The sequence below is a fragment of the Xyrauchen texanus genome, chromosome 14 (genome assembly GCF_025860055.1).
Source record: "Xyrauchen texanus isolate HMW12.3.18 chromosome 14, RBS_HiC_50CHRs, whole genome shotgun sequence".
In the NCBI taxonomy this organism is placed as follows: Eukaryota; Metazoa; Chordata; class Actinopteri; order Cypriniformes; family Catostomidae; genus Xyrauchen; species Xyrauchen texanus.
The window spans coordinates 42,773,150-42,845,238 of record NC_068289.1 but is presented as its reverse complement, the minus strand read 5'-3'; the positions used below and the strand labels follow the sequence as shown (position 1 = coordinate 42,845,238).

Below are 72,089 nucleotides of genomic sequence, written 5' to 3'. Positions count from 1 at the left end.
GCTCAACTGGAGGAAGATTGCTGCTAGATCCATCTGAGGGTTTGTTCTTCTGTGACGTAGGCAGGCAGAGGTTGTGGATCTATGTGCAGCTTTATTTTAAAAAAACAGGGGAAAACTCAGGACAAAGGGGGGAAAAAAAAACAAGGAAACCTAGTACAGAGCATAACACATGCAAGAACTAACAGGGAACAAGGAAACTAAAAGGGCTTATATACAAAAAGGAACAAACAAGGGAATAAGGAACACCTGGGGAACAATCAGGGAAGGAGAACTAATCAGGGGAAAACCAATCATAAAAAGACACTACAAAGGACTACAAAAACCAAACAGAAAACAGTAACTAAACTAAACTTCAAAATAACAGTACAAAAACAAATGACAATAGAGAACATGACAGAATGGTGCAATAGTTCACTGGTATTATTCACAACTCAAGCATCCCGCCTGTGATTTCATGGGCATCAGATATCCATCTGCACACAGCAAAGCCCAAAAAGCAGACACAACATCCCCTAGCTGGGCTTATAGGGGCTATTTATTGTGCTGTGACCTTTCTTTCTGAAAACCAGATCTAATAAGTGAGATATTCACAGAGTTTTCATCAATGAAAGTTGAAGTGCATCCACAAATCAGAATTTGAGATTAGATTATTTAAGTTCTCTGGTCAGGAGAAATGCATTTTTACTGGAAAGGTAACTAGATCAAAATCAGATGAACTCGACTAAAAGCAATACTCATCTTTTCCCATTTGTTGCCACAACCTCATAAATGACATTGTCAGCTCCAGGATATCATCTATACTGATGCTCCTCGGGGTCACCGTGGCAAGGACATTCTGGCCTGGAATTGAAGCTCAGCAAATCTTCTGAATACCAAAAGTTAAAAGAGATGGTCTAAATTGCATGAACTCTTAAAGGAATAGTTTGCACAAAAAGGACAAGTCTCATTATTTACTCATCTCATGTTGTTTCAGACTTGTATGAATTTCTTTCTTTATTTCAACACAAAAGGACAGGAATCCAATTTTCCTTGATATTTTGACATAAAAGAGGTTATTCTACTAAATAAAAACATACAGTACATCTTAGAACTCAAAACTTTATACCCAATGCAATAAAATCATTTATTGAAATCAAGCTTCAAAAACAACTCGTTCTCTTCTTCCATGACTTTCCTATGTCATTTAGGGTCCCATTAATTCATGACAGCCACTACAGGTCAAAAACATCAACGCCTACATTACATCATCACATCTTTGGCCCCGCCCATTGGTACTTCAGTTTTATTTGTGAACAACAAAGACGATCCTTCTGGGCTATTTTGAATAATTTTTTTATATAAACATGCACTAGACAGACGTCTTTGACCACTGTCATGTATCTGGCGCTGCGCTTAAAAGATGCGGTGCCAAGTTACAGCTCTGAAAAGGAGAGACCATTCTGCTTCATTCAGCTGCTGCATCTCCTGCTGTTTTGAGCACAATCGCTTCATGGATGCATTCTTTTGATTTTGATTTGCACAATTTTTAATTGTTGGTGTATATAAACATGCACTAGATGGGATGTCTTTGACAATTTTGATGTTTCCAGCGATATGATACTGTATGTGTGTGTGTGTGTGTGAGTGTCTATTCACCGTGATTTGGACTATGTATGTGCAGTGTTTTCTGCCATAATTACCAGCCATAATATGATTCAAACTTTGCAAAGGAACTGTTATTGAAGGATGGTGCCGTTAAAAACACAATTGGACCTGATCGCAAAACCGTGAGCAAACAGTTTAATTCATGAATATCTCATTTGTTATAACTGTTTGACACTTAATGGCGCTGATGTGCTTGAGTGAATAATTTAATATATTCAGATGCAGTGTGTTGTATCCCATGTGTAACCCCTGAAATTTTGTTTTATAATATTGTGGAGCTTGTTCAATCTCTTCTGACTGAGTTTCAAATATCGTTGAATTTGAGGGGCTGCATGATGTAAGCCAAAGACTGGCCATTTACGTTGAAGTTTTAAGGAGGTGTTTAGGCCAAAACCAAGCATTTCAGTCAGAGGTCCAGAGACAGGGTGGAAAATGATCATATATTCTGAAATTATGACTATTTTTGTGCAAAATAAACTTTACTTACATTATCAGTGGACCTCAGGGAAGATAAAAAATAAATGTTTTAAAAGGAGAGAATTTCATTACCCTTTAAGGGAACATTTGGGTTAGGAATGACATGAGGGCAGGTTAATAATGATTATACAATGATTAATACTCATTTTTATTTTTAAGTGAAGTATTCCTTTAAAATTAAATGTGCAGTCACAGGTGGCTTTGAACGTGACACATCGGGTCAGAATTTAGTTCTTGATTGGTTCACATGTAATACTACATGAGGAATCAACAGGTGGAAAAGTTGTCTGACATTATTTATCTCCTTGAGAAACAGCACCATTCGAACGCCCTGTGAATCTGGGATCATTTGAGTCGGGATGTTTTACACAAAACTAATATAGATTTATACAACCAAATGCCTGCAGCTGTTATATCTACACCTCTGAGATAAGCTCCATCCTGCGGAGCCGAACCAGACAGAGGTGTAGCGATCTGTATTGAAACAGGCCCCAGACAGACAGTAGAGTTAAGACTCCCTCCAAAAGGTTATCATCCTTTTTCTTTCAAACCACCCCTATAATTTGGGGGAAACATGCATTAATATCTCTCTGTGTACACAGATGTCATAAAATAAATTATTATGTGTCTTGCTGTCTGGTTTGTGCACTATATAATCAACAGCAGCAGAGGGGAGTTTAAGAGTGTCAAATCTAATCTAGTCCTGAATTCTGAATGTTTTTACCCATCTTTGTGCTCTTATCATGAGTCTATAAATTAAATTGTCATGGTGAATTCTAATATTCTAATCAGTCTCTGTTGTTTGACTTTTTAGCTCTGTAACAATCAGATGGTCTGGTAAGGCTACAGCTTCAGGACAATGTTTAGTCTCCACTGCTTTGTTGTTTTTATGCACCTATGATAAATGGTTGGTGACCTATGAAAAATGTTTATGTCATGCAAACAATAGTTTATCACACATTCAGTAGTCATATTCTTGAGAATATAACCACTTGAGAATGGTGTGTACGGTTTTCTGTTTATTTCCATTCGATTTGGCATTTCATAACATCTCAAGTATTCTATAAATTGATGTATCTCCATTAGAATTGGATCAGTCAATGTGAGCTCACACTGAACAATTTTCATAAAAAGTATTTTTGCCCCACTTAAGAAAAACAATGTGTTTTATTGGGGACCATTAGCCGCTGAAACAGGGGAGCTTTTTACCCCAAATACCATCCAGCCTTACATTTATTTAAAATATTTTTAGATTCGATTTAATCAACTTGAACAAAGCAACAAATTATATATTACATTTTTTGTCTAAATATTAATGTGATTATTTTAGGGATTCTCATTAGCTTCATAAATTTGGAACATTTATAAAAAAAGATTAAATGTTAAGATAAAATAACCTAAAATAAACTTTTAGACATTACATGCATGAATATTTTGCAGTGTAGCTAGGCCCTATAGTGACAAACAGGTTGATAGCTATGTTATTCATAAAAGTGAGCATAAATAGGGTAATTAACGAATCCAAAGTTTGGTTCATGAATATTAATAAAGTTACGTGACGTTCTTCCAGATTACCTCACTGATTTGCTTAGTGTGCGCTAATCAGCAAACAACGTGACCACGTTCTAATTAATATTCATGAGCTGAACATTAATATTTTCCGCGCTGACCGCTTGAGGGAGCAAAAGCCCACACAATGACCTGTGGGCAAACGGGACCGGTGAACCTGCGCGCAAAAAGCCATAAACAAAAAACCATTCTGCAGATCTTCACCACCTGCTAAATTAAAGGGTGATTAGAGAATCAGTCGAACAAGTAGTAGAATTACAAGCAGTAATTCTGTTGATTTATAGCAAGGCCATATGGAGTACAGAGTTTCCCCACATAATGACGGTGATCCTACAGTATTGTTTTGTAATTACAGCCCTTAGGTACACCTTTTTTTAATAAGTACTATATTTTAAAACACGTCTTTATTATTACTGTTCCCCACATTTTATTTACAAAAGCCCTTATATTAAAGTAATCAAAACTGAAATAACACAATTTGACATATGGCAATTATGTGGCGATCAAAAATGTTGAACAAGTTTTAGCTTCTACAAATTAGCCACCCTTTGTCTAGATAAAAGCTCTGCATACTCTGAGAAACCTCACAACTTCATGAGGTTCACAACTAATAAAATAATAATACTAATGATGATAATAAAAGATTACAGTATAGGCAAAAATGATATTATGCAATTAAGTATAAAGGGGGTGCAGGTTTGAGCGGTTTACGAGGACTTTTTTTAGGTTACAAACTGGTAATTACAAGAGTATTATGCTATAAATGTGGATTATGAGGACATTTCTATTGTCACCATATTTTAAATAGCTTAAAAACATACTAAAGAAGGTTTAATTGAAAATGTAAAAATGCGCGCGCGTGTGTGTGTGTGTCCATCCTGAAACGGTACACTAATCAGCCACAACATTAAAACCAATAACAGGTGAAGTGAATAACATTTATTATCTTGTTACAATAGCACATGTTAAGGGGTGGGATACATTAGGAAGCAAGTGAACAGTCAGTTCTTGAATTTCATGTGTTGGAAGCCGGCAACAGGGTCATGATGGCTCACCGGCACCAAGGCTCATTGACGCGCATGGGGAGCGCAAGATGTGGCGCAACGAAAATAATGGAACTCAGGAATCTCGAGACACTTTTTAATAGTTAAAGTTCATTTTTACCTGTCATATATGAAAAATGTGGTGCTCTTAAGCGCCGAGACGCTGAAAAAACAGCGATAGGCTGCACAACGACAACAGAACGCAGGTGTCTCGAAGTTATTTTTTACCTGACACGACATCTAAAAGAATCGGCGATCCTGCGCGAGACGCTGAAAAGGAGCGTGAGATACGGCGCAAGGAATATAAAAGAACACAGGTATCTCTCGCGTTTTTAACAGTTGAAACAATCCTTTTTTTTACCTGACACAACGTCTAAAAACAAAGCGTTTCTGAGCGAGACGTTAAAAAAAAAAAAAACAGAGAGACGCGACATAACGAATATGACAGAACGCAGTAGTTTAGGACGCGTTTTGATGACGTTTTTTCCCCCCCAGTTCGTTCTTACTTGACATTACGTCTAAAAAACGCTGCTCTCCTGCGCGAGACGCGGCCCATCAGTTAAAAGCGTCCATCTGGCGCATATTAACACAAAACTCCACCAGTGTCTTTACGTTCCTCTCTGGGATTTTGTAAACAAATGAGAGGCGCATGTGTTGGCTTATGTCCCACACAGTCCCAGTGGCGGACCCCACTCGGAATGGCTGTTTTAGTCTTTTTTTGGGGGTCATTTTTTGGCACAATTTAGTTCTTTAGAGGTGAAATCATCTCTGTACAAATGTACAAACTTAACATGCACACACCAAGGTCGCCAAACCTCTCCGTCCCGGGTGTCATTGTATCCACAGTCCGACGATGTAAAAATACTGCCTGAACATTTCTGTGCCACCACAGGCTGATCGCTTGTCCCTGTCTGGCCACCCTTTTGAAAATCTCCTGGCTACGCCCCAGCACAGACCAATACCTTCAACTGAACGCATCACTCAGGTAGAGGTGAGGCTATAAATAGCTGCTCCCAAACCCCCTTCTTCACACTGTACCTGCCTCAGGTGAGAGAACAAACCTTGTTAACCACAGTAAACGCTTTAATCCGATTCGCACCATGTCAGCAATCCGGAATACTCTGGGTTCCAGGAGTTTCTCCAGCTCAAGTCTATCTAGCAGCTTGGGGCAGAGGGGCAACATGTTCGGGGCCATTTCCCCAGCCGCTATAGGGAACTTGGCCAGCAACATACGTCCATACATCCATGTTAACAGCAGCAATTGTCCCCAAGCGGATGATAAGGAGACCATGAAGGGTCTGAATGATCGTCTGGCTGGGTATCTGTCAAAAGTACGACTTCTGGAGGAGTCCAACACTCAACTGGAGGAGCGAATCAAAGAGGCTTTGATGAGGAAAGAAGCCGAGAGCGGCAGAGACTGGAGCTCATACGAGAAGACCATTGCAGCTCTGAGAGAGCAGGTGAGCAAATAAAAGCTCTAGTTTTTGCATTCATTAATGCTTTTATTTTATCATACTGTACACCACCAGGGAACAACACCATGTATCTATCTATCTATCTATCTATCTATCTATCTATCTATCTATCTATCTATCTATCTATCTATCTGTCTATCTGTCTATCTGTCTGTCTGTCTGTCTGTCTGTCTTTGTGGAAAATTATATTTGATGTACTGAAACAATCAATGCAACAAGATCAGTGTCTTTGAAATTCTACCCCTCAGATCCAGGAAGTGACCATGGACAATGCCCGACTCTTTCTTCAGATGGACAATGCTCGTCTGGCTACGGACGATTTCAAAGTCAAGTGAGACAAACATTTATTTAGTCATTACCTGATGAAATGTCTTAAAACGAATTGAAAGTAAGAAATCCATGCAGGTAAAAAATGAGCTGCAGCACAGTTTTGCTGTGCATCAAGTAAAAATGATACTGTATACAGTACACCCTGTCATTTCCATGTAAATGTGTGTTACCCATCCGGACAGGTTTGAGTCAGAGCAAGCCATGCGACAAGGGGTGGAGCAAGATCTCGCACGTCTGCGCAAAATGCTGGACGACACTTACATGGGCCGCATGCAACTGGAGAGCCAGATCGAGTCTATGAGGGAAGAACTGTCCTCCCTTAAGAAGAGCCATGATGAGGTGCACGCCTTAAATACACCAATTAACACCTGAAACCTGAATGTACCATTTGTACTCATGTAGGTGATTTGTTTGAGGTTTTTTGTTGTGCTACTACATAGAGTGCTCTTGTTACAAGTAGTACTTAAAGGCTAAGTTCACCCAAAAATAATTGTACTGTCATTGTTTACTCACCCTCATGTTGTTCCACACTCATATTACTTTTTTCCTCTGTAAAACATAAAAGGAGATGATTGGCAGAATGTTGGCTCAGTCACCATTCACATTTATTGCTTTTTTCCCCATGCAATGAAAGCGAATGGCATTGCAACATACTGAATTCAGTCTCTCTACACTCTCAAATTACTTAAATCTTGTGAACTTATTGTTTTTATACTGGCAATCAATTATGATATGTAAATACACTTATATTGTACCATGCTTCATGGAGCAAATAGTTAATTTATTTAGATTTTAAATGCACCAGCTTGTACCTTTGTCCTTTTCTCTGATTTTTTAATTACTTTTTAGGTTTGTAATGTTGTGATTCAGCCCAGGTCATTGGTTTGGTTCAAGGCTTTAAACACCTTATCGAAGAAGTTTTTTAAATCCATTACGAAATTTTTTTTAAGATCATTGTTGCACTCTGTTTGAGTTTCTGCCAATAACCCCACCCACCCCACCTGGTTTTCTTTGCCCTATGGCAGGCGTTATAGCCCCTTTGCTGTTGTTATTATTACAGTCCATATAACTAAGCCACGTCTCATTTTATTTCATAGGATGTCGGCAACCTGAGACACCAGATCAGTGAAAACCAAGTCAATGTGCAAATGGACAATAAAAACAGTCCAGACCTCAATGACACCATTAGCAACGTCCGCACGCAGTACGAGCGAGCCGTGCAGAAGAGTCGTGAGGAAACTGAAGCCTGGTATCAGAACAAGGTCAGTGGAAATAAGGGTATACAGCTTCATATTTTCCATCCCTTTGTTGATTCCCTTGGTTTTTCCTTTGCCTGTTTCCACTAATAGTGTGCACAAAAGTATACTCTCTATTAAGTATACGCAACCCTCCACTACAATGAGAGGAAATAACTAGCATTTGCAACCAAATGTAAATATTTGTCCAGTGGCTGGTAAATGTCACCTCACCCCTGGAGCTGTGAGTTCGACTCCAGGGAGTGCTGAGTGATTCCAGCCAGGTCTCCTAAGCAACCAAATTGGCCCAGTTGCTAGGGAGGGTAGAGTCACATTGGGTAACCTTCTCGTGGCCACTATAATGTGGTTCACTCTCGGTTGGGCGTGTGGTGAGTTGTGTGTGGATGCCACAGAGAATAGCGTGAAGCCTCCACACGTGCCATGTCTCCGCGGTAACGTGCTCAACAAGCCACGTGATAAGATGAGCGGGTTGACGGCCTCAGACGCGGAGGCAACTGAGATTCTTCCTCTGCCACCCGGATCGAGGCGAGTCACTACACCACCATGAGGACTTAGAGAGCATTGGGAATTGGACATGTCAAATTGGGGAGAAAAAGGGGAGAAAAAAAAAGAAAGAAATAGATTTCACTCACCTGTGAATGATTTGTGTAGTATAGTGGTCAACTATTCAGCAGCAAGATCCTTTACTGCATCTTAAGAGTAAAAGTTGTTCCAGTTTAAAGTGTCCAAAGACGAGATCCATGCAACTGATTTGTCATTGAATAATGACTTTTGATACCCTTTCTATTCTTAAAAGTCAGTTGTTGATAAAAAAAATAAACATTTAATTCTAATCACGCATAGCATGGATGACATAAATCCATTCGAGTTTGTCTCAATAACATACGCTCATTTACAAACACTCTTTACAGAAATGGCGGTTTTGTTAAAGAGACAGTACAGGTTTTAGCATGTGTTCAAAAAATCTATATAAATGCATTTAAATAGTACAAATTATGCAATTGAACAATAATGCAACAAAAAATAAAATATGAAATATAATATCTTATTTAGTGATTGGAAACATGCATTTGTTCATTTTTAAAAAGCCAAAATGTGACCAAAATGATGAAAACAAATAAAATCTAATTAGTAAAATTAAAATGTTGCACCTATAGTTAGAAGGTCCCCTGTATAATTAACAGCATTAGCTGGGAAAAGGTTATGCAAAAGGGACATAATAACTGAAAACTGAAATATGACCCATATGAGTCGATTTCAAAGCGAATAGGAATTAAATCAGGAAATCTGTATCAAGCCGTAGTCCTTACTGAGTAAAAACTTAATGAACGCTAAATCTGCAAACTTGTAACCCTGTTTGTTTCTTTACTTATACATTTTATTTAACATTTATTGCTAGAAAATAACAAATTCACACAAATCAGGTTTTTAAATTGAATATAGACATTCCAGCATTTTGCTAAAAGGGTTAAACGTAAATAAATGTAAAATAAACAGTTCATATAATATTTAGTTTGACCTTTGACAACATTTTTAAAGAGTTCCATTTTGTCATTTTCTATTAAGAAGAAATTTGTGCATAATTTTATGATACCACTAAATTTGCATGTAATCTTATAATCTTATTTGTCTTTATCCAGTTTGACAACATCACAGCTGAAGTGACTCAGAACACAGAAGCTCTGCAAGCAGGGAAAACAGAGCTGAATGAACTGCGCAGACAGATACAGTCTCTTGATATCGACCTGCAGGCTCTATACAACATGGTACAGTACACAAACCACACACATTATCTGCTTGATCAGAGTCATTTGCACATATTCAGCACTTTCACCTGTCAGACAGGGACAAAGGTGCACCACTCCAATGGTTATTAAATTTGATGACGCACAGAATGTTCCACACCTGTGTCCTTGCATGCATATAATCTGAAATTACACATTATACCTGTGCACCCAAGTGTTTTCACCATGGGAAAACAGAAGCCTTTGTTTAGTCACCTTTTTATTCTGAAACATTTATTCTGGCTCTAATAGAGCTTGTTCAGTTTGTAGAAAGAGAATTTGCATTTGCATATATAAAATAAGGTGTGTGGTTAATATTACTTTGAAGAAACTTTGACATTTTGTTCTACAACATAAACATGCTTTGCAATGCCACACTTCATTCCATCCAACAATAAAACTACTTCATGAACACATTTTAGTTAAAAAACAAATCATGCTATTCACAAAAATCTCATATTTATTCCTATGAGATGTTCAAGCTTAGCATACGGTCAATTGCTTGCTCTATTTGGTGACTTTCAGATTAGATCCCTTGAAGAGACACTGCGTGACACTGAAGCACGTTATGGTCAAGAGGTCAGTGGACACAATGCTCAAATCATGCAGCTGGAGGAAGAGCTGGGACAGGTGCGCGCTCAGGTGGAGCGTCAGAGGGCCGAATATCAGGCCCTGCTCAACCTCAAGATGAAACTGGAGGCGGAGATCTCCACCTATCACCAGCTCCTGGAAGGTGTTGGCGAGGACAAGGGAGACAGTAACAGGTAAGATGATGGAGAGATGATGAATTTGATGCAGAGCCATGAAGTGGACAATAGTGATAAAAAAAGCTGGATGGGAAACCTCCCAATGCATATAAAACCTTCTAACCATTTGCATGGATAACCTTCCAATTGCAACGAAACGTTGTAAGCTGGCATGATCGTTTCATTTCTGTGAATCAGTTCAAACTATTTCAATTAATTAATTACTCAAAAACCATTACTCAAAAATGTTCACAGAGGTTTTAAACATAATTTGATGATTAAATCTCATCAAATACCACACGATATGGTACATTTCTTCCTTGTGTTCATTTAGTGTGGGAAACATTCCTTTATTATTTTGGTAACACTATACAATATTTAACATTTACATAAACATTATTCAATGCATTAGGAATCTTGAACTACACTCAAGAAATATTTTAGTCTGCTTTTAAGATTTACACATTTACATTTCATAACAAATGTCCATCAAATTTAAATGAGTAATCTTTAACCAAATAATGAATAAAACATGTATATTCAATTTAATTAGATTGAAATATGTTGTGAAATTAAAATGCATAAATCTTAAGAATAGACTAAAAACATTTTTTGAGTGTAACAATAAACAATATATTTTTACAGCATTTATTAATATTGGTTAATATCAATTTATATTTTAAAATGTAATTGTTAATATTCAGTTTGTGTTAGTCCATAATGCATTGACTAATGTTAACAATTCTTTTAACATTAAACAAGATTAATAAATGCTGTAAAGATATTTCTTGCTTTTAGTTCATGTTAACCAATATTGTTAACGTTATTATTATTTTTTAATAATAATAATAATTATGAATTATTATTTATATTATTCTTTACTATTATAGCTGTTTGGTTGAAATGATTCTTTGCTATTTCAGAGTAAATACATAAATAACAATATATATGTGTGTGTGTGTGTGTGTGTGTGTGTGTATATATATATATATATATATATATATATATATATATATATATATATATATACATATACTGTATATTGAATATTATCAAAAGGTAAACATACTGAGATACAATTGTACTTTTGAAAACTGTACAATTTGGTCACTGATTGCAACACCTTGGCATTTCACAGTGAAATTGTTGTGTTCCCACTGCATTTTCTCCTGTGATCTGCCCACACAAACCTATTACACGCAATGCACGTCTTTCCATGGTGAAGCCACTCTATAGTAACAGATATACAGCACAAACTCTCCTTCCTGCTGACCTGTAAGAAACATGTCCCAGCAAGCATCTGTTCATTTAAAACAACAGACATCCCCTTTAACAGATGTATACCACACTTTTTCCCCTCTCACGTTTTCTCTTCCCTCCCACAGAGTGGAATTTTCATTAGAGCAAGCATTGTACGCAGGTGAGTGGTGTTATGTGTGAATTGACAAACACGCTTGCCTAACCAAAATCAAGCTTGCCTTCGTATTAATCACCACTCACTGCTCAAAGATCTAACAAATATGTGTATATTTATACTGCCTGGGCCCTTACTGACCAAATCAACAGATCATTCACACTATTTGATGTTTTCTATATTAATTTCTTTTAACCTGACTCTGAACTTTTAATATATATATATATATATGAATGTGTGTGTGTATATATATATATATATATTGAATGTGTCTTTCCCTGCTAATATAAACCGCTGTGATCAGTGTTAACATGGTGTATCAAAGGCTTGTTTGCTTGTGATGTTTTTCGCAAAATTACTAACACTCACCAAAAGAATAAATGTCTGTCTGCACATAAAATAAACATTTTAAAAATGCCTTAAATAATTACTAAGCTGGTGTTGTGCCAATTTTTGACTCCCTGGTATGGTTTTGTTTAGGGGTTGGTGTAGCTGTGGGCTTTGGGCATAGGGACCAATGATGCCCTGCTATGGTTAGGGGCAGGGGTGGGCTTTAGGGATAGAGACCAATAAGGTAGCGGGAGAACGAATCTGGTGGGGAGTCAGATTCCGGCACAACACTCACGCCGTGGAATTTAAACAAGGTAATTCCGAGTTTTTCTCACAATTGCAAGTTTATATCTGGCAAAAACAATTACAAATTTTAGAACAATTTAGAAAATGTTTTGACAATTTTGACCTTATTTATCGGAATTACGGCTTTACATCTCTATTAAAGATAGAAACATCCCAATTGTGAGATATGAAGTACTGTAAGAATTACCTTTTTATTTTTCCTTGGCAAGATTAGGGCACCATAGATATCTGTTAGCATTTCCATTTAGCTCAATGACGAGAATGCCGAAAACCTAAATATCGAAAATATATGTTTGCTCCCCTGAACATTTTTGGGGTGTACAGAGTCTAGGGTTGTTAAAAAACAGGTGTGATTTCTCAGGACACCTATTTCAGTGCTATCTATCAAGTAGAGACATTTTGTGTGGTAAAAATAATAATAATAACCTTTAGTGAGTCAGTATAAACTGACTAACCTTCAGCTTCTGTTTTTTCTCTAGCACCTCCTTCCAAAGCTCTTAAAGCTGTCATCATGAGCCAGGAAATAGTGGATGGAGAGGTGGTCTCCCAGAATGAAATTGAGCTGAATCCTACTAATCATGATAACCAGGATGGGTACGGGGAAGAGGAGGATGACGAGGCACCTGCTGAGCAGGAGGGGGAGGAAACTGCTCAGGATGCCATAGAGCAGAATGAATAACGTTCTACAACTACGCCCTACATACCTACTCATATTATTACTGCCTCAGGGATTCTGAAACTTGCTTTTCTTCACTTCCTTATTCCTGACAATGTTTTCTTTATTAAAATGATGACCACCTTATCGCTCTCCTGTGCTACATTAAAAACTTTATCAGCAAAATGTTCTGGTCCGTGTTCTTGTGTAAAAATGTACATGAAGTACAATCGTATATTGTGGTAACATTTAGCTTAGTGGTATTTTTAAATAAAGCCATTATGAGCCATGAAATGGACAAAATAGAAGCTCATTTATGCCACATTGAAAAAAAAAAGTCATAATTATGAGATAAGACATATTAGATAGAAAGTCATAATTATGAGATAAATAATTTATTAGATAAGTCGTCATATTTATGAGATAGAAAGTCATAATTATGAGATAAGTCATATTTATTTGAAAGTCATAAATATGAGATAAGTCATTTATGAGATAGAAAGTCATAATTATGAGATAAGTCATATGTATTTGAAAGTCATAAATATGAGATAAGTCATTTATGAGATAGAAAGTCATAATTATGAGATAAGCCATATGTATTTGAAAGTCATAATTATGATATAAGTCATATGTATTTGAAAGTCATAATTATGAGATAAGTCATATTTATTTGAAAGTCATAAATATGAGATAAGTCATATTTATTTGAAAGTCATAAATATGAGAAGTAATTTATGAGATAGAAAATCATAATTATGGGAAGTCATATTTATGAGAGAAGTCATTGTGGCAGGGCGGAGGGCGGGGCTGGGTCGTGATTCTACACTCCTGGTCCCTTATCAGGATAATTAAGCCTCTGAGAGGGATAAAGGCCAACTGCGGAAGGTGGTGCAACAGAGAGATCGTTTATGGGCAGCTGACCATCATGTGTGTGTTTGTGTCTTTTGTTTAAGTTTCTCATTAAACTATTATTTATATTGTCAAGCCGGTTCTCACCTCCTCCTTTCCCCCAATCCCTTTACAGTCACTTTTATGAGATAGAAAATCATAATTATGAGATAATTCATTATGACAGAGACAATTATGAGACAAAAAGACTTTCTATCTCGTAATTATTACCAACTATTTAATCATTTTGACGAATATCTGAGATAGTATATTTTTGACTTTATCTCATAATTATGACTTTTTATCTCATCTCATAAATATAGTTTAGTATCTCAACTGACCTTTTTTTAACCATAATTATGATATTATTGAATATCTCATTCAAATTACTTTAATTAAACGGTCTCATAATTATGACTTTTAGGCCATAATTATTACTGAATGTCTCATATTTATGACTTCAATTAATCTGTGTCATAATTCTGAAGTTTTATGCCATACTGTAAATATTAATATCTCATACTATTAACTTAATTTAATGAAAATTTAATGTTTTTTAATCTTTTTCTATACCAATGTTCATTTATAGAAATTATATAACCAAGCAACCTTACAATAAGCCATAATTTAGAGCAAAACAAATGACGTCCATTATAGATAAGGTGGATAGGTTCTGCGTAAAAAAATACCTCCCAACCACATGCAGGCCTAAAAAATGGCATACTTGGTTTTGAGAAAGGTATACTTGGCTCTACTAAAAGATCTTGCTTCATGTGCTTTCAAGGAGACAGTCAAACTTTAGAGAGCACAAGGAGAGATGGCAAATGGCTGTGCAGGTGAATTTGTACAGAAACTCCTTATATGGAGATGATTCGGGTGTGTTTTAAACAAATTATTAACTGTGGACACACACTTCCTCGTTTAAAATCAAGATTAATCAACAATAGAATAAGGGTAAGTACACATGTGCTTCCGCACCTGTACTGAATTTGGCAGAAATTTTGCACGAGAACCTATTCTGTGCACATAATTATGCGACAGTTATTGAATGAGACCCAATGTGTGGCAAGATGGACAAAGAAAGACAGAGCAGCTGTTGTATAGAAGACGGGTTTATTTTATGATGTCAAATTTAGATGCACAAAGGCGGCAAAAGAGGAAGGGAAAATATTGCATGACTAATGCCAATAAAACACTGTCAGACAACAGAGAGTCCTAAGCAATATAACAAGACCGTATCAAAAATGTTTATCCAACAAACTAATAATAACATTTATCAAATAAATGCAAAGAAGCAAGAATTTATTTTGTCCCCGTTGAGGTGCAAATTTCAGATGGAGAACTGACAGCACTGGCTAGAGGTGGATAATGCCTAAGGATGTCTCATCGTGGTCTTGTGGGGTCATGTGGTCAGACTGCGCATCATGTCCTTAACGAGAGAAGGTCTTGCCCCTAGACAGACCATGTGTGAGTTAGTTTCAAATTTCCCAGACCAAAACAATGCAATAAGTGGGTTAAAAACATCTCAAATGACTACTGTCGAATGATTTAATGCAATTCATATCGAGTTCATATTTTTGGAAAAAGCCTCATGATAAAGTTTACACAAAAGTGCAGTATATTTATGAATCAAATTGTTTGTGTGATTTCAGAAAAACCAGGATATAATGTACAAAGTTAAAAATTGTGAAAACAGCACTTACGACATAGTTTTCATCTCTTTCTTCTCAGCGTCCGGGCGAGCTCGGTTCAGCACCTTGAGGAAGTCAGAGGTCTTGGATCTCATACGAGTGTGGATGTAGGCCTAACAGAGGACAAATCACACATGTGAGCAGGACAAGTAGAGATACACCGATAGCAATACCAAAAACCAATCCCATGCAGCTTGTGTACAGTGTTTGTTACATAAACGTTGCCATACAACACAACACTGGCAGCAAACCAATAGTTCAGTTCACTCAAAAATTCATCATTGAACTCAAAGATTTTTAGAAGAATATCCCAGTTCTGTAGGTCCATACAATGCAAGTGAATGTGACCAAAACTTTGAAGGTCCAAAAAGCACAAAAAGGCAGCATAAAAGTAATTCATAAGACTCCGGTGATTTAATCCATATCTTCAGAAGTGATATGATAGGCGTGGGTAAAAATTGTTCTTCCTGCTCAGTAGGTAAGCAATATGCGCAAAGAATGCGAATTGCCAAAAACAACAGGAGAATGTGAAAGTGGAGACTAATAGTAATAAAGGACTTAAATATTGAACAGTTTCTCACACACACCTATATTAATCGCTTCAGAAGACATGGATAGAAACATATGGTCATATGGATTACTTTTATGCTGAATCCTCGTTTTATGCTTTGAGTTTCAGTGTTATTCTGTGCATTGCATAGACATACTAATGTAGTATTACTGTTCACTTGCATTATTAACGGAGACAATATAATATACAAATATACAAGTCTTCCCTTGAAATCGTTTCAGCCATATTACAAGTATCACCTCTTCAATTGATAAGTGTAGTACAGTACAAACATTAAAAGTAGATTAAATACTTGAAAAATCATATTATAAGTTTAATAAATTAAAATATTAGAAAAGTGCTATATGTGTCAAACTCATTCACTCTAAATATGTGAATATGAGTGTTGTTTATCTTCATCAAAGTACTATTTCAGTTTTAAATGTTTAATCATATAACATAATAACAACATAACAAATAGCACGTTATGACTCCGACTTTCAATATCTCCAGTCATGATCACACAAAGGCAAAGCTCAAATCATGAGGAAGAGCAGTGCCGAAACACGACTCACGTAAATTGTTCTTCCGTAAATTGCTTGCAATTTTACGTTTCAACCACAGATGTCACTAGAGAGCACAAAGTTACATTCAATTTTACACTGCAACTTTAAATAACACTGTACATCATGTATTTAATGTAAATAATGCAGCCAGACCTTCATGGATTGTTAACATTTTTTATCTCTGCATCCCTTGATAAAAAAGTCTACATTCCTAAGATTACAAATGAACTCTATAGAGTTTCTCTCCAAAGCCTACAAAAGCCCTATCGGATTTGTTTCATCTGATCACACAAAGCCACAGATGACTAAATTACAAGTATGCAAACTAAGAGACACACTTTAAAGCTTCTTGTAAATACAGGCAAACAGTCATTCGATTGTTGGCATCAACTGGGCAAAGAGGCGTTTGTGAGGAGAATCTCACCTTGGAGCACTTTATGTGGTAGTGCAGATAGTCTCTGAAGGTGTGGATGAGGTTGATGGTGTTGTCTCTGGTGTTGACATTGGTGTGTCGGGGGAACAGCACTGTTGGGAAATTATTTAGAATAATTTTAGGATCGGACATGTTTAAAATTGTATCTAAATCTTTCTATTTCAGTTACTACAACTCCACATTTCTTACTGCAGTTCTTATGGCCGTTCACACCGTATGCGTTTTTGAAATCCATCTGTGCCATTTTTTAACTGTTCTGCTGTTTTTTTCAAAATGAAAATTCTCTCATAATTTACTCACCCTCATGCCATCCCAGATGTGAATGACTTTCTTTCTTATGCAGAACACAAACAAAGATTTTTACAAGAATATTTCAGCTCTGGAAGCCCATACAATGCAAGTAAATGTTGACCAAAACCATGAAGCTTCAAAAAGCAGATCATGATTTCAAGCATGATTACACTTCCTAGTGTTTGATGCATGCACAGTGCTTGATGGTGCTAGGAAGTGTAACCGAGCTTAAAATCAAGATTTATAAAAAGTTATATTTTTGTCTGTTCTCACCAAAAACCGATTGGATCACTTCAGAAGACATGGATTGAACATATGGAGTCTTATGGATTTTATGCTGCCTTTATGTGCTTTTTGAGCTTCAAATTTCTTGTTACCATTCACTTGCATTGTATGGACCTAAAGAGCGGAAATATTCTTCTAAATATCTTAATTTGTGTTCTGCACAAGAAAGAAAGTCATACACATCTGGGATGGCATGAGGGTGAGTAAATGATGAGAGAATTTTAATTTATGGGTGAACTGTCCCTTTAAGTCTTGCACCATGACCAGCATGTTTTTAAGAAATGATGTCCAGTTAAAAGAAGTTCAACTGGAAAAAAGTTGTTTTGCTTCATTTAGTTGCACTAAGTCTAGCCGTTTTTAATGCAATAACACATCCTAAGCAAACCACAGCCACCAACGTGTACAACACTATGACCAAATGAAAAACAGAACTAACTAACTAAACATTGCATGACGCTACAAACTTCTCAATTGCATCAAAAGCTGAAGCAGAGTGCTGGTAAACTTTGTTTGCTTTATAAAAAAATAAAAAAAAATAAAAGGCGTGTCAGTTTTTATTTATTTTTTTCATTAAGTTTTGTGCAACTGCCATAAAGAGCTGATGTTTGCTCTCTTGAATGCAACACAAATACACTTTGCACCTGTAACAGTTCAGTACAACCCTTTGGGTTGTAGAGGCCAAAAGTAAAAGGCATCAGCAAACATCAAACAAAACTGACAAATGTCTACACTTAACTTTGTTCCAACCAGCAGTTGTGGCTGATAAAAGTGTATTACAAATTTTCACAATTTAAAGGAATAGTTCTCCCAAAAATTAAAATTCTCTCATCTTTTATTCATTCCATTTTAGATGTGTATGACTTTCTTTCTTCTGCTCAATGCAAAGATTTTTAAAAGAGTATCTCAGTTCTGTAGGTCCAAACAATGCAACAAAACACAAGTCAACAGGGTCCAAAACTTTGAAACTCAAAAAAGCACATAAAGGCAGCATAAAAGTAATCCATACGACGCCAGTGGTTTAATCCATGTCTTCAGAAGTGATATGATGAAACAAATAAATATTTAAGTACATCGGTACTAGAAATTATTTTCCCTGCCCAGTAGGTGGCAATATGCACGAAGACCGCTAATTGCCAAAAACAAAAGAAGAACTCTTAGGAGAAAAGAGCACTTGGGAGGGCTGTTTGAAAGTGGAGATTTATAGTAAAAAAGGGCTTACATATTGATCTGTTTCTCACACACACTTATATCAATTCTGAAGATATGGATTCAAGCACTGGAGTTTTAGAGTTTACTTATATGCTGCTTTTGTGTGTTTTTTGGAGCTTTACATTTTCAGTCACCATTTACTTGCATTGTATGGACCTACAGAGCTGAGATATGTTCTTCTAAAAATCTTAATTTGTGTTCTGCACAAGAAAGAAAGTCATGCACATCTGGGATGGCATGAGGGTGAGTAAATGATGAGAGAATTTTCATTTAAGGTTGAACTATCCCTTTAAGATGCAATCTAAGAATTGCATTGCAACACACCCAGTTTTCAACATTTCAGAAATTTAAAAGCAAAATTATGCCAAAAACTTGACAAAGCATTTAGTTAAAACCCAAATGTTTGGCATCATTAACCATCAATACTTTGAGACACAACATTTACAAACCAAAAGTTATGTATCCAATATTGTCTCCCACTGTTGCATCAGTATCTTTCAGCTCCATAGGAGGCTCTCTGTGACTAAACAGCACCTGAGGGGCCGTGTGACTGGCCCTCCGTCCCTCTTTAAACTCCTGCAGACACAGAACCATTCATAAATCCATAAGCCATTGCTGTCATTGTCCATCAAAGGACAAACTGTTTAGTGGTCACTTCTGGAGAATGTGCTTCTGTCTATGTGCTGACATCTTGATGGGCAGGTGATTATTTTGTTTTCCTGGACTAATTTTGTTTTCTTGGGCTGGGGGGGTTTGATGTATACTATGAGATAGAAATGTGTCAACTAGTAGACATTTTGCTATAGTGTGTGTGTGTATATATACATATATATACATACATACATACATACATACATACATACACACATGTATGTATGTATGTACGCTATAGCAATGTGGTTCAAAAGGCCACATTGAAAAAAATGGGATTACAAATCTAATTTAGACCTGTAAATAAAGTCGGGTTGTTAAAGTTTTGAAACAGAAACAACAATATTAGAAGCCTTTCTTAGGTCACATATCAAACATTTTGCACTTATACATTGAAATACTTTTTTTTCGCATATCCCAGCTATGCTGGGGTCAGACAGCAGGGTCAGCCATGATATGGAGCAGATAGGATCAAGGGCTTTGCTCAAGCGCCCAACAGTGGCATCTTAGTGGTGTTGGGGCTTGAACCCCGACCTTCTGGTCAGTAACCCAGATCATCAACCGCTGATCCACCACTACCCCACTATGACGTAAAATTAATAAAAAATATGAAAGGAATATTCCGGGTTCATTAAACATTAAGCTCAATTGACTGCATTTGTGGAATAATGTTGATTAAAACCAAAAATTATTTCAACTCGGGTTTAAAGAAGAAAATTTGAAGCTTGTAATTTTATAAACGCACACATTCACTCTTCAGTTGAAACTCGTGTATTATTAATAGTTGTTTTTACAGACATTTTAGGGTTCACAGCGTTACATTGTCATGCCATCAAAGGTTTAAAATTGGATTAAACTTTAAAATTGGATAGAAACATTAACAAACTATTTTTTCACACTAAAAGCATGTTAACAAGCATATCGTGTACATCTCGTGGCTATACATTTAAAACAGTGAATATTTTAACCTTTGCGAATGGGCCCATTCACTTACGTTGTAAGTGCCTCACTGTAACCTTGATTTTTGCGTTTTTCATAGATAAGGATGTACAAGACAAAATGCATTTTTGTGGTAATCAACATTATGCCACAAATGCTGCTATTGATTAAACTTAACTTGTATTAAACCCAGAATACTCCTTTAAAGACTTTGCACTACTTCTAGGTCACTAATCAAAGAACCAAAAGACCATGTTAACACCTTTGTACAAGACAGATAAACCCACCACCCCATTTAGAAAAGTTGAAGATGACCTCTTCAGCTTAGGTCAGCTTAAATGACAGCTCTTACAGAGCATTTCATTCTGTAAATACAGACAAGACAACGTTACTTGACAGATAGTGGTTTAACCTTGTAATTTCTGTGGAAAACAATGACATACAATCACTGAATAGCAAAACAGCCACAGGGCTCGTGCTTCAAAATTATAACTTTGAAGGAAATACATAAATGGTCAGGAATGCTCTTTGAACATGGGAAATATTCTATAGGGAAACTGGATTGCAGTTTATCAGTATTGACAATCAACAAAACAAACCTGCATGAACACCTTCCCGATGATGACATCATCGTCATCCTTGAACACTGTGCTGAAGACAACAGTCACTCTGTCTTTCTTTGCCTCGATATACCTGAAATCAATGAGCGAAAAACAAAATCAGGTTATGTGATATTAAAACAGTGTTTCCAACATGCTCGTGTTTATTAGAGCAGCAAAATCAAATCAATAAAAATCACTTTTCCTGTTGGACCGGTGCTGCTCAATCACTACATCTTAGGCTAGAAACATGCATTACACAAGTACGCGTTTGGCGATTGGTTGAACATGCAAATCGTGTTTTCTTGCGTTAATGTGGCGGTAACAAACCTCGGGACTCAAGAGGGCGATAGAGCTCCCTTCAAAAGTCTGCAACATTAAACTGGATGTGTTACTATTCAGGTAAGTTGATATGAATATATTGAATTTAACTTACTCGCTCAGCAATATTCTCTTTAAATGTGTTGCTCCACCATGACAGTTGTCGATTTGAAAGAGAAAACTCATTGTAGAAGACAGTTCACACTACTCTCGCTATAGCACCCCTTTATGTTCCTTGATTGTGTAAATATGTTTTTGTGTTACAATCTGACGGGTTTTTTTTTCATATAAAATACAATAATATAGATAAATCGATTATCAAAATAGATGTTAGATGCATCCCTACTATTAAGAAATAATTTTAATCTGTAACTGTTGATTGATGAAGTTGCTCACATTGACTCATCGTCCCTGTAATGGACAACAGCCCTCTTGTCCCCCTCACGACCTTCCTCCTGGAATTTGAAGTACTTCTCAAAGACGGAGGCAAAGCAGTTCCTCTTCAGAATGCCTGCCTGGTGAACCATCTCGTCTTTGTTAGGTGGAAGAGCGTCCAGGTCAAAGAGCAGGGAAATATTGTACCCTTCAGAGAGGAACAAAAACAGTCAAATGTTGAAAAGCAAAATTCTTAAAGTAAAAACCACAATAATGGAAATGACAGTGGTTTGATGACCTACCATCTTCTGGAGCCACAAGCAAATTGCCATAAACACGCTTCAGCAACTAAAATAAAAAGGATAGATATAAAAATTGAGGATGAAAACTTTCATGTAAAATATTTTTAATTATCATTTTTTTTAAAGGTGTAGTGCTTAATTTCTGTCCCACTTTGTGGCACCAAAAGGCATTGCAAAATGATAAAAATTATAGTTTTTTTCCTAATACACTTCATATCTGCCATTGGTTGATAACACAAATAGTCCCGCCCCAAACTCACACCGATGTTTTTGTGTTGGACTGGTGGGGATGCTCAAACAAACAGAGCAATGTTTTGATAGCATCACAGTGTTTACACTTTGTTTTAATTTATAATCTCTGCATATTAAACGGTGACAGGAGAAAATTATACACTTCACCTTCAAAGGAATAGTTCTCAGTTCTGTAGTTCCATTCAATGCAAGTGAATGGGGTTCAAAACTTTGAAGCTCAAAAAAGCACATAAAGGCAGCAATTTGGGGTGAGAATATAAGTCACTTTCACTGTAGCAGTCTCTTGGCACTATCGTGATTTCAAGCTTGATTACACTTCCTTGTGCTTGACAAATGCGCAGAGAGCTTGATGGTGCAATGAAGTGTATTGAAGCTTGAAATCATGATAGTGCCTATGGCAAAATGTACAGTGAAAACTATATATATATATATATATATATATATAGGTCTGTTCCGACTGGAGCGCTTCAGAAGACATGGATTAAACCACTGGAGTCTTCCAGATTACATTTATGCTGCCTTAATGTGCTTTTTGGAGCTTCAAAGTTTTGGTCACCATACACTTGCAATGTATGGACATACAGAGCTGATATATTCTTCTAAAAAATTTCATTTATGGTCGGCAGAAAGAAAGTAATACACATCTGGGATGGTATGAGGGCTAGTAAATGAGAGAATTTTCACTTTTGGGTGAACTATCCCTTCAAATACCGTTTTGCCTTCACTACTTCATTTTACATTTTCCGGTAGTGTGACATTCCATGTAGTCTCTAAAATATGCAGTCATAAATGCTGCATAATTATAAAAAATAAAATGCTTTTAAAAATAGCCTAGGTTTTGATGGAGTGCAGCATGTCACACTGCAATACAACTTTCCAAAAAGTATTTCTTGTCAACTACTAGAGAATAAAATGACATGCACAGGCTCGTTTCATTCCTGGAATTTTAAGATGCCTTGTCCGCATTGTGTATTTGGTCTGCTGTCACCTGTGTTAGTCTGCATAGGCAAGATTCAACAAACAGAGTCATTTTACTTCATTTTATGTCACGGAGATCAGTGTGGATGATATGAGCAAATAGGAAGTTGGTGGCCATTTCTGATTTGCACTGGCGATTCATTTGATTTGCAATGGTAATCCTTGCAAGTCAACGGCTGAATGGGGTTGGAACATACTTTGAATATTCATTTGCATTGGCAAGGGGAAAGCCACAACCTCAACACCCATTACAAGCTTGTCCTAAACTCACATTTAGTGACTTGGAGCATTGCAACAGCTTCAGTATGCATACGATGGCCTATACCTACACTAGTGATGTGTATGAGTAATAGACTAGGCATACACTAATTTTCCACCAAGTACTCAACTAGAAAAGTGAACTATAGTTTCCCTCTTAATCTCACCTTTAATACTGAATGCAAGAGGTGGCACTGTACTGTACAAAACCACATGTTCAGAACCATCATCATAATTAAGTGAGTGAATGATAGGGGGATGGTCACTCAGCTGATGCGAACACCAACTCTGTATTTGTTGAACACTTAGTTTTCTATACAGCAACCAATGTTTCTTTTTTTAAACATGTGACTTCCTCCATCCTAAGTGAATACCAGACACTTCCTGTTTCACAATGAAACCACAGAAGACATTTAGTCCCCTACATGGCAATTTTATACGAACACCCTGGACTGAATCATCTAGAATGATCCTAGGACAGGACTCAAGAAAAGTATGAAAGAATGATGCAAAATAACAAAGGGGCTTTTCAGCAATTTTATTGCATCACATCTGTCATTAAGAAGACTAGACTGTAATTTTTGTAAGTGGAAGCACAAACGGGAATTACAGTTTACGCACTATAAATGTCACAAAAACCAGAATTTTGCAACACACTAACCCAAATGCTCAGTAGTATTTCACACAGAAGACGTCCAGGTAAAAATGGCTAATTTAATGTGCCAGCTCAAAATTGACAGTGTAAAGGGATGAATCTTACTTTAACTTGTCTAATGGAAAACATTATGCGATTATATTTTCATAGGAGAAAATTATGGACTTATTTTTAGAACCCCTTCCCAAAATTATAATTAATGTACATCATCTGGGCTTTTACCTTATTTACTTTTGTTGTTGTTGATGGTATTTCCCATTATTCTAAATTGAGATTCGCATTAGATGAGTAAAGAAATACTGTGCCTGTTTTTGTTTCTTATTTAAATCAGCATAAAATAAATGCAGTAGAACAAATGCATAAATAACCACCTTATATTTTAACCTCTTCATCTCAGCATTTTTGGGCTGCCGCCTGCCCAAACATATGTGCCCTCACATATGTGCTTGTCCATAGACATTCAGTCTAATTTTCAGTTCATGCATCACCCTGATTGTTTCGTTGAATATCTCGGCCTCCAAGTGGACTAGAAGCTCAATCGAAGTCTCATTAGAAAGCCCCTTTGCGATGATTTATAACATTTAATCATCAGTAGTCGATAACATATTTCGGATGATTTGTTTGGCATACATTTCCTGCTGGACTGCATATTTTGTTCTGGACATCTAAGATATACCATTGTATTATTCACACAAGCAAGCCCACAGACAAGTAAAAAATGGCTCTCATTTTTAGCTATTAGGGGCTTACAGCAACAGTGATTGCGCATAAAAGAGACGTTCTTATTGATGTCTTCCTCATATTTCACTTTGTGATTCTTTTGAAAAATGTTCAACTGTACAGTCGCATTCCTGAATGAGAGCTTTCATTTGATATAGTATTTGTCTATTTAAGTGCTATTTGAAAGACTTTTCTATTTATATAAATATTTCTACTTTGTAATGTGAATATTTTCAGGCCTTATTTTGTGATTTTATGTAACATAAATGCAAAATTGATGGTTATCTATGAAAAGTTCAGATTCTAAGCTTTCAAACAATTATGTATTCAGAGACTTGTGCATTTTAAGTGTAAACTTTTTTCCCCAACATAGCAACGGACCATCCAGCAGGTCCGCAGAGACCGCAGGTGCCCCAGACATGTGCTTGAGAGCTTTCGTGCTTTGTCATACCTCATTGGCTCCATGCTCCTGAAGCTCCTTGAAGAACTTCAGAGAAATGCTGACCATGATTTTGGTTTTGTCTCCATTGGGGTTTGAGATGTGGTAGAGCACACCATCAAAGTCTATATCAAAAGCAACACCACATCTCATGTCAGTTAACATATTGCTTTAATATGTGCAAAATAAACATTACTGTTAATGTAACTTCCTTTCAAATGGATTTGAAAGCAGAAAAGTGGTCATAGAAAAATATAAAAAACTGTAACACTATCTGTATCACCTGGACCAACTATTTGGTCAACTTATATTATTATAAGGTAAAAAAAGAATTATTAGAAGACTTATGCTTACTGCTGAGGTCATTAATATTTATAACATACCTGCAAATGTAACATCTACTGCGTCAGGCTTGTTCCTGAATAAAAAAAGGCAATAATGTTGTAAAACAATGTGGTCTGTGAACAGGAAAACATTGCTGCAAGGCTGGGCAGAGTGATAAGAAAATCAAAGTCTTTTTTATTTGCCTTGCACTTTAAATAAAGGATAAGACTGAGGACAATCTCAGCTATCACGATACTCAAATTATTTTGCAGACATGAATATATGAAAGAATTAGAGGTAAAAAAATACATTTCTGTCATTATTTTCTCATCCTCATGTCATTCCAAATCTGTATGCTGTTATTTTTTCCCCCACAGAACACAAAACTAAAATGTCTGGAGAAACTTTATGCAGCTCTTTTCCGTACAATGGCAGTTTTTAGTGACCATGTCTATCAAGCTCCAAAAAAATCCCCCATAAATCCTCAATAAATGTAGTCCACACAACTTTATATTTTGTCTTTGATGCGATAGCATTGTATAAATCATTATTTACCAAAAATCATTATTCCTTTGCAGATACAGACCGTGTATTCAGACTTTTGAGTTCCATTTTTGATTTGTACACAAGTGCGAATGAGAATTGAGAGCGCCACCGAAACTGAAAACTTTCAGTAAATACTGATTTAAATTCCGGAATTTTCCTCACCAAAAGGTATAGTATGTCTTCAGAAGACTTGGAATATAGCACACAAATCAATTTTTATGATATCTTTTTTTAGTAAATTGACAGGGTCAGTCAATCACTATGAACTGTAGTTGTACAGAAAAGAGCTGCGTGACAAAATACCAGATGGTTTTTGAACGACGATTGAGGTGAGTGAATAATTACAATATTTTAATTTTGGGTGAACAATTCCTTTAAATAAACTTATGGGCTATTTAATTAAATCACAATCCTAACTTATTTGTGTTAATATCCGTTGATGATATCGAGCGACTCTCGAGGTACAGCGCGCGTGCGTGGCAGTTCCAGGCACGCGCAAATTGAAATGCTCGAACCAAACTGAAGGCGGGGAGAAGTTTACGAAGTATCTGCGATGCTTTTTTTCACATCATGCATAGACGGGCTTGAAAGGAGTTCTGTCTAATTTGCATAGTTAGTATCCCTTCAGTCACCAAATCTTTCTAAAGATCACGTCAATGGTCAAAATTAACCACGAGCCTTCCGAATGTTTCAGTAATCAATAGGAACGTCGACCCCACGCATATAAATTAGGTTTTTCTATGTAAGCTGTCTAGTTTGACACACCCCATACAGGATGCCCATTTATTAAAACATGGACATTCAACAATATATCTGACCGAACAGATGCAATCAAGCACTACTGTATGCATTCCATGTTATTAAATCCATGCATAAGAAGATATGACTCTTTCAAAGCATGCTTGCATTATACATTATATATTTTATATGAGTTTTCGCTCAAACAGGAAGATGATCTTACCCGTTGCTCACACAGTCGAATTTGAGGGCTAGAGTCTCCTCTATGATCCGATTGTTGATTTCCAACAAAATCATGATGATTTAAATAAATGATAAATGGAGATACAAAATAATAAAAAATAGTATTAAATGCTGATTTTCCACAATTCTACTGAAGTCGATTTGGTTTTCCTGCCCTTTGCCCGCTTCCGCATTGAATCGTAAGACCCAAGGGCTGTTCGTGTCAATGCCTGTTCCGGGGGCGGTCAGGAACTTGTAGTCATTTAATAAAAAATACTCCTTTTCGAGTTGGTTTTAGTTTTTGTAGTATTTATATTTTATAAAAACAAATTATGTATTGTTATATATATATATATATATATATATATATATATATATATATATATATATATATATATATATATATATATATATATATATATATATATATATATATATATAACAATACATAATTTGTTCTTGGACTTCATCACATACAGAATTGCAACACCTTTTGATCTGTTTAATCACATTAAAAAAAGTGCATTGGTAAGAAATTTACGTATGAAATACAAAGTCATAATTTTGATATACAAAATCATAATACTGACATAAAAAGTTATGAGATACTAAGTCAAAATTAGTTTGTGGCTCATGCATTTTAAGTCTAGGCCTTCAGTGCAATTCATGCCATTAAGAAAACACCATCATACATTACATGGCAGTCAACTAATAATACCAACTGACATTTTAAAAACATATCCACACACGAAAGCCGGAACCATGTAGGTCTAATACCAAGAAAAAGCTCTCTAATAATATTTGCGATTTAAATTTAGCTTAACCTGATTCATCATGCTGACAGATGAGGTAGCATAATTCAAATGTGTAACGGAGGTTGGATGTTATAGGTGTCTCGAAGAGGAGAAATAGATATAACTAGATATAAATCAATAAGCCTGCTGTCCCACTGTGCGAATGCATGTCAAGTCCTCACAGTGTGTCAGAGCTGGTGTTTACAACGATCGAGCACAATCTGTGGTGCCGGTGTTGCACGCACAGACTCTGTCACACACAGTGGGATTTACTGCCGTTATTTCCTTATTCTGGAGAAGGACGGCCATTTTATCGCACTCCGTCCTCAGGAGTGATTTGTGTCAATAGATCTGAAGGACGCGTACTTCACCAATTGCATCATGTTACAGGCGGCTTTTTAGATTCGTGTTCGAGGGAGCTGTGTATCAATTTAAAGTCCTCAATGTCAGTTTCAGTTCAAACTGATAAAACAATACTTCTTGTTTTCATTCACATCGCTTTGATTCGCCACTGTCTGGCTGCTCTAGCACCATAGACAGCACCAGTCTTCTACCAAAAGGGTGTTTTGCTGGATCAAGTTTTCAAAAGGAAAGTGCTGATCACAAATGTATCCAACACAAGTTTGGGCATGGTGTGTAATGGATGCCAGACATTTGACGCCTGGACATTTCCAAACGGCCGTGACATGTCAACAGTTTTAAGAGCTACTGGCTGTCTTTCTAGCTTTGAGAGCTTTTCATTCCAATATTGTGAACCACCACTGTGATGAGGAGGAAGGCATGGCTTGGACGTGAGGGTACAAGGCCAGCGCTGAATTAGCTGATCAGTGGGAGAGTGAGATAAACGGGGGCCGGAGACGCCAGTTCGAGAGAGAGAGAGAGACACACACAGCCTTGCTGTATGTGTGTGTGTTAGTTTATGTTTGTTTTATGTTGAGTTGAGTACAGTATGTTGCCCATCCTTTAACCATTACAGTGGTGCCAAAATCTGGGTGCACTCTTGCGGAGTCCTCACCGCTGTGGTCTGCCAAAGGAGCAGCCGCGGCCGTCTGCCTGGGGATGGAGGGGTCGCTGTTGGCCGCCGAGACCTGGAGAAACCGCTGCCATCTGCCGAGAAGGACAGGAGCAGTTTCATCCGCCAGGGGTCGGAGGGCTCGCTGCCATCCGCCGGGAGCTGAGCAAGCTGCCATCCGCCAGAGGGTGGTGGAGTAATTGAGGACCAAGCGACTGCGTGTCCGGGGAACGGCGAGCAAGTTTCTCTCTCTCTCTCTCTCTCTCTCTCTCATCTCTCTCTCTCTGTGTGTGTCTCCCGCTCGCCCTTTCTCTGTCTCCCCATGCCTCCCCTCATCTCTGAAAGGTGTTTGCTTTAATAAAGGACAGCTTCGCGTCTAAAAGAGTGGGGCTCAAACCCCAGAACCAATATTAGAATGGGCGTTACTATAGAGAGGTTTCAACTAGGTTGTGTAGAAGAACAGTCCCATATGCGTCAGTTTAGTGCTGCAATGTCCCGTTCCTCTCGTCTCAGGGAATCAAGGTTACGTACGTAACCAAATACGTTTTACTATACAAATATCAACGTTAACAATGGTTTTACTATTGTACACTGTAGTGACCATGGTTTTTGGCAGAAATAATTTCTATATAATTTTCTATAATAATATTGTAGTAACCATGATTGTTGTAGGCTAACCATGTTTTGTTTTTGTCTATTGGTGGAAACCAATGTTTTACTATAGTAATATTGTAGTAACTATGAAATTAAGTCAAGTAACCATGTTTCTTTTGGTGGAAACCATGGTTTAATACAGTATACGGTATCCATATAGTAATAACCATGCTTTTACTGTAGATTAACCATGGTTATTCTTGCGGTTACTGGTTTTATTACAAATAACATGGTATTCATGGTAAAACCATAACCACAAAATTATTATTTTTATTACCATAGTTTCAATTTTCCTGTAATATTGCTTTGGTTTTTCTATGAATCTCAAGGTTGGAATATGGTTACTATAGTATTATTGTGAGGTAACACAAAACCTATTGTCCTCTAAAGGACTCCGTGCTACAAAGATAGTTGCCAATGATATTTCACCATAACAGGTGCACAATTCGGTAATAGAGACAGATAAATGCAACAATAAGTTTCATATTCCCAGAAGAAAATGTATGTAGTTGTCAGTTATGTATCAGCTTGGTCTAAGATGTTTTTCTAAAATTCCTTAACTGTATAGAAACAAACGAGAGACCCGTTGACATGAAAGTTAGAGAACAGAGTTATAAAATAAAGTGGGTAAGATCATTTGATCTTGGGAAAGTTTTATGAGTTTGAAATCGCTGATTTGACTGCAGAATTTGGTATATTGGTAAATCCAAGCAGATTCAGGAGAGTTTATTATGTGATATTTGTGAAGTTTTGCTTTCTATTGATGTCTAGGAGAAACAATTGAATAGATGTAATTTGTGATTTTTCTTTCATATAGGTTTAAATATTAATATTCCAGATTTTAGGCTTGCCGTTAATATGAATGCTGAACTTACTGTTTTAACATTTCTCCTCTTGAATTCCTTACCGTCATATTCTTTGAAGAGGAGACATGTTCCTTCCTGTCCAGAATACAACAGAACGGGGACAAGATCAGATTCATTGTGATTTATTTTTCGCAAATCACGTCTCACTTAAATGTCTCACCGTGAGAAAGATTACCTTGATGACTATTAACTAAATCTAAAATAAAATCTGAACACTTTAGAATAACTTTCATTAATAAACCATTAACAAGAAGGCCATTACACTCAAATACTCTATGTACATAGAAATACTCGTGTAAAAGTTAAGAATTGCACAGAACAGCACTGTTTGTCCAAGTATTGCTATTGTAATTCATTAAAAATACATTAACACAATATTCATGTAAAATATACACATATATAATACATATTAAAGAATACAATGAAGTCTGGAATATGTTAAAATAAGTTACTTCTAATTGTCATCTACATTTAAAAATGGCTATGATATGGAACTGGATTCTCATGTGAAAAACACTGTTTAGGACAAACACAGCGAGACTGAGTTGCTAAATTTCCTTTTGGTGAAATGATTGTGATGTTGCGGTTAGTGATGATGAGTTATCTCTCATCTTTTCACATGTGAAAAATCCCTCCTCCAATGTTGACAAATCGCTTCCATATTACGCACATCGGATTCAAGTTTCAAAAAATGTAATATAAAATATTGATATTCTATTATAGACAGACAGACAGACACAGAGAGAGAGAGAGAGAGAGAGAGAGAGAGAGAGAGAGAGAGAGAGAGAGTGAGATAGATAGATAGATAGATAGATAGATAGATAGATAGATAGATAGATAGATAGATTGATTGATTGATTGATTTCAGCCACATAAAAGCAACATCACTCAACATCCTCAAACTTCTGCATGCATTCAAATCTTGAATATGAATATCAATCAGTTTCCTCCAAAAGGGAACCGCGTTATCTAAGACTATTCCAGATATGTTCTGAATATGTTGAGCATGGTTTTGAGATTTAACTAGATAAACTAGAGCATCTTAGTTAGGATGGGACCCTCTGAGTGACATTTAGGACTTGGGCAAACAGGATATATCAACACCCCTTTACAGGGTATAAAGAAGCCGTCAGTGAACAACTCGAACATTTACATCCTGTGGTTTCTCATATATGCAATAACCAAGAAGTCGCAATGACTGGTAAGTCCAAATCTTTCCGAATGATTTTTGAACAATGTCCTTGAGATTTTTTTTAATAATTTTTTAATCATATCAAGATTTTAAGTTAAAATATTTAAAAGTATAAGGGAACGTATATTTTAGGTGCTGTGACAAGTCACAATTCTTTTGAACTTTTTCCTCATTTTTTATCACATTCTTGTCTTCACAAGTTTGTTTAAATAAATTAATTTATAAAAGTACAAATATTCCATGTAGTCTCCGATTAAAATGAAGTCATAAATTCTGCATGCATGGGACTAATAATTATAAAAGAGTGCTGTTTACAATAGTTTTGGAGTATAGCTCAGCAAATCACAGGACATGTCAACTTTCTTATAATAATATTTCTAGATTTTAAAAAGTAACAGATTTATTGTGAATTTCATTCCTTTTTTGTTGTGAGGGATGGATACAGATGTAACACACAGCCTCTTTTGGCTTATTGCTTCAAAGAGAATGAGTAACTTTCCTGTTAAACACGTTCTGCTATATCTGGCTATCAAAACATTGCTCTGTTTGTTTGATCGGCCGATACAGCAACATTGCCTTAAAGGGATAGTTCACCCCAAAAGGAAAATTCTCTAATCATTTACTCACACTCATACCATCCCAGATGTGTTTTACTTTATTCTGCTAAACACAAACAAAGATTTTTAGAAGAATATCTCAGCTCTGTAGGTCCTTTCAATGCAAGTGAATGGTGACCAAAACTTCAAAGCTCCAAAAATCATATAAAGGCAGCATAAAAGTAATCCACACAGTTAAATCCATGTCTTCAAAAGTGATATTATAGATTTGGGTGAGAAACAGATCATTATTTTAATATTTTTTAACTATAAATCTCTACTTTCACTTTCAGAATGTGAAAGTGAAACTGGAGATTTATAGAAAAAGGCCACCCGCCCACACCTGTCATATCGCTTTTAAAGACATAGATGTAACCTCTGGAGTAGTATGAATTACTTTTATGCTGCATTTATGTGCTTTTTGTTGCTTAAAAGATCTGGCCACCATTCACTTGCATTGTAAATGTAAATTATGGGTAAATTATGAGAAAATGTTAATTGTGGGGTGAACTATAATATTCTTTAACAAAATGACACACTTTAACTTAAATCATTTCTATTTGTTGTTCCCTAACAGATCCAAACAGTTCTCACCACCTGGATGACTTCAGTGAATTTTACGATGAAGAATACAACTACACTGACCTCACTGACTTTAATGTGGATGAAAAAACGCTTCTCTGTCCTCCCGTCACCATAGCAGATGCAATCCACATTTCATTTTGTGTCTTTTATATTATCATCTTTCTGATGGCCATACCAGGGAACCTGATTGTCTGTTACGTCATTGGTTCAAACAAATGTGCGCGCTCTGCTTCGGATGTGTACTTATTCAACCTAATGCTGGCCGACACTCTTCTGGCCCTAATCTTGCCCTTTTCTGCAGTCTCCGTGCTGCATGGTTGGGTGTTCGGCAATGTCGCATGCAAACTGGTTTCACTGGTAAAAGAAGTGAACTTTTACACCAGCATCCTATTCCTGGTGTGCATTAGTGTGGATCGCTATATGGTTATCGTCCGAGCTTTGGAAGGTCAAAAGGATCAGAGGAGACTGAACAGCGGGATTGCGTGTGGAGTCGTGTGGGTTTTGGGATGTTTCCTATCGTTACCGTCACTCTACAACAAGGCTTTTTATTCCATAATGGCCAAACAGACTGTTTGTGCAGAACTCTTCAATGCAGAAAGCGCCGATGAGTGGCGACTGGCCACTCGTATTTTGAGGCACCTCCTTGGCTTTGTGATACCTTTAGTGGTCATGTTGACCTGCTACAGTATAACAATAGCACGGCTGTTGCGTACAAGGGGTTTCCAGAAACAGAGAGCCATGAAAGTGATTGTGGCTGTGGTTGTGGCTTTCCTTCTATGCTGGACCCCTTTCCATGTTGTGACAATTGTTGACACTCTGCTGAGGGTCAAAGCAATTAAATTCAGCTGTTACACTCAAACATCTGTGGATGTTGCCATGTTTGCTACCGAAAACCTAGGCCTCCTACACTGCTGTGTGAACCCCATGCTGTACGCTTTTGTGGGCGAGAAGTTCAGAAGAAGGTTTCAGCAATTGCTCTATAGGAGAGGACTTCTGGAGTGTTTCTCGGTATCCAGATCTAGCAGGTCTTCTTCTGTGACCTCAGAAGTCACGTCCAGCATTCTGTAAGCTACCCCCACAAAACACTCTGTTGAAAGACCAGCATTAATGTCCAGTGTGGACCAGAAATGCTCGTTGACCAAAAGAGGCTTCTAAACATCATCCAATACACATCAAATTCTGTTTTTTTAACAGGGAATGGACTTCAATAAATGTAAACTGCAACCAATGGACGCAAAACCTGTTTTAATTGTCATGCTGTGCCTCCCTCTGTTGGTCAAAAATAGTATAACTTTTCATTAAGCAGAGTTATTATGAGAATTAGGCCTACACTTGCATGTAAAATTGCTTGGCTGAGGTTCTAAAGGACAAATGTTTTAATGGTGCTTGGTAAGGCGGGATACGGGCATGCATGATTGTTGTTTGTCAAGGAGAGGTGAGATATGCTATTACTTGTATTATTGCCTAGTAAACAATAAACATGCAATTAAATGTAAAGCACCTTGATGCACAAAACACTCGTCAAGGCAACTGGTGGTCAGTACGCAAGATATTTCTTATAGATATTTTGAACCTTTAGAGACATTTTAAAACTGTGAGTGACAATAAGCCAAAAAGTGAAGTTGGTGAGGAGCCCATAATATCTGTTTAGAATATTTTACAGCGGTTATATATACTGATATCTATATATAAAATATAGATTAACCACAACAACATATCTTCAACTCGCAGCTTGTTTATTTAAAAATCATGGTTACAGCACTTAAAATGGAAGTGAATGGGGCCAGTCCATAAACAAAGTACACAATGTTTCAAAAGTACAGTCACTAGAGGTAGAAATTGTATATATGCATATAACATGATGTGATAAAATTGCTTACAGGGTATACAGGCATTGTGTCATCATGGCACCAAATTTGTAATTTTTGATAACTTTACTCTTAGGTTAGTAGTTTATGTAGGATTATACATTAATGAAGCCATCAAATGAACACAACACCACATTCCACAGATCAGAGAGGCCCCACACCGAGCCATTAGAGTCATAAAAACGAATCCTAAATTGCTGAAGGAGAGCGTCTCTCCCATGCCTGCTTAACATCAAACTAGGGTTTGTAATGACAGAGCTGACCAATAAAGAAGACCCTTCTTTGTTCCACAAACTTAAACCCTCAGCATGACCTTCTGAACTTCCACACAGAGCTAAAGCAGGTTTTATTTGAAAGGTTTCCTTGTGAGATCCTCATGAGATCCTCATTATTCTGCAAGCAGCAGCTAAAAGGGAATGGATAAACACATCACACAAAGTCCTAGTACTTGTGATTTAACCCTATAAAATGTGTACAAAACCTAGCCTTGCTAGATTATCCTGAAAATGACTCTATGAACTGTGATCACTTTTATAACTGTCAAATTAATGATTATAGCCGATGTACCTTTTAAAATATGTGTAATGTTTTGTAATGACTTCTAACTAACAAATCAACAAGTATAATCGATAATCTTGCATTATTCATCTCATTCTACTAAGAATGAAAACTATTCAAGCATTGACCTGATAATATACCCTGACAATCAGGTTTCTCATAACATGTAATGTTTTATCCATGTTGTAAAACCAATTAATTAACCAGTATGATTTGTAATCTGGGATTTTAATGTTTTGTTACTTACACATGAAATAATGTCATATTTAGTATTTTAGCGCTTGCTTGTTTACGAAGAGAATGTTGATGACAACGAATGTCATGTTTTTCGACCATGTGACTTTGAAAAGCCACTTCTGACTGGCTCAGGATACCTTTGGGGTGTGTCCAATTTCAGTACAAATGTTTCCAAATCAGAAAATCTCTCTCTTCTCGAATCCCTCTTCTCTCTTGCAGCACTCTTATGGAACCCTTGCTTGACCTTCTCTCTTCGGCTCTCTTGCTTCTTCCTAATCCTCTGTGCCATGTAGAGTCCAAGGAAAACTCGGGACACAAACGTCCCAAGGAAGCCTCTCACTCTCTGCTCTACAGGTTTACACACCCAATGGGAGTCGCTAGTCGTCCTTGCGAAAGGCCTCGCTTCAAAGCCCACTCATCATCCATTGAGAAAACAACTATCAACGATCATTACAGGGTCCAAGACACAGACGAAACAAACTTTCTACAAATGCCAAAGAACCAAGCAATGCAAGGAAACACGATGACATGCAAGTACATCTCCAGACTTTTGCTCAATGTGCTGGTGTATTAATTTATTTATTTATAATCGATTTAGACTCAAAGAAGGATAAATGGCATTGTCTACAGACTCCATAAAGTTTATTCTCTCTGTTTGATCATTTATTTCACATTCTGTATCTACTCACCAACCATGTTGTATGTGTCAGATTAATTTTATGTTTAGAAAAGCAATAAAGTTTGTCTGTATTCAAAGATAATTTGACTGTGGTATATTTTGATAAATAATCTCATCCCTGTTTTTAAAAGATTTCACTTCAATTCTATACCTAAAATATGTGTGATATTATTTTCAATAAGCCATGAGAATAATATCACTCCAATAAGTGAATAATCATAATTCCCTTATTAAAGCTAATTCCTTACAATAGAAATTATGAGCGGACACAACGAGACGTTGTATTACGATTTAAATGGTGGAGAATTGTATTTAGACAAATAATCAAACATTTTTGTAATTTATCTTGCTTATTACGGAATTAGTCGTGTTCGACAACCATTATAAGCAAGAAAAAAATTACAAATAATTTGATTTATTTGATTTAATATGAAACAACTATGATAACTTTTTTTTAATCAACATCAGTCCTGATCATAACTACCAAATATTTATTCATTTTCAGGATTTTAACCCTTTAAATGTCAGTTTGATAATATAATAGCACTTTGGTTTTTTTATGAAAAAAAAAACCCATTATTTTCCATAAACTATATGCTAAGGGGATTTTTTTTTAATTTATTTTTTATTTTATTTATTATTTATATTGTCAAGCCAGTTCTCACCTCCTCCTTTCCATTGAACTGCTTAACACTGGTGTCGAAACCCAGGAAGGAGGAGGGACATGCCGTAGTAGAGTTCTTGCCACTACTATCCACCCCAATAGAGCAGCCGCGGCAGGGGACGGAGGAGCCCGGCTGTCTGGAAGCAAAGGAACGGCCGCCGACTGCAAGGGGAGAAGGGGCTCCTAACCGACCTCCTGGAGTGGTCAGGGCCGCTGCCAGGGGCTGAGGAGTCCCCTACCAGCCGCTGTAAGGCAGAGGGGTCTGAGACCACCGACCCCGAGCAGGGAGGGGCTCACTGCCGACAGACTGGAGAACTGTTGCCAGGGGCGGGGGAGACCCCTTCTGTTCCCCGAGAACACGGCGGGGAGTTCTGTCCACCAGGGGCTGGAGGACTGCCTCCGATCCGCCTGGGGAGGCTCGGCTGAGTGGAAGAGTGGCCGAGGACCAAGCTACTGTGTATCAGAGAACTGGCGAGTACGTTTTTTTTTTCATCTCTCTCTCCTCTCTCTCTCTCACTGCCACTCCGCGTTGGCCTTTTCCCTCTCTTTTAAATTTTACAGTGTTTTTTGGGGGGGGTACTACACTGTTATAGGAAGTAACCCCCCTATATTAATTATTTCTGTTTCCCTCACCCTGTTCCCTCCTTAATTCAGGAAGGTGGGGATGACCTAACGGCAAATGGGGTTTAGGGCACGCCCTCCCCCAGAGAAAGAGGGGGTGGGGGGTTGTACGTCATGCAGAGGGAGGAATATGACAGGGCGGAGGGCCGGGCCGGGTGGTGATTCTGCACACCTGGTCACTTATCAGAGTAAATAAGCCTCCGAGAGGGATAAAGGCCTACTGCGGAAGGTGGTGCGACAGAGAGAGATCGTTTACGGGCAGCTGCTCCGTCATGTGTGTGTGTTTGTCTTTTGTTTAAGTTTATCATTAAAACTATTATTTATATCGTCAAGCCGGTTCTCACCTCCTCCTTTCCATTGAACTGCTTTACAAACCATAACCACAAAATCATGATTTTTATTACCATAGTTTTCATTTTCCTGTAATATTATTTTCCTATGAATCTCAAGGTTGGAATATGGTTACTATAGTATTATTGTGAGGTAACACAAAACCTATTGTCCTCTAAAGGACTCCGTGCTACAAAGATAGTTGCCAATGATATTTCACCATAACAGGTGCACAATTCGGTAATAGAGACAGATAAATGCAACAATAAGTTTCATATTCCCAGAAGAAAATGTATGTAGTTGTCAGTTATGTATCAGCTTGGTCTAAGATGTTTTTCTAAAATTCCTTAACTGTATAGAAACAAACGAGAGACCCGTTGACATGAAAGTTAGAGAACAGAGTTATAAAATAAAGTGGGTAAGATCATTTGATCTTGGGAAAGTTTTATGAGTTTGAAATCGCTGATTTGACTGCAGAATTTGGTATATTGGTAAATCCAAGCAGATTCAGGAGAGATTATTATGTGATATTTACTGGGGTCAGTTTTTATTCTCTGGGGAAAAATCTGAAAAGCAGGTTACTTTTTTATTGATGTCTAGGAGAAACAATTGAATAGATGTAATTTGTGATTTTTCTTTCATATAGGTTTAAATATTAATATTCCAGATTTTAGGCTTGCCGTTAATATGAATGCTGAACTTACTGTTTTAACATTTCTCCTCTTGCATTCCTTACCGTCATATTCTTTGAAGAGGAGACTTGTTCCTTCCTGTCCAGAATACAACAGAACGGGGACAAGATCAGATTCATTGTGATTTATTTTTCGCAAATCACGTCTCACTTAAATGTCTCACCGTGAGAAAGATTACCTTGATGACTATTAACTAAATCTAAAATAAAATCTGAACACTTTAGAATAACTTTCATTAATAAACCATTAACAAGAAGGCCATTACACTCAAATACTCTATGTACATAGAAATACTCGTGTAAAAGTTAAGAATTGCACAGAACAGCACTGTTTGTCCAATATTGCATTGCTATTGTAATTCATTAAAAATACATTTACACAATATTCATGTAAAATATACACATATATAATACATATTAAAGAATACAATGAAGTCTGGAATATGTTAAAATAAGTTACTTCTAATTGTCATCTACATTTAAAAATGGCTATGATATGGAACTTGATTCTCATGTGAAAAACACTGTTTAGGACAAACACAGCGAGACTGAGTTGCTAAATTTCCTTTTGGTGAAATGATTGTGATGTTGCGGTTAGTGATGATGAGTTATCTCTCATCTTTTCTCATGTGAACAATCCTTCCTCCAATGTTGACAAATCACTTCAAATCATATTACGCACATTAAGTTTTACATTATGAAGTTTGGTTCTTTGATCAAAATTATTAATTTAATTTGCAACATCAGATTCAAGTTTCAAAAAATTTAATATAAAATATTGATATTCTATTATAGATAGACAGCTAGACAGACAGACAGTAAGACAAGACAGAAAAGACAGACAGACAGACAGACAGACAGTAAGACAAGACAGAAAAGACAGACAGACAGACAGACAGACAGACAGACAGACAGACAGACAGACAGACAGACAGACAGATAGATAGATAGATAGATAGATAGATAGATAGATAGATAGATAGATAGATAGATAGATATCAGTTTCCTCCGAAAGGGAACCGCGTTATCTAAGACTATTCCAGATATGTTCTGTATATGTTGAGCATGGTTTTGAGATTTAACTAGATAAACTAGAGCATCTTAGTTAGGATGGTACCCTCTGAGTGACATTTAGGACTTGGGCAAACAGGATATATCAACACCCCTTTACAGGGTATAAAGAAGCCGTCAGTGAACAACTCGAACATTTACATCCTGTGGTTTCTCATATATGCAATAACCAAGAAGTCGCAATGACTGGTAAGTCCAAATCTTTCCGAATGATTTTTGAACAATGTCCTTGAGATTTTTTTTTTATAATTTTTTAATCATATCAAGATTTTAAGTTAAAATATTTAAAAGTATAAGGGAACGAATATTTTAGGTGCTGTGACAAGTCACAATTCTTTTGAACTTTTTCCTCATTTTTTATCACATTCTTGTCTTCACAAGTTTGTTTAAATAAATTAATTTATAAAAATACAAATATTCCATGTAGTCTCCAATTAAAATGAAGTCATAAATTCTGCATGCATGGGACTAATAATTATAAAAGAATGCTGTTTACAATAGTTTTGGAGTATAGTTCGTCAAATCACAGGACATGTCAACTTTCTTTAAAATATTTCTAGATTTTAAAAAGTAACAGATTTATTGTGAATTTCATTCCTTTTTTGTTGTGCAATCTGCCTTTTATAACAGTGATTTTACCATGCTTAAGGGGGTTTTACAGAAAACACTGTGCTGAAATATAAAAATGTACTCAAACTAAGGTGTTTTGGTGGTCTTCTCTGGTTGAATCTGGTTTATCTGGTCTCCCATCTTGGCCAAGACCTGTGGTCAAATTAATGTAACACACAACCTCTTATTTCATATTGCTTCAAAGAGGATGTGTAACTTTCCTGTTAAAAACTTTCTGTTATCTCTGGCTATATTGCACTCAAAACATTGCTCTGTTTGTTTGATCGGCCGATACAGCAACATTGCCTTAAAGGGATAGTTCACCCCAAAAGGAAAATTCTCTCATCATTTACTCACACTCATACCATCCCAGAAGTGTTTTACTTTATTCTGCTAAACACAAACAAAGGTTTTAATAAGAATATCAAAGCTCTGTTGGACCTTTCAGCTAATTGAATGGTGGCCGAAATTTCGAAGCTCTAAAACTCACACAAAGACAGCAAAAAATGTATCCACACAACTTCAGTGGTTAAATCCATGTCTTCAGAAGGGATATGATAGGTTTGGGTGAGAAAGAGATCATTATTTGTATATTTTTTAACTATAATCTCCACTTTCACTTTTAGAATGTGAAAGTTGAAGTGAAACTGGAGATTTATAGAAAAAAGGACACCCGCCAGAGGTCGCGTTAACCTAAAATATTCTGTCATTGACCGATTTTTTTTTAGCAGTGACAGAAAAATCTGAAGCCCGTCCATCATTTTGATGGATTACACAGACGGTGATCTATTGTCATTTATAACTCTAATTCCCGCCCCCTGTCCAGTTGGTGGCTAGTGCACATATTAATTAGCTATCTATCTAGTATTGTCTTGTCTTTGATCTCAGTGCATGACGTCTTTGTCCCATATAGCTTTAGTCACCGCTACATACGTCAAGGCAGCTGAGTGTGAAAAGTGCTTTCCTCCCATGAAGTGAGTGCTTGCAGGATTTGATCGCTTCCCTGGGAGGAATGTTTCCCGACTTCAAAACATTGGCTGAAGTATTGCTGGTAACCAGTGTGACAGCAGAGCGTGGGTTCAGCCTCCAGAACCAAATTAAAACTGCCACGAGAATTCGTCTGTCCGAGGCAAAGACACAAATCTAATGACAATTGCCTCAGTATCAGTCTCCCTTGATGCGTTTGATTACGCATCCCAGTTTAAATCGACTTGGCGGAAGGTTTGAGTTGTCAAATACGTTTTGTTCAGTTGTTTTGTTCATTTTTTAATCATATTTGTTTTTTGTAATACTGTGTTGTTCATATTTTAGTGGCCTCCGCTGTCACTGCGGTGGGAAAAAACATTAATCTGCCTCGTGTATCCTGTTGTCCATCTGTTCTCTTTATAAATAAACAAATGCATAATTTGCTATATGCTCGTCCTGTAAGTTCATGATTACAAAGGAAAATGTGAGGGAAAATAAAAGCTATTAAAAGTCTTATTATAATTAAAATACGAAAATTATAATGACGGGTAGGCCTACTAATAGATTATGACGGAATTTTTACGTCCCTGTCGGTCTTAATGACGGACGATGAGAAAGTCTAACGCAACAACTGCACCCGCCCACACCTGTCATATCAATTTTAAAGACATAGATTTAACCACTGGAGTAGCATGAATTACTTTTAGGATGCATTTATATGCTTTTTGGTGCTTTAAATATCTGACCACCATTTATTTGCATTGTGAATGTAAATTATGAGAAAATTTCAAATTTGGGGTGAACTATTCCTTTAATGTTCTTTACCAAAATGACACACTTTAACTTAAATAATTTCTATTTGTTGTTCCCTAACAGATCCAAACAGCTCTCACCGCCTGAATAACTTCAGTGAAATGTTCGATGAAGAATACAACTACACTGACCTCACTGACTTTTATGTGGATGAAAAAACGCTAATCTGTCCTCCCGTCACCATAGCAGATGCAATCCACATTTCATTTTGTGTCTTTTATATTATCATCTTTCTGATGGCCATACCAGGGAACCTGATTGTCGGCTACGTCATTGGTTCAAACAGACGGTTGCTCTCTCCTTCGGATGTGTACTTATTCAACCTAATGCTGGCCGACACTCTTCTGGCCCTAATCTTGCCCTTTTCTGCAGTCTCCGTGCTGCATGGTTGGGTGTTCGGCAATGTCGCATGCAAACTGGTTTCACTGGTAAAAGAAGTGAACTTTTACACCAGCATCCTATTCCTGGTGTGCATTAGTGTGGATCGCTATATGGTTATCGTCCGAGCTTTGGAAGCTCAAAAGGATCAGAGGAGACTGAACAGCGGGGTTGCGTGTGGAGTCGTGTGGGTTTTGGGATGTTTCCTATCGTTACCGTCACTCTACAACGAGGCTTTTTATTCCAATATGGCCAAACAGACTGTTTGTGCAGAACTCTTCAAAGCAGAAAGCGCCGATGAGTGGCGACTGGCCACTCGTATTTTGAGGCACCTCCTTGGTTTTGTGATACCTTTAGTGATCATGTTGACCTGCTACAGCATAACAATAGCACGGCTGTTGCGTACAAGGGGTTTCCAGAAACAGAGAGCCATGAAAGTGATTGTGGCTGTGGTTGTGGCTTTCCTTCTATGCTGGACCCCTTTCCATGTTGTGACAATTGTTGACACTCTGCTGAGGGTCAAAGCAATTAAATTCAGCTGTTACACTCAAACATCTGTGGATGTTGCCATGTTTGCTACCGAAAACCTAGGCCTCCTACACTGCTGTGTGAACCCCATGCTGTACGCTTTTGTGGGCGAGAAGTTCAGAAGAAGGTTTCAGCAATTGCTCTATAGGAGAGGACTTCTGGAGCGTTTCTCTGTCTCCAGATCTAGCAGGTCTTCTTCTGTGACCTCAGAAGTCACGTCCAGCATTCTGTAAGCTACCCCCACAAAACACTCTGTTGAAAGACCAGCATTAATGTCCAGTGTGGACCAGAAATGTTTGTTGACCAAAAGAGGCTTCTAAACATCATCCAATACACATCAAATTCTGTTTTTTAACAGGGAATGGACTTCAATAAATGTAAACTGCAACCAATGGATACAAAACCTGTTTTAATTGTCATGCTGTGCCTCCCTCTTTTGGGCAAAATTAGTATAAATTTTCACTAAGCAGAGTTATTATGAGAATTAGGCCTACACTTGCATGTAAAATTGCTTGGCTGAGGTTCTAAAGGACAAATGTTTTAATGGTGCTTGGTAAGGCGGGATACGGGCATGCATGATTGTTGTTTGTCAAGGAGAGGTGAGATATGCTATTACTTGTATTATTGCCTTGTAAACAATAAACATGCATTTAAATGTAAAGCACATTGATGCACAAATCTTTAGAGACATTTTAAAACTGTGAGTGACAATAATGCAAAAAGTAAAGTTGGCGAGGAGCACATAATATCTGTTTAGAATATTTTACAGAGATTATATATACACACTGATATATATACAGTTGCAATCTAAATGATTCCAAATCTGGTTCAGAGATAGGTCATGGAATGTCCTTAAATGGCCCTTTCAGTCCATCATTAAAATCCCATTGCAAACATTGGTTGGGATTTCAAGGAAGCGGTGGCAGCACAGAAACCAAACAATGTCAATGAGCTGGAAGCTTTTGCTAATAAGAATTGTGTAAATTCGAATAGAGAGGTGTCCGAAGCCTGAACACTTACCTGAAACATTTATTTGCTCTAATTAAGGATAAAGGATGCTCCACAAAGATAGACTTTGGGGGTTGAATATTATTTATTTGACATTTGTGGAGAGAAATAGTAATTTTTTATTTTAAAATTTGGGTAAACTGAATTCTCTCAAAAATCACTCATGATCAAATGTGTCTTCAAAATGTACTTTGTTTACTGAGGTTTAAGTTGATGTGTTTTAATTCACATCACCAGAATGTTTTGCTCATCAGGGGGGTTGAATAATTTTAATTGCAACTGTATGTATATATATATATACACACACACACACACACACACACACACACACACCTGGTCAAACGGTTTGAAACACTTACTCATTGTAATGAACTGGCCAAGGAGACGGTGTTAAGATCCATGTGCAGGAAGTTTATTAGAACACAAGCAAACAATCCAAATCGGCAGGCAAATTGAGGTAGTCATTATGCAGGCAGCATAATCCAATATACCAAAAAGATAGTCCAACAAGGTAAACAAAACAAAGAGGTATCCAAAAAGCAGTAAATCCAGGAAAACAGGCAATGGTCATAACATGTAATTAATCAGCAATGGAATAAACGCTTGGTAAGGAAGGGTAAGCTGGCAACACTTTTTAAAGTGACAATGAAAACAGCATGGTATTTATATATTTCAGACAGTAAGTACCCAATGAAGTAACGGTACAGAGTTGTTTTCTGTAGAGGGCTCCCTCTGGTGGTTGGTAGGAGGGGTAACAACCTCTGATGTTACTTCCCCCCAACTACTAGTGTTCTTCTGCTGGGGTGTCCCCTTGGTTGTGGTGATGGATGATTAGGACGGGCATGATGAAATTCTTGGATCACAGACGGGTCCAATATATCTATGGCAGCTACGCAGGATCTCTCCTCTGGTCCGTAAACCTCCCAGTCCACCAAGTATTGCATCTAGCTCCCTCGTCATCTTGAGTCCATGATCTCTCTGACCATATACGCTGGGGCTCCATCTACCTCTAATGGAGTTGGAGGCTTAGAATTCGTTGTTCCAGAGCCAGACTCTGGGTGGATGGGTTTCAGCAAGGACGCATGGAAGGAAGGAGAGCTACAGTAATTATCAGGAAGCTCTAAACGGTAAGTAACTGGGTTTATTTGACGGATAATTCTGAAAGGACACTCATAACTTGGACTGAGCTTCCTGCAGGGTAGCCACAACTTGAGATCCCTTCTGGACAACCAGACCCTCTGTCTCGGCTGATAGTTGGGATGGGGATGCCTCCGCCGGTCAGCCTGGAAGCGGACATGTGCACTGTCCCACACCCTCTCACTTCGCCTAATCCAATTGTTCACCACTGGCACTGTAGAAGGTTCTCCTGACCAAGGGAACATGGGGGTTTGTAGCCCAGCACGCGTTGGAAGGTAGTTAGACCCGTAGAAGTATGGGTGAGGGAGTTTTGTGCATATTTGGCCCAGGGCAGGAAGTCATATCATTTCTCCTGTTCACGGCTACAATAGCTTCAAAGGTATCTACCAATCTCTTGATTCAGATGTTCCCCCTGTCCATTGGCCTGAGGGTGATAACCAGAGGTGTGACTCACATTACAGTCCAACTGTTTGCAGAACACCTGCCAAAGTATATCACCTGACGTGAACCTCGATCGGAAACAATGTCCTCTGGTAATCCACAGACCCTAAAGACTTGGTGTAACAAAGCATTCCATGGCAGTGGGTAAACCCTTGAGAGGGACAAATCTACACGATTTGGAAAATCGGTCAATGATTACCAGAATGGTAGTGTATCCATTGGAGTTTGGCAGGTCAGTGACGAAGTCGATGGACAGGTGAGACCATGGTCTTTGAGGTATGGGCAGTGGTTGAAGCAACCCCGTGGACAGTTCTCTGGGGGTCTTGGATTGGGCACACACCTGGCAAGACTTCCCATAATTATTCACATCATGAATCAAAGATGGCCACCAGACAGAATTACGTACCAGGGTAAAGGTTTTTTGAATGCCACGTTCATGTACTCAAGGAAGTGTGGACCCATTGGATCGTCCGCTGACGTAGAGCTTGGGGTACGTTAATTTTCTTCCCAAAAAATATGATCAAGTATATATATATCTGTTTAGAATATTTTACAGTGTTTATACTATATATATATATATATATATATATATATATATATATATATATATATATATATATATATATATAGAATATTGATTAACCACAAAAACATATCTTCAACTCACTGCTTGTTTATTTAAAAATCACGGTTACATCACTTAAAATGGAAGTGAATGGGGCCAGTCCATAAACAATTAAATACAGTACACAATGTTTCAAAAGTACAGTCACAAGAGGTAAAAATGGTATATATGCATATAACATGATTTTAATACGATAAAATTGCTTACAGGGTGTCCGGGCATTTTGTCATCATGGCACAAGTTTGTAATATTTGATAAATTTACACTTAGGTTAGTAGTTTACTATTTTATCACACTAAAATTATGTTAAAGGAATATTCTGGGTATATTTATTTCTGATTAAATCCTCACTGCAAAGTTTTTCATAAGTGCCTAAAACTTTTGCACAGTACTGTAAGTTAAGCTCAATTGACAGCAATTGTACTATAAAGTTGATTAGCACACACAAGAATGTTCAACTCCTCCCTCCTTTTCTTAAAAAAAGAAGAAACAAGGTTACAGTGAGACACTTACAATGGAAGTGACTGGGGCCAATGTTTGGAGGGTTCAAAGACAGAAATGTGAAGCTTATAATTTTATAAAACACTTAGATTAGTTCTTCTGTTAAAACTTGTGTATTATTTGAGCTGTGTAGAGAGTAGTGTGACAGCACCCCCTATGGGTAAATAATTGTGAAAAATTGCTTTTTTGACCCATATATTTTAAATCATGGGCTTGGTGTCTGTGAATTCCTGAGGTATTGGGCATTTCAACAACATTCGTTTTTTTTTTCCATTTAAACCATACTGTCTCTCCGCCATATTTTATTTTATTAAAAAGCTATAAATATTTTAAAAGGATTGTCAGATTTAAAATAAATTCCATCATCTACATCATGTCCTCAGGATAACTGAGCAGATTTGAGACAGCGCCATCTATGTTTAAATAAATAATCCACACTTGTGTGCTAACTCTAACCTTTCCATGCCTATTTGTCATAAATCAGACATGTCAACAGGGTGAGAATGTCTGGTCAAAGATCTTAACAAATCATGCACTTAAAATTTCTGAGATCTTTGCATTGTGCTTACTAAATGATTGCTGGACTTTTCCTCAATCAAATTTATATTCTCATCTTTGTTGCAAAGTTACATCAATAAGAAGTGGATAACGGTGACTATGCTTTGCTGTGATTCAACTAAGCTTGGTAGTCCCTTTGTTGACTGTCTATGTTGTGGCAGTGTGGTGCAGTGGACAGTGCACTAACTTGTGTAATGAATGGGAAATAATTTTGAAACCATCCTGATGTGTTTAGGGGTGTCATACTGGTCAAAAAGTGTATTCAATTCAAACTTTTCATGTGTCATTGCTTCCTTAGACTAAATCTTCAGAAAATGGCAGACATAAATTTCTAACACACACATTTCTCAATACACACATACAAAACACACTCTGAAAACCATATTAACACACCCACACATTTTTAGCTGCATCATTTATTCAATTGGTCTGTGGTGCTCTATAATACAGCAAACAGAAATTTATTTTACTCCATAGGCCAAACATGAGAGAAATGGCGCCATCTGGTGAAAAAATTAAATAAAATTACATTTTAAAGCCAAGGCTCCAGAATGAAAGCATAATATAATAGAATTCATGATTTTATGCTTTAATGGCTGAACTTACTGTTTTAACATTCCTCCTCTTGCATTCCTTACCGCCATATTCTTCCTGTCCAGAATACAACAGAACGGGGACAAGATCAGATTCACTGTGATTTATTTTTCGCAAATCACATCTCACTTAAATGTCTCAAATGTCAAAATATACACATATATAATACATATTAAACAATACAATGAAGTCAGGAATATGTTAAAATAAGTTACTTCTAATTGTCATCTACATTTAAAAATGGCTATGATATGGAACTGGATTCTCATGTGAAAAACACTGTTTAGGACAAACACAGCGAGACTGAGTTGCTAAATTTCCTTTTGGTGAAATGATTGTGATGTTGCGGTTAGTGATGATGAGTTATCTCTCATCTTTTCACATGTGAACAATCCTTCCTCCAATGTTGACAAATCACTTCAAATCATATTACGCACATTAAGATTTACATTATGAAGTTTGGTTCTTTGATCAAAATTATTAATTTAATTTGCAACATCAGATTCAAGTTTCAATTTTTATATAAAATATTGATATTCTATTATAGATAGACAGCTGGACAGACAGACAGTAAGACAAGACAGAAAAGATAGACAGATAGACAGACAGACAGTACAGACAAGTACAGAAAAGACAGACAGACAGACAGACAGACAGACAGACAGACAGACAGACAGACAGACAGACAGACAGATAGATAGATAGATAGATAGATAGATAGATAGATAGATAGATAGATAGATAGATAGATAGATAGATAGATAGATAGATAGATAGATAGATAGATAGATAGATAGATAGATAGATAGATAGATATCAGTTTCCTCCGAAAGGGAACCGCGTTATCTAAGACTATTCCAGATATGTTCTGAATATGTTGAGCATGGTTTTGACATTTAACTACATAAACTAGAGCATCTTAGTTAGGATGGTACCCTCTGAGTGACATTTAGGACTTGGGCAAACAGGATATATCAACACCCCTTTACAGGGTATAAAGAAGCCGTCAGTGAACAACTCGAACATTTACATCCTGTGGTTTCTCATATATGCAATAACCAAGAAGTCGCAATGACTGGTAAGTCCAAATCTTTCCGAATGATTTTTTAAATTAATTTATAAAAGTACAAATATTCCATGTAGTCTCCAATTAAAATGAAGTCATAAATTCTGCATGCATGGGACTAATAATTATAAAAGAGTGCTGTTTACAATAGTTTTGGAGTATAGCTCAGCAAATCACAGGACATGTCAACTTTCTTTAAAATATTTCTAGATTTTAAAAAGTAACAGATTTATTGTGAATTTCATTCCTTTTTTTGTTGTGCAATCTGCCTTTTATAACAGTGATTTTACCATGCTTAAGGGGGTTTTACAGAAAACACCGTGCTGAAATATAAAAATGTACTCAAACTAAGGTGTTTTGGTGGTCTTCTCTGGTTGAATCTGGTTTATCTGGTCTCCCATCTTGGCCAAGACCTGTGGTCAAATTAATGTAACACACAACCTCTTATTTCATATTGCTTCAAAGAGGATGTGTAACTTTCCTGTTAAAAACTTTCTGTTATCTCTGGCTATATTGCACTCAAAACATTGCTCTGTTTGTTTGAGCGGCCTGATACAGCAACATTGCCTTAAAGGGATAGTTCACCCCAAAAGGAAAATTCTCTCATCATTTACTCACACTCATACCATCCCAGATGTGTTTTACTTTATTCTGCTAAACACAAACAAAGGTTTTAATAAGAATATCTCAGCTCTGTAGGTCCTTTCAATGCATGTGAATGGTGGCCAAAACTTCAAAGCTCCAAAAATCATATAAAGGCAGCATAAAAGTAATCCACAGTTAAATCCATGTCTTCAGAAGGGATATTATAGGTTTGGGTGAGAAACAGATCATTATTTTAATATTTTTTAACTATAAATCTCCACTTTCACTTTCAGAATGTGAAAGTGAAATTGGAGAAAAAAAAATGTTTTGCGCTTTTTGGTGCTTCAAAGATCTGGCCACAATTTATGTGCATTGTGAATGTTAATTATTAGTAAATTATGAGAAAATTTCAAATTATGGGGTGAACTATTCCTTTAATATTCTTTATCAAAATGACACACTTTAACTTAAATAATTTCTATTTGTTGTTCCCTAAAAGATCCAAACAGCTCTCACCGTCTGTATGACTTCAGTAAAATGTTCGATGAAGAATACAACTACACTGACCTCACTGACTTTTATGTGGATGAAAAAACGCTTCTCTGTCCTCCCGTCACCATAGCAGATGCAATCCACATTTCATTTTGTGTCTTTTATATTATCATCTTTCTGATGGCCATACCAGGGAACCTGATTGTCGGCTACGTCATTGGTTCAAACAGACGGTTGCTCTCTCCTTCGGATGTCTACTTATTCAACCTAATGCTGGCCGACACTCTTCTGGCCCTAATCTTGCCCTTTTCTGCAGTCTCCGTGCTGCATGGTTGGGTGTTCGGCAATGTCGCATGCAAACTGGTTTCACTGGTAAAAGAAGTGAACTTTTACACCAGCATCCTATTCCTGGTGTGCATTAGTGTGGATCGCTATATGGTTATCGTCCGAGCTTTGGAAGCTCAAAAGGATCAGAGGAGACTGAACAGCGGGGTTGCCTGTGGAGTCGTGTGGGTTTTGGGATGTTTCCTATCGTTACCGTCACTCTACAACGAGGCTTTTTATTCCAATATGGCCAAACAGACTGTTTGTGCGGAACGCTTCAAAGCAGAAAGCGCCGATGAGTGGCGACTGGCCACTCGTATTTTGAGGCACCTCCTTGGTTTTGTGATACCTTTAGTGGTCATGTTGACCTGCTACAGCATAACAATAGCACGGCTGTTGCGTACAAGGGGTTTCCAGAAACAGAGAGCCATGAAAGTGATTGTGGCTGTGGTTGTGGCTTTCCTTCTATGCTGGACCCCTTTCCATGTTGTGACAATTGTTGACACTCTGCTGAGGGTCAAAGCAATTAAATTCAGCTGTTACACTCAAACATCTGTGGATGTTGCCATGTTTGCTACCGAAAACCTAGGCCTCCTACACTGCTGTGTGAACCCCATGCTGTACGCTTTTGTGGGCGAGAAGTTCAGAAGAAGGTTTCAGCAAATGCTCTATAGGAGAGGACTTCTGGAGCGTTTCCCGGTTTCCAGATCTAGCACGTCTTCTTCGTCCAGCTTTCTGTAAGCTACCCCCACAAAACATCCATATCTGGTCCAGTGTTGGACCAGAAATTCTCGTTGACCAGAATGGAGGCCTAGGTAGCTCAGTGGTAAAGACGCTGGCTACCACCCCTGGCGTTCACTAGTTCAAACCCCAGGGCGTGCAGAGTCATATGGGGTAACCTCCTCGTGGTCACTATAATGTGGTTTAATCTTGGTGGAATGCGTGGTGAGTTGAGCATGGATGGTGGAGGGTGTGAAGCCTCCATACACACTATGGCTCCATGGCAACATACTCCACAAGCCATGTTATAAGATGCGTGGGTTGACAGTCTCAGACAGGGAGGCAGCTGGGATATGTCCTCCACCACCCGGATTGAAATCATTATGTGACCATGAGGACTTAAAAAGCACATTGGGAATTGGGCATTCCAAATATGGGAGAAAAATAAAAAAAAGAAATAAATAAAAAGAAATGCTCATTGACCAAAGGAGGCTTTTAAAACACCCTCCAAAGCACATCAAATGCTGTTTTTTTAACAGAGAATGGACTTCAATAAATGTAAACTGCAATCAACCAATGGAAACAAAACATGCTGTAATTGCCATGCTATTGTTGGTCAAAAATAGTATAACTTTTCCTATAGGTCCTATAATATTGGGGTGGCTGTGGATCAGGTGGTAGAGCAGGTTGTCCACTAATCGATTGGTGGTTTGATTCCCGGCACCCTTGACTCCACATGCCAAAGTGTCCTTGGGCAAGTCACTGAACCGTTTCTGGAAGTGAAGTGAATGGAGCCAGTCCATAAACAATTAAATACGTTACACAATGTTTCAAAAGTACAGTCACTAGAGTTAAAAATGGCATATATGTTAGAATGATTTTAATGTGATAAAATCACTTACAGGGTGTACAGGCATTGTGTCATCATGGCACAACATTTTTAATATTTGATACATTTACAATTTGGTTAGTAGTTTGATAAGCAATTTTATCACACTAAAATTATGTTAAAGGAATATACTGGGTTAAGCTCAATTGACAGCAATTACACAATAAAGTTGATTAGCACATACAAAAAATTTCCACTCATCCCTCCTTTTCTTAAAAAAAGAAGAAGCATAAATGGAGGTTACAGTGAGGCACTTACAATGGAAGTGAATGGGGGCAATTTTTTGAGCGTTCAAAGGCAGAAATGTGAAGCTTATAATTTTATAAAAACATTAATTTAGTTCTGTTAAAACTTGTGTATTATTTGAGCTGTAAAGTTGTTTAAATCTTAATTTTTGTGGTAGCTTTAGGGCTTATAGCATTACTTTGTCATGGCAACTAAGTAAAATTGGATAAAACTTTGCACAGAAAAGGTTAGTAAGCGATTTTATCATACTAAATCATGTTAACACGCATATTGTTTCTGTCTTGTGAACTTTTGAAACAGTAAGTATTTTAATGTTTACAGATTGGCCCTGTTCACTTCCATTGTAAATGCCTCACTATAACCTAGATTAGATTTGCATTACTAATGCAATGTTTTACATGAAGTGCCTGGGGCCAGGCAGTTGTGTAATGGGCCTTTAGACAGACATAATGAGAGCAAAGCTTCTCCATGCAAAATGTATAGTGGATTCATGTTTTGTATGATTGTTATTGATGTATTTTCTAATTTGTAAGTTAATAAAAATTTACAAACAGTGTCATTACATGTCTCTTTGTCTCCTAGTAGTCATATGTTAACAATTGTGTGAGCTGTGCATTTTCACAATATTATTCTTTCTCCCCAATGGGAGTCTATGGCATAGAACTGTTTGTAGAAAAATGATGACATTTGGCACACTGCTAGGGGTGGGCATGAATAGTTCCCATAGCAAATTTGGGACCTCTAGGACAAACACCATAGAGTCACCACCAGTTCAAACATTCTTCTCTGTATATCGCCCCCTGCTGGGCAGGGAGAGGAATATCTAGCAAAAATTTACAAATATTGATCTGTTTCTCACCCCCACCTATCACATTGCTTCAGAAGACATGGATTTAACTACCGGAGTTTTATGGATTACTTTTATGCTGCCTTTATGTGATTTTTTTTAGCATAAAAAATTTGGCCTACAGAGCTCAAATATTCTTCAAAAATCTTAATTTGTGTTCTACAGAAGAAAGGAAGTCATACACATCTGGGACGGTATGAGGGTGAGTAAATGATGAGAGAATTTTCTTTTTTGGGTAAACTGTCCCTTTAAAGTGATAGCTCAGCCATAATTCAATATTCTGTCATCATTCCCCTAACCTCATGTTGTTCCAAACCTGTGTGACCCTTTGTATTATGTGGAACACAAAATATGTTAGATAGCATGTTAGGGACTGACATTCTCAGGAAAAAAACATTCACTGAAAGTAAATAGTGACTCAGGCAAATAATATCTCCTAATATCTCCTTATTGTGTTGCATGGTAGAACAACATGATGGTGAATGATGACAGAATTTCCATTAATAATAATAATAATAATTCTGTAATACATGTTAAATTGTGATGATGTCATTAGGAAATAAATTGCAATTAATTGTTCATCTTTCTTGCATTTATCAGTCATCATTCATCTGTGAAATAAATCTATAATAATTATCCACAAAAATCAAAGAAATGTCAAACTTATATGGAACTACAGTCATCGTTCTATATGGCCTGATCAAAATGGTGACGTTTTAATCTAGCCCCTACCTTTATCTGGTTGACGTGCGTCACTCACAGCAAGATGGCGGCAGCTAATTGTAAGTTGGAGGATACATTAGGTGTATGACTGGCTAAATAGATGAGTCTTTAGTCTAGACTTAAACTGAGTGAGTGTGTCTGTGTCCCGAACAGTGTTGAAGATGATGTAACAGTACATCCAAGGAGAGTCAAATTATATTTTAGCAGCTTATTTTTAGAGGTTATTGGTCCAATAATTAGTGCCTCTGTTTTGTCGGAATTGAGAAGAAGAAAATGTCTGGCCATCCAATCTTTTATTTAACTGATTCACTGCTAATATGGAGAGTTGTGAAATCTCATCAGGTTCTGAAGAAATATAAATTTGTGTATCGTTGGCATAACAGTGGAAACTTATTCCACGTTTCCTGATAATATCTCCCGGGGGAAGCATAAACAAGGAGAAAAGCTAAAACTGATCTCTGTGGCACTCCATGCTTGACAATTACTCATTTACATAGACAAAGTGGTAGCGGCCTGCTAATAAGGACCTAAACCATGCATTAAATACATTTAAATCTGACTTTGTCACATTAAGCATTATTAGTTCAAATGACTTACATTTATATCCTGTCCTCTGAATAACACCAAAAACTTAACACAGTAAATTGCAGCAACACCACCTCCTCGGCCCTTCAGACGAGACTCATGTTTATAACAATAACCTGTGGAGTAGATTAATTTAAGGCAGGTTTCATTCAAACAGAGCACATCCCAAATATGATCTGTAATAATTCATTTACAATTAGTGCTTTGGTTGAAAGAGATCTAATATTTAGTAACCATACCTTTATATGATTTTTATATTTAATTTGTTTGTTTTGTTATTTTTTCTAAATTATTTAATGAGGGGTTTGTGTTTGGTAGTTTGGGGAACAGACACAGTCTCTATAAGATATGTAGGTGATGTCTCTCTTATTCTAGTAATTATTTATGTCAGTACTTTTTCTTCTACTGGAGTAATTTTTTTAAATTAATGTCCGTCACCTGGATTGAGGTGAGCCACTATGCCACAACGAGGACCTAGAGTGCATTGGGCATACCAGATTTTGGAGAAAAGGGGAGGAAAAAATGATTTAAAAAATAATAATAATAATTTTGAAGCCAGGGCTCCGGAATGAAAGCATAATATCATAAAATTGATGATTGTATGCTTTAATGGCACTGATTTCAAATATTGCTATTTTAATGGGTTTCAGTGGGGACATTTTTGCCCTGAAGGTCCTGAGTGTGACTATTTTGTGTACACAGTGTATTATAGAAGTATTATAGAAGTATTATAGGTACTGAGGTTGAAAAATCAAAATTCCCCCCAAAATAAATTAAGTATTAAATAAAAAAGTAGTAAATAAAAAATATATGGTGTTGGCATTTAAAAAAATTAATAAAAAAATATGTCCCGAAGGTTGCACAAGGGTGAAAATAAGAGTAAACATTATCACCTATAGCACTAACAGTACACTTAAAGAAAGTCTCTCTAATTTCCTTTATGTTGAATTTCTCATGACACTGTGGTGCTGATAATATCTCTACTCTAATACTCACATTCTTGATCATTCACACAGGAAGGAAACAGAAAAGAAAGGTTGCATTAATCATTTTTATCTGAGGCTTCTTGTTATCGTTCTCAGACACCTGTCAGTAAATACTGTGAGAGTTACACTGAATGACTTTGGCAGGCCTAAGGCCAGTAAATCTCGTTAAAATCAGAAGATAAAATGGTAAGAGATTAAAGTCATTATTGATATACTTACTGTTAAATTGAGGATTAGGAATATTGTTGTGATTTGAATGTTAAAATATTTTGATAATCATAATTAACAGATTTACATGAATTTCAGTTTGCACTACCAGTTAACAGATTGAACACCCCTTCTCATGCTTTATTATTAATGTTTTCCACAATTGAGAATAATAGTAAAGTCATACAAATTGCATAATAACTGTGATGAGGCACAAGATAAAGGGCAGCCAGAGACGTCGGTTCAAGCGAGAGAAAGAGAGACGCACGCGTCCGCGCTGCATCTGTGTCTGTTTATGTTGATTTTTATGACTAAACGTTATGTTTACTGTTCAGCCGGTTCCCGCCGCCTCCTTGCCCATCCTTATACTGTTACAATAACAAATAAACATATTGGAATTTTGCATTGAACAAAAACGTGGTAAACATATCAAAATTATTTCATATTTGAGATTATTCAAAATAGCAGCCACAAAATGATTTCAAGCATTTAAGCATAAGCCTTTTCAAAAGGGGTTTAATAGCATGAGAAACATTCAGTCAAGTGTGTCCAAACTTGACTGATACTATATAATTTGAGTGCTGCAGTTTCATTCTGTTGCAAATGTTTAAATCTGACCCAGAAAACAATTGACTTGTATGCACCAGTGGCAGATACCTTATGCATTATACCTTAAATGTCCCCTGTACACGCATAAAACAACAACTGCTATTTCTATATTTGCTAACTTAATGCTATTTTTTGAAGACAAGCAAAGATTTACCAAATTTTAGTAAATATTTTGAAAATATTAGAATTTAAGTAGTATAAGCAACTGTGTTCATGGTCACCATTTCTTATAAGATTGTTGCCATTTTTAAACTCACCAATTCATTTTAAATGGTCCAAAAGTGTAATAAGTGAATTTTAAATGTATGTATGTAGTATCTCAATTATTACTATGAGGATAAAAAAGCTACATGCTTAATATTAATTATACAAAATAAGAAAATGTTGTTTTGAGCAGATTTAGATGGAGGATGGCATGTCTTACCACAGGACGTGCCAACATCTCAAAGTATTTTTTTGTCAGCTGCCCAATAAACAAAAAAGTGTAGGCGTTCAGATCATATGAGATGCACTGTACATTGCAAAAGATAATAACGTGGGAAATCGCGCCATTAAAATAAACTTAATTTACACCTTTTCCAAAGATGTGACTCTCACGCTGAAACTTTCACCAATTCCACACTTCTTCCTTCGGAAGTTAGTTGTAGATTTAGTATTCGTTTGACATGCGGTTTCTTCTACACACGTTCTCTGGAGACCACAATCTCACAAAAAGGTAATTAGTACTAACTCAAGGGACCGTCTGAACATTCCACCAATAGCACTAATATGGTGTCATTTTTATATCAACTTGAATTTGAAAAAAGCCTCCAAATTCCTGATCTTGACAAATGTAATTTAATGTCATCGAAAAAAAATTGATTTTAATTTTCAATATTTGAAAATATTTTGTGTGAATTCACCTAAAAAAATTCAGGTTGTGAAATTCAAGTTTTTGTTATTCAAGTTGAGGATTTCAGGTCTCAATATTCAGGTTGTTGAATACGGGTTGAGAAATTCATGTGGCAAAATTTGAGGATGACATCTGGGTATGCAAGGAAGAGCAAATGAGCGTCGATGTAATCCATCTCTCTTTTGGACAAACGCAAAGCGATGGAAACAGCTCAAAAATTATTTTAAATATACATATATCATCGCTGTCTGATGAAAAACTCGTATCTCCAAGAAATGAATATTTCAAGAGCATGGAAAAACTCTTTCTCATAAACAATCTTACAAGATATTGGTTAAACAGACAGCCTGATTAAACATCTTTTCATTGGTCATTTCAATGCATTCTGTCTATGGAAATAGTCAAAATGACTAAAATTTGGAGATTTGAGTTTACATCGGACAGTGATGACACACACACACACATAGTTGTGTTTCCATGTTTTATGGGGACTTTCCATAGACATAATGGTTTTTATACTGTACAAACTTTATATTCTATCCCCTAAACCTAACCCTACCCCTAAACCTAACCCTCACAGAAAACATTCTGCATTTTTACATTTTCAAAAAACATAATTTAGTGTGATTTATAAGCTGTTTTCCTCATGGGGACCGACAAAATGTCCCCACAAGGTCAAAAATTTCGGGTTTTACTATCCTTATGGGGACATTTGGTACCCACAAAGTGATAAATACACGCTCACACACACACACACACACCTTGAATAATTAAAACTTGAACTTCACAAACTGAATTCACACACACACACACACACACACACACACACCTTGAATAATTAAAACTTGAACATCACAAACTGAATTATTTTTTTTTAGGTCTATTCACTCAAAATGTTTTCAAATATTTAAAATTAACAGCAAAATTTTATAATAACATAAAATTAAAATTTCTATTTTCAAGATCATGAATTCAAAGTCTTTTTAAAATTCAGGTTGTGGTGATATAAAAATGACGCCATACACCAAAAAAATCTGTGTCCAAGCAATCTTTCAGTTATAAATAAAAATGACAACCTTTAGAATGTGTAAATGTTTTCAATAACCGTGTTTGTTAAGATAGAAAATGAAAGTCAATTGAATTGAATGCTTGGAAGCCAGTGACGTTTTAGCACAGTCTGTGGACTTTTCAGACAGTCACTTACACACTATAAGCGAATATTCAATAAATATCAAATTTAAATTTGACTAAACCTAGCAAAAATTATTATGCATTCATTAAACATTGATGTCTTTTTTAAATATTATTTGTTCGGATATATACTAATGCATAATGTGGGGTTACTGAAGGAAGGAAAATGAGAAAACCATTCTACAACTACAAATTTAGGGAGGTCACTGGGGCACTGGACCCCACAGGCCCCCCTTAGGACCGCCCCTGGCTGCACTGAAGTAAAAAGCCTGAGCTTTCTAATGATACAATCATTAAGTTGAAAACATATAGTCATTTAAATGTTGGCTTTACCTTAGTGCATGAACTCTTAATGCATTCCGGGGTCAAAATTAATAAAAATTATGGAGCATGTTACAAGCTTTGCAATAATGCTGGTTTCCCCCATTTGACAGTCTAATTTGTTAAACATGGATGCTACTACAGATGATGACATATACAACGAATTTTCCCCACCATGTCCCGATAGCTTGCAGTATCTGAACAGCACAGTTTTGGTCCTGGTCTACATCATAGTCTTCTTTCTCAGCTTGCTCGGGAACACTGTGGTGATATTTGTGGTATTTTTCATGAAAAACCAACGGTCATCTACTGACGTTTACCTGATGCACCTGGCCATTGCCGACTTGCTCTTTTCATTCACTCTCCCATTCTGGGCGGCTTACCTCCATGCAGGCCACTGGATGTTTGGCACAGTTACGTGCAAACTGGTATCCAGCATACAAGAAGCTACTTTTTACTGTTGCGTCTTCCTCCTTGCATGCATAAGTATCGATCGCTACATGGCCATCGTTAAAGCGACCCAATTCTTTCGTCAGCGCCACCTAGAGGGCGCAGTTTGCACAGTGGTGTGGATGTGTGCCATTTTGTTGTCCCTGCCCATCATGGTGCATCGTGAGGCATTTGTGCCTGAGAGCATGGAGAACATTTACATTTGTCATGAGAATCTGACCGCAGACACCATTGAACAATGGAGGTTAGGCTTGCGGATTCTTCACCACACCTTGGGATTCTTCCTACCATTGGGCGTTATGATTTTTTGTTACAGTTTTACTATGTGCACACTCTGTCACTCACACAATAGCCAAAAGCAGAAGGCGATGCGTGTCATATTATGCATCGTTCTGGCATTTGTGATCTGCTGGCTGCCCAAGAACGTCAGCGAACTTCTGGACACCCTGATGAGAGGCAGTTGGATGACGGAAACGTGCAAGCTGAGGGACATTTTAGATGTTGCTCTGCATGTCACGCAGGCTATGGCTTTTACCCACTGTGCCATCAACCCCTTTTTATATGCTTTCATTGGCAAGAAGTTCCGCAACCAGCTCCTCATATCTCTCTTCAAGAAAGGCCTGTTGGGGAGAGAGACCTTGTCAAAATACAGAGTGGAATCAATGTATAGCTCTGCAAGCTCCAGGCAAATGTCAGTGACACTGTAATCAAAGTAACATTCATGATGAAACTTCCTCTTACAAAGGTATAAAGAGCCCTTGTCTTCTGTTAACTGAATAGCTCACACAAAAAAAATTTAATTCTTCCAATATTTTTGCACCCTGGTGTTGTTCAAAACCCACATGCTGTTATTTACTATATCCTGTGGAATATATAAGCATTATCTTTTACGCAGCGCTTTTCAATACATCAAAAGTTCATAATGAACAGTGGCTGTCTAGCACAAAAACAGGACCAAAAGGCATCATAATGTAGTCCATACCACTTCTTGCACTATATTCCAAGTCTTCTGAAATCATACTATAGCTTTGTGCAAAGAACGGGCTGAAATTTAAGCTGCTATTCAGTGATAATCTTCCTCTCTGCCGCAGCTCTCAAATCTCATTCTCCATATTTCAACTGGTGTGCCTGTGTTAGGTTACGGCCCACACAAGAAACAGTGGCATTTTTGCAGTTAATAATGTCAAACCTGGTATAATGCACCAAAAAGCGGTGCATTTTAGTTGAACACAAAATATCACAAACACTTTACAATGAGGTTGTATTTGTTGACATTAGTTAACGACATTAGATAATGTGAACTAACATTTAACAATACTTTTCCAGCACTTATTAATCTTGTTTAGAAAGGTTTAGTTCACACCAAAAATAAAAATTATCTCAGGATTTTCACCCTCATGCCATCCCAGATGTGTATGACTTTCTTTTTTCTTTTTTCTTTCTAGAAAAATCTCTCAGCTCTGTAGGTCCGTACAATGCAAGTGAATGGTGACCAAAACTTTGAAGGTCCAAAAAGCATGTAAATGCAGCATAAAAGTAATCCTTGTGACCTTAGTGGTTTAATCCATGTCTTCAGAAGATATATAGGTTTGTTTGAGAAACAGATGAATATTTAAGTCCTTTTATCATAGATTCTCCTCCCTGACCAGTAGGTGGTGATATGGACAAAGAATGTGAAGGTGGAGATTTACTGTATAAAAGGACTTAAATATTTATCTGTTTCTCAATCACAACTCACACCTATTATATTGCTTCTGAAGACATGGCTTAACCACTGGAGTCATATGGATTACTTTTATGCTGACTTTGTGCTTTTTGGACCTTTAAAGTTTTGGACCCTGTTAACTTGCATTGTATGGATCTATAGAGCTGAGATATTCTACTAAAAGTCTTTGCATTGAGCAGAAGAAAGTTATACACATCATTTAGTAAGTTATTTCCAATTTTAATACTACATTGCCATGACGATATAATGTCAATAAACCATATAATGACTGTAAACGTTATGATTTAAACAAATTTACAGCTCAAATAAGACACAAATGTTAACAGGAGAATTAATGTGTTTTAATGTGTTTTATTTTACATTTATGCATTTAAACCCTCCAAAAATTGGCCCCATTGACTTCCATTGTAAAGGTCTCACTGTAACCTTGATTTTTGCTTTTAAGAAAGAGTAACGAGTCGAAATGTTTTTGTATGACTCTGCGATCTCTATAAGTAAGCTAAGAAAAAGGTACGCAATTTTATCACAGTAAAATCATGTTAACAGCTGATATTTTTCAGTATTGTGGCTATACTTTTGAAATAATGAGTATTTTAACGTTTATGGACATTCACTTCCATTGTAAGTGTCTCACTGTAACACCATTTAAGACAAATGCTTCATGCTTTCTATGTAAAATACTGTAAAGCTAATAATCAAAAAGTAAGCTCTGTTATCTCTGTTACAGGATATTGCAGCAAAACTTGTATAGCCTATATATATATATATGTGTGTGTGTATTTTGAGTATCTTTGACTGTCTTTCACTTTTTCCCATGATAACAATATTTTATGGGTTTAATTCACTTTTTTCTGATTTGTGTGACTCACAGTCTGCACTCTTTGAAAGCTGTAGGCCTTTATACTAAAGTATCTATGAAAAACCACCATTGTTCTTTTGTAGAGGTTTCAAGTTGTGTCAGCATGATTAAATAACAGATGACGTAGGTTACATAATTTTTGTGTGTACCTTTTATTTTTCACACATATACATGTATAGACTCTCTCTGCTTTGCATGTGTAAATAAAATTGTTTAGTAAAAAGTGACGTACATTCCAGATTAAGTTAAGCAATAAGTCTACGTTTCTCCACGTAATTACATGATTTCACCAATGTTTCTACTTCCCCTTGACAGTACGGCACAGAGAAGTGTAGCAACCTGTTTTCCTCTCTAACATAGCATGTGGTGTGCTACAGTAACTTTCTCAACATGACCTTAAATTTGCATTGCAGCATCATGCACTCACTTACACTTATATGCTACTAAAAGTGCACGGGAGGAGTTCAACTACTAATAGATTTTATTCTATAAACATTACAAATATTTCAAATCTTTAAAGATGTTAACCCAAAACTGAAAATTCTGTCAAACTTTACTCACCCCTCATGAGCTGAAATTCAACATTTAATGAATGGCCAAAAAAAACAAAAACATAAACAATGCAATGAAAGTAAATGGTGGAGACTGAGGTTTAAAAAAAAAATAAAAATAAAAAAAGGGTTATGGTCTGGAACAAAGCAAGGGTAAGTAAATGACAGAATTTTCATTTTCACACTAATTTCTGAGAGAGGGAGAAACAAACACGCAAACACTTACTCACCTGTTCATAAACTGTTCTAATTATTATTTTATTTTTTAATTTGTTACACTGTTAATTTGTACATTTAAGTCATGTTATAATATTTTATTATGATGTCTTTATAATTATTCTATGTATTCCAAGCTTTGGCAATATTGTATTGTGTACAGTCATGCCAATACGCAATTTTGAATTGAATTGAATTGAGAAAGAGAGAATAGCAGAAGTACAAAAAGAAGAAACAAAAACAAAAGGTCTGTGTCCACCAGATCAACTAGATGTTAACCATGATACCAATTTTACCTGCACACATCATTCATAGCTCTGGGTTACAGACTGTAGTTCCCCAAAAGGAAAATAACATGTTTAGCATGCAATCCAATTATATTCAACCTCAGCATGAATATTTATTTTATTCACTTCTGACCTATTGCGTGAACTCATTCATTCTTAAAGAGGTAGTTAACTTTAAAAAAAAAACTCCCTAACAATTTATATACTGTTTCTATCACATATAGCCTTAAGTTTTACCCTTAATATACCTACAGTATAATCGGTGTGTAAATTAGGACAAGCAATATAATTGCATCTCTATTAACACTGGCCAAATGTTTCTATGCGATTAACTGAAAAAACTTAAAGTTTAGAAAAATGAAAGGGTCAGGTAAATAAATTAAAGACTTAAAACTAGGGATGCACCGAAATTAAAATTCTGGGCCGAAACGGAAACCGAAAATCCAGGATGCACTTGTTGTGCTGTTTTATTCCCGCAAAATGTACGTCACTTTCTGGAGAATGATGTCATTCAAGAACTGGCATTAATGTTAGTTAAAGGGACATTACAAAAGACTTACAGGACATTGAAAAGTGATACTGAAGACACCTATACATTCATTACTAATAAAATCAATATTTCCAAGTAAAGTTGTTTTGTTTGAAACATTTCGATGAAAGAAACTGAAAAAATGAAGAAACACCTGGAATATTTTCTTTTAAATTGACAGCTTTTCATGTCAGTGGTTACAGCATAATGCACCCGGGGACATGGCAAAACAGACACCATCTGCTGAAATCACTAGTCAACTAGTGAAAATTAAAAAAAAAAAAATGTACCCTATGTTTAATTAATTGTGATACAAGAAAGTTTACTTATATGATTTCTATCTTTAAAAAAATATGCAACATATGATTATTTTTATTTTTTCGGCATTCCCAGCATGCTGTAGGTACTTCATATGGGAATGTGGGCATTGTCCCATGACCTAAAAATATTATGTAGTAACAACAACCACGAAAATTCTTTACTCTGTTTTGTTAAACAAGTACAATAAAACTACTTTACAATGAACAACTTGCATGGTTTATCCTCTATAGAGCACTTACCACTGAAAATAGCTGTCCGACTCACTGTATTTGCCATTCATTTGTTAATTTATTTAATTCAGCATTTTGACTCTGATGGCTCCTCAGCTCTGTCCCATTATGTGAGTTCACTGGCTACACACTTCAGAATATTCACTAATGTAGCAGGTCATCCAGGTATTTCTCGTCTACTGTTATATAAAAAATACTGTACTGTACATACTGTACATGGCATAGTTTATACTATGGAAGTATGCATATGCGGACGCCGGGACAGTTTAGAGTTGAAACTGCATGTAATTCATAGATATTATAGGTCAAACTAACCCAGAATATTTATTTAAAGGGATAGTTCAACCAAAAATGAAACTTCTCTCATCATTTACTCACCCTCATGCCATCCCAGATGTGTTTGATTTTCTTTCTACTGCTGAACACAAATTCAGATTTTTTTTTGGTCTTTGCATCCAAAATCTATTAGATCGTTTCAGAAGACTGTGACTGTGTCTGAAACACGTATCCTCTGATGGCTACTTCCAGCAGGATAACGCACCATGTCACAAAGCTCGAATCATTTCAAATTGGTTTCTTGAACATGACAATGAGTTCACTGTACTAAAATGGCCCCCACAGTCACCAGATCTCAACCCAATAGAGTATCTTTGGGATGTGGTGGAACGGGAGCTTCGTGCCCTGGATGTGCATCCCACAAATCTCAATCACCTGCAAGATGCTATCCCATCAATATGGGCCAACATTTCTAAAGAATGCTTTCAGCACCTTGTTGAATCAATGCCACGTAGAATTAAGGCAGTTCTGAAGGCGAAAGGGGGTCAAACACAGTATTAGTATGGTGTTCCTAATAATCCTTTAGGTGAGTGTATATATATATATAAAGTATATAGCACTTACATTTGAAAAGAGCAGTCCAACTCGCGATTCACCACCGTTCCTTTAAATCCAGTGTTTAGGACGTTACATAGCCTCAGCTCCTGAGGGAATGGGATTATGGGATCGTCAAGTGTCCAGCTGATCCACACTTCAGAACAGTAGGTCATCCGGGTATTTCTCGCTAACTGCTTCATTAAAACTGTGGATTTGGACATACTACTGCAGTGGCATTTTGATTTTGGCATACTATATAGTGAAGAAGTATGGATATTCAGATGCAGCGATGAATTATACCACTGGAGTCCAATACTTTTATGCTGCCTTTATATGCTTTTTAGAGCTTCACAATGTTGGCCACCAGTCACTTGCATTTTATGGATCTATAGAGCTGAGACATTCTACTAGACATCAAAATTTGTGTTTTACAGAAGAAAGTTATACACATCTGGGATGGGATGAGGGTGAGTAAATCATGAGAGAATTTTCATTTTTGGGTGCACTATCCCTTTAAATGTAGATCTACACTTAAATGTAATATTTCACGATCTACGTTAGGTGGCAGTAATCCGTCAAACTGGCAAGAGAAACTTGCAGTAGAAGAAAGGGAAAACACATGTGAGTGCGTTTCATGTTTACATATGCGCTTCACCGTAAAATATATACAGCGCTTCAAGAGATTCACTGTATATATTTATAAGAGACATCGCAAGATCATCTGCATCACACATCACAGTCCTTGAACATGATTATTCGGCCGTTCAGTTAAGAGAGAGCGAGCGTTTAAAGCTCCGCACCCGATACAATTAGTCATATGACATATGCAAACACAGACTGATATTATCAGTAGGATTCATTAATCGTCTGATCTCGTCATGAAGCTGAAAGAGCTGGAGAGCTGCCTTCAGCAGGTGGACGGATTTGAAGAGCCCAAAATTCTCCTGGAGCAGTACCCCACCAGTCCTCATATAGCAGGTAGACATTCTTCTTCTTCTCGGATGTAAGCTGGTTACGGTTGATAATGATAACTTTTGTAATTAATGGCAGGCAGATTTGTGTTTTATGAATTCCTGGTTGTGGAAATAAGATGTTCGCAATAGCATTCCAGCATACTACACATATTATTCCTGCAGTATGCAGTGTGTATGCGACATTATTAATGCGTGATCACCTACTAGATTGCCAAAATGGGGGGCTAATTTGGGCTAATTTGTTTATTTGGGACAATGGGGCTAATTTGTTTATAGAATATTTGGGATGTTTTGAAGTGCCAAATGTGATTTCATTTAATAGGAAATGGTTAACACTTTTCTGAATAGGTTATTTTTTTAAGTAGTATTATCTTATTTTGATACTCAAAAACAGCATCTTACTGTCTCAAAAGTATTTTGCTTAAGTTTACAAATGTTGCCCTATAAATATTAATTACATTTTACTTAAAGGGGTCATGAAATGGAGAATTAATTTTTCCTTGAATTTTAGACATAAAACAGTTAACTGTAAATTTAAAACAGACTGTAAATTTCAGAACTCAAACTTCCTCCCCGGTCTAAAAAGAGCATTTATAGTGGCCACCCTGCTGAAACGCCTCGTTTTGAAATCTGTCTGTTTGTGACTTCACGACACATTGCTCATTTGTATTTACTCCTCCTACAAAATGCGTTAGCGCACCCTTTGACCCCGCCCACAGGCACGCTGTTCAAGTCAAGAGCGCAAGCCTTGTGTGGCTAACTATTCCTGGACATCTAAGGGGACCCATCTGGACTATTTTGAATTATTTTGTATATAAACATGAACTATGCAGACTCTTTGACCGCTGCCAAGTATCTCGCCGCTTTTAAAAGACGCGGTGTCAAGTTACAACTCTGAAAGTGAAAAGCCATTTTCTTTCATTCAGCTGCTGTCTCTTGTTGTTTTGAGCACAAACACTTCATGGATGCATTTTTTCACCCATCTAGCAATTTTAATTGTTAGTATATGTAAACATAGACTAGATGGACATCTTTGATCGCTTCAAAGTGTATCTGGCGATGTGCACCTCATTGCGCCTACGGTATGTGTTCGTGTGGATTGCTTTTGAAACAGTCATTATACGATTCGAGCTTGGGGCAGTTATAAACACTTGGATACAAACATAAGTAAACGGTTTCATTCATGAATATTTCAAATGTCATGACTGTTTGATAGTTTATGGTGCTGAGTGTTAGCAGTTGTGCTTGAGATAAACAGTTTAATATATTCGGATGCAATGTGTTGGATGTGCGTTATGTGTAAACCCTGACATTTTGTTTTATAATGTTGAGGGACTTGTTCATTCTCTTCAGATTTGAGTTTGCTTAATTTGAGGGGCTATATTTTGTTAGCCAATCGTAACAGTGGGCATTTACGTTAATATTATCATTGGAACTTAGGGAAGATAATGAAATTATACAAAATAGCACTTCATGACCCCCTTTAGCCACGTTGTACCCTAAGTTTTTAAGATGCATAAATATTGTAAACATAAACATACAGGCTACAGGCAGCCACAGTCACACCGTGTCCTGACCTTATGGCAAATGACACATGATCATGTGAAATAATGTGTCTATGTAAATCAGAGTTTTTGTCATAGCCGGCCATGACGAGTGATGGGACATTCTGTCGATTGCTTGTTTTCTATTTTAAGCATTGCAAGTTTAACTCAGTCCACTGTGAACTGGCACCGGTCCAAAAACTTTCAAAAAACTAAGGCTGGGCATAGAAATGCATCAATTCTTCGACTACAAACTCTTCAGACATGTTTAGAAAGTTCTGTTCTGCAGCTGTGTTGTATTCTCTGTCGCTGTGGCGGACCTGTTTTTAGATAAACAAAACAAGTTTTTGCTTGAACGCCCCAATGTCGGGAGGGAGCTTCGTGAACTGTTACTGTTGTGCCCTATCATGAACTCACACAGGAGATCAACGGTCAGTGAACATTTTCACAAAAAAATACATTCGATTTAGGTTTGTTTCTCACCAAAACGTAACGTATGCTTTCATAACAATCATGAAGCTCATTAAATAATTTATTAGACTTCTGAATTATACTTTTGCATTCTTTTGAAGCTTGAAGAGGTGGTCACCATAAACTGCCATTGTATGACATCACTGAGCACAATTGTTTTTCACAATTTCTCCCTTTGTGTTAAGAAAAAGAAAGCAAGTTATAAAGGTTCATAACAACACAGGGGTGACATGACTTTTATCATATTGCTGCTGTTTTATAAAAGAAATAATCGATTCCAGTCTATCTGTTAAAGTAATTTTACCACAGTTAAGGACGTGTCAAGTTGAGAAACACCCCTGTAATATTATTGAAATGCATGGCCATTAATTTGTTTATTGAACACTATTATTGTATTTGATGTCATACAGTTAGCTTTTGTATTTCATTTCACTGCAGGCTGTATGCTGTACACCATCCACAACACATTTAATGATATAGAAAACAAGCTTGTTGCAGATTTGGGCTGTGGATGTGGGGTGCTTTCTATAGGAGCTGCAGTTCTTGATGCTGGGTAATACCATCTCCATCCATTCATCCATTGTCTGAAATTACTCTGAGTTTAAAAATGATGTGAATCAAAATAATCATAATCTTTCCTTGCAAGATTGTGTGTCGGATTTGACATCGATGACGACGCCTTGGACATATTCAAAAGAAATGTTGAAGAATTTGAACTGTCGAACATTGATGTCGTCCAGTGTGACGTGTGCTCTATTGGATCCTTGTATGCCAAGAAGTTTGACACGGTCATCATGAATCCGCCGTTTGGCACAAAGCATAACCAAGGTATTTCTGAGTGAAACAGGATATACAATAAGTGGGACTTGATTGTATTCATCAGGAATTGACTGGACTTTTAAAAGTGTCTGTTACTTACCAAAATAGAACCAGGTGGTTGGAGGGAAGGGGTTTTGAAAGTAAGAGGGTTTAAACCTATAATGCCGCCTGTTTCAAATTTGATAAGTGTGACGAGGAGGAGGGCGTGGCCGACTTGTGATGGAGCACAGCCGGCGCTGAATCAGCTGATCAGTCAGCATAAAGTAGAATTTAAAACTCAAATTAAAAAATTCAACTTCTGCAACGCGGCCATGTGTGTGTCTCTCTCTCTCTCGAGCCGGTGTCTCTGGCTGCCACTTATCTCGCTCTCCCGCTGATCAGCCGATTTAGCGCCGGCCGTGCTCCATCATGGTCCGGCCACGCCCTCCTCCTCGTCACAGTACGCCTATTTTCTAAAGCATTTGCATCATTAACATAATCACAATTTGACTGAATCCTGTTGTCTGCAATGTAGTAGATGTCTGCTGCCACCTGGTGGACGTTTTTGGGCATTTCTTGATGGAAAAATATTTTAAAACATTTCCCAAAAATGTCTGGTTTTGTACTGCATGCACTCGTTTTGTGAAATCTTTGCTGATTTTAATCAAGTAAAAGTGACTAATTATTATACTGTTACTGATATTTAAAAATGAGTATTTGCGGAATATAAGCAAGTTAAAATTTTGTATATTATTTTATTGAAAAAGCCAGTTGAAATCCATGTATCAAATGTGATACAACAGGCTTTTTGAGGTATATCTCTCAATCACCATTACATTACATTCATGCCCACCATAATAAAAACATCATAGAGCTTTGACATTTCTGACATATAAATTTTTTAAGATTTATTTAAAGTTTGAACTAATATTTCTGTGTATTTTAATTTATGCATCCTGCTCTGACATTATAAATATCTCATTATTTTACATTACAAGCTATTATGATGTCATCTTACCATACGCTCTTGAGACCCAGAGAAAATATTTTTTCAATTTCCCTTTTTTAAATGTCAATATAGTGTTTGGTGCATAAAATACATATGAAAATAATTGTTTATTGAAAATATTATATTTTACTCATTGTAACTGATGTGCTGAACTGAACTGTGTAATTTCAATCCAAATGTATACACCAAGGAGAGGAAGTTGTCATGGCCAAACTCTCAAATATGTGGTATCTTTGAAAAGCCCAGGGAGTCCTCTGATAATACCCCAAGATATACCACTGTTACATGAATGATCTTAAAATGTAAATAACAATGTCATACACAAAAATAAATTGCTGGGCCTCAGGAGGATAATGACCTTTAAAGCCCTTAAAAAAACATTCAGTTTCTTTTTAATTTTTTGTCTAATGATAATAACTAAACGTTTAATGTCAAAAAATACGAATTTTTCTGACAATTCTTCCATATGTCTGGCTTTACAGGGTTAAGTAAATAGGGGAACATTTTTATTTCATGATTAGACTTTAAGGATAGTTTCAATGCCTTCAACCCATAGGTATTGACATGCAGTTCTTGCAGACTGCCATATCCATGGCGAGAACGGCAGTGTACTCCCTTCACAAGACATCAACACGGGGTGTAAGTAGCACCAAAGTTCTTCACAATTTTGAAACGTCACTTGTATTCAGAATTCAGATTAACAATTGAATTGCATTTTTCTGTAGCACATACAGAAGAAAGCAAATGACTGGAATGTGAAAATGGAAGTCATTGCGGGTAATATTTTCTATGCCTGACATTCACTGTTATAAATGATGTACCAAAGAGCAAGATTGATATGTATGATCATAATGTAATGTTGTTTTATCCTCAAATTGCATTTACTTCTTTACAGAACTGAGATATGACCTGCCAGCATCTTACAAGTTCCACAAAAAGAAGTCGGTATGTCCATGTTTTGCTTTTACAAAATAGCAAATTAATTTGACAATACTGCTTCATTTTATATAATACAAAAATTAAATATATTTTTATATCCTGTAAAAATATAGTTCTGTATGTCTTGACCCAACTTTACAATGAGTGAAAACATAATTTTTAATATGATTATTTCAGGTTGATATTCAAGTGGACTTCATTCGATTCACTCCAACATAAAGGTGTTGCGCAAGAGTTTTTTTTTTTTTTTTCTCTCTCTCTACAGACACCGTTCCTCAAAATCAATTTTAAAACATTAACATATACTGTTGTTGTAAATTTATTGAAACATGTGCTTCACACATTTTGCCAGCATACACAATTGCACAACATCACAAACTATGTTATTAATAAATAAATAAATATATTACTGACTATTGAGATTCTTTTATAAAATCACAGGTTCACAACTGTATTAGACTAAAATAAATAATTTAAAAATTTTCAATTTCAAAATAAAATTCCATCAAACTGAATTTAATCATCTTTAACAAAAAGAAATAAAAACCTAAATATTTTAAGTAATATTAATTCAATTATTATTATTATTATTTTTTTTCAAAATACACAATTCAATTTGATAGAATTTTGTTAACAAAAGTGTAAACAAATTAACAAATAAAAATCAATATGAATAGAAATAATACTAATTGAAGTATTATTAAAGAAAAAAAACGTAAATTAAATGCCATACTCTGACAGTATAAGGAAGGAGTTTGATTCAGCTTTACAAATCACCCCTGATGATGAAGAATGCTAAAGGAAAAGTTGATTAAAAAATGTAAGGGTTTTTTTTTATTATTTACTCACCCACATGTCATTACAACCCCCTCGTTGTTTCACTGTTTTACCAAAAAACAAAAAGGAGATGTTAGGCCAAATGTCCGAGCTGCTCATTTACACACAATGAAATTGGATGGTGACTTACATGTATTCTGACAAAAATGCACAGAAGAAAGAGAAAGAAAGAAAGAAAATGAAGGCAATGTTTAGGTTGAAATTATAATTAAAATAGGACTGATAAATATTTTTTAAACAGTGAGCAACTTTTATCACAACATGCCCCGCTATGCTTAATAATGTTTTTAGCCTACTTTTAAGATTTATGTTTCATAAATGGCTTTTAACACGCATAGGGGGCACTTTGAATATTTAGGCATTCCTTTCAGTTTGGTCAATGCCCCCGCCGTCTTCCAGGGGCTCGTGAATGACATGCTCAGAGACATGGTTGACTGTTTTGCATTTGTTAATCTAGAATCTAGATGATATTCTGATCTTCTCCCAGAATATCCAGCACCATGTTCAGCATGTTTAGCAGGTTCTTCATCAACTGCTAGAGAATCGACTGTTCATCATGGTGAAGAAGTGCACTTTTCATGCATGATGGAAAGATGCATCTGCGTGTTTTTTTTCGCACCGCTTAACAGCATCAGAATGGAACTATGATGTCGGTAACAGAAAATTGCTGGCTGTCCGGCTGGCTTTGGGCGAGTGGCGTAAGAGGGTTTGGGGGTACCTTTCGTGGTCTGGACTGATCATAAAGACCTAGAGTATATTAGTGGCACCAAACATCTTAACTCTATACAGGCTCTCAGGGCACTATTTTTTACCCGCTTTAATTTCATCCTCTTGTACCGCCCGGGCTTTAAAAACCTCAAGCCTGACTCACTGTCTCTATGTTTCGAGGTCGAGACCTCTACCATACCACCGGATTCCATTCTACTCACCACTCGAGTGGTGGGCATGTCAT

At 36.7% G+C, this 72,089-nt stretch overlaps 7 protein-coding genes across 8 annotated transcripts; 6 read left to right on the top strand and 1 right to left on the bottom strand.

Moving 5' to 3' along the window:
- Positions 1–5,751: 5,751 nt before the first annotated feature.
- LOC127655052 (keratin, type I cytoskeletal 18-like) lies at positions 5,752–13,231 on the top strand. Of its 2 annotated transcripts, XM_052142646.1 has the most exons (8): positions 5,752–6,193; positions 6,457–6,539; positions 6,721–6,877; positions 7,636–7,800; positions 9,435–9,560; positions 10,104–10,342; positions 11,710–11,744; positions 12,854–13,231. In XM_052142646.1, exons 1-8 carry the CDS (start codon positions 5,834–5,836, stop codon positions 13,051–13,053), a joined length of 1,365 nt encoding a protein of 454 aa, XP_051998606.1. In that variant the 5' UTR covers positions 5,752–5,833; the 3' UTR covers positions 13,054–13,231. The 2 variants fall into 2 exon arrangements, with proteins under 2 accessions (XP_051998606.1, XP_051998607.1); XM_052142647.1 differs by lacking the exon at positions 11,710–11,744 and having other exon boundaries at positions 12,854–13,016.
- A 1,783-nt stretch (positions 13,232–15,014) lies between these two features.
- LOC127655053 (actin-related protein 2/3 complex subunit 2-B-like) lies at positions 15,015–27,472 on the bottom strand. Its single transcript, XM_052142649.1, has 10 exons — positions 27,266–27,472; positions 25,818–25,852; positions 25,447–25,559; positions 22,133–22,178; positions 21,852–22,038; positions 21,135–21,228; positions 19,395–19,521; positions 17,152–17,252; positions 15,624–15,724; positions 15,015–15,372 (listed from the first exon to the last, which is right to left on the bottom strand). Exons 1-10 carry the CDS (start codon positions 27,337–27,339, stop codon positions 15,351–15,353), a joined length of 900 nt encoding a protein of 299 aa, XP_051998609.1. The 5' UTR covers positions 27,340–27,472; the 3' UTR covers positions 15,015–15,350.
- A 4,243-nt stretch (positions 27,473–31,715) lies between these two features.
- Positions 31,716–34,057, top strand: LOC127655171 (C-X-C chemokine receptor type 1-like). Its single transcript, XM_052142818.1, has 2 exons — positions 31,716–31,791; positions 32,956–34,057. Exons 1-2 carry the CDS (start codon positions 31,785–31,787, stop codon positions 34,029–34,031), a joined length of 1,083 nt encoding a protein of 360 aa, XP_051998778.1. The 5' UTR covers positions 31,716–31,784; the 3' UTR covers positions 34,032–34,057.
- A 5,784-nt stretch (positions 34,058–39,841) lies between these two features.
- LOC127655170 (C-X-C chemokine receptor type 1-like) lies at positions 39,842–43,235 on the top strand. The gene is made up of 2 exons (XM_052142817.1): positions 39,842–39,871; positions 42,134–43,235. The coding sequence occupies exons 1-2, from the start codon at positions 39,865–39,867 to the stop codon at positions 43,207–43,209; spliced, it is 1,083 nt and encodes a 360-aa protein (XP_051998777.1). The 5' UTR covers positions 39,842–39,864; the 3' UTR covers positions 43,210–43,235.
- A 5,676-nt stretch (positions 43,236–48,911) lies between these two features.
- On the top strand, positions 48,912–52,712 carry LOC127654626 (C-X-C chemokine receptor type 1-like). Its single transcript, XM_052141852.1, has 2 exons — positions 48,912–48,918; positions 49,991–52,712. The coding sequence occupies exons 1-2, from the start codon at positions 48,912–48,914 to the stop codon at positions 51,046–51,048; spliced, it is 1,065 nt and encodes a 354-aa protein (XP_051997812.1). The 3' UTR covers positions 51,049–52,712.
- A 2,673-nt stretch (positions 52,713–55,385) lies between these two features.
- LOC127655332 (C-X-C chemokine receptor type 1-like) lies at positions 55,386–59,869 on the top strand. The gene is made up of 2 exons (XM_052143088.1): positions 55,386–55,489; positions 58,637–59,869. The coding sequence occupies exons 1-2, from the start codon at positions 55,487–55,489 to the stop codon at positions 59,678–59,680; spliced, it is 1,047 nt and encodes a 348-aa protein (XP_051999048.1). The 5' UTR covers positions 55,386–55,486; the 3' UTR covers positions 59,681–59,869.
- A 5,291-nt stretch (positions 59,870–65,160) lies between these two features.
- On the top strand, positions 65,161–70,708 carry mettl5 (methyltransferase 5, N6-adenosine). Its single transcript, XM_052142930.1, has 7 exons — positions 65,161–65,543; positions 67,993–68,107; positions 68,201–68,382; positions 69,918–70,000; positions 70,087–70,138; positions 70,257–70,306; positions 70,478–70,708. The coding sequence occupies exons 1-7, from the start codon at positions 65,444–65,446 to the stop codon at positions 70,517–70,519; spliced, it is 624 nt and encodes a 207-aa protein (XP_051998890.1). The 5' UTR covers positions 65,161–65,443; the 3' UTR covers positions 70,520–70,708.
- Positions 70,709–72,089: the final 1,381 nt, after the last annotated feature.

Excerpts from the sequence above, each read along its gene's own strand:
- LOC127655052 (XM_052142646.1), top strand. The coding sequence starts at position 5,834 with ATGTCAGCAATCCGGAATACTCTGGGTTCCAGGAGTTTCTCCAGCTCA. Across the intron at positions 10,343-11,709 it reads GACAAGGGAGACAGTAACAG|AGTGGAATTTTCATTAGAGC; the intron begins GTAAGATGATGG and ends TCCCTCCCACAG. Across the intron at positions 11,745-12,853 it reads AGAGCAAGCATTGTACGCAG|CACCTCCTTCCAAAGCTCTT; the intron begins GTGAGTGGTGTT and ends TTTTTTCTCTAG.
- LOC127655053 (XM_052142649.1), bottom strand. The coding sequence starts at position 27,339 with ATGATTTTGTTGGAAATCAACAATCGGATCATAGAGGAGACTCTAGCC. Across the intron at positions 22,179-25,446 it reads AGGAGCATGGAGCCAATGAG|TTGCTGAAGCGTGTTTATGG; the intron begins GTATGACAAAGC and ends TTTTTATTTTAG. Across the intron at positions 19,522-21,134 it reads TCGGGAAGGTGTTCATGCAG|GAGTTTAAAGAGGGACGGAG; the intron begins GTTTGTTTTGTT and ends CTGTGTCTGCAG.
- mettl5 (XM_052142930.1), top strand. The coding sequence starts at position 65,444 with ATGAAGCTGAAAGAGCTGGAGAGCTGCCTTCAGCAGGTGGACGGATTT. Across the intron at positions 68,108-68,200 it reads GCTGCAGTTCTTGATGCTGG|ATTGTGTGTCGGATTTGACA; the intron begins GTAATACCATCT and ends TTTCCTTGCAAG. Across the intron at positions 70,001-70,086 it reads ACAAGACATCAACACGGGGT|CACATACAGAAGAAAGCAAA; the intron begins GTAAGTAGCACC and ends ATTTTTCTGTAG.